Below are 72089 nucleotides of genomic sequence, written 5' to 3'. Positions count from 1 at the left end.
ATGAAAAGTCACACTTATTCACCACCATATGTTGTGAAATGAATAGAAAATAGAGTCAAGACATTGACAAGGTTAGAAATAATGATTTGTATCTGAAATAAGATTTTTTTTACATCAAACTTTGCTTTCGTCAAAGAATCCTCCATTTGCAGCAATTACAGCATTGCAGACCTTTGGCATTCTAGCTGTTAATTTGTTGAGGTAATCTGGAGAAATTGCACCCCACGCTTCCAGAAGCAGCTCCCACAAGTTGGATTGGTTGGATGGGCACTTCTTGCGTACCATACGGTCAAGCTGCTCCCACAACAGCTCAATGGGGTTCAGATCTGGTGACTGCGCTGGCCACTCCATTACCGATAGAATACCAGCTGCCTGCTTCTGCTCTAAATAGTTCTTGCACAATTTGGAGGTGTGTTTAGGGTCATTGTCCTGTTGTAGGATGAAATTGGCTCCAATCAAGCGCTGTCCACTGGGTATGGCATGGCGTTGCAAAATGGAGTGATAGCCTTCCTTATTCAGAATCCCTTTTACCCTGTACAAATCTCCCACCTTACCAGCACCAAAGCAACCCCAGACCATCACATTACCACCACCATGCTTAACAGATGGCGTCAGGCATTCTTCCAGCATCTTTTCATTTGTTCTGCGTCTCACAAACGTTCTTCTTTGTGATCCAAACACCTCAAACTTGGATTCATCCGTCCACAACACTTTTTTCCAGTCTTCCTCTGTCCAATGTCTGTGTTCTTTTGCCCATCTTAATCTTTTTCTTTTATTGGTCAGTCTCAGATATGGCTTTTTCTTTGCCACTCTGCCCTGAAGCCCAGAATCCCGCAGCCGCCTCTTCACTGTAGATGTTGACACTGGTGTTTTGCGGGTACTATTTAATGAAGATGCCAGTTGGGGACCTGTGAGGCGTCTGTTTCTCAAACTAGAGACTCTAATGTACTTATCTTCTTGCTCAGTTGTGCAACGCGGCCTCCCACTTCTTTTTCTACTCTGGTTAGAGCCTGTTTGTGCTGTCCTCTGAAGGGAGTAGTACACACCGGTGTAGGAAATCTTCAATTTCTTAGCAATTTCTCGCATGGAATAGCCTTCATTTCTAAGAACAAGAATAGACTGTCGAGTTTCAGATGAAAGTTCTCTTTTTCTGGCCATTTTGAGCGTTTAATTGACCCCACAAGTGTGATGCTCCAGAAACTCAATCTGCTCAAAGGAAGGTCAGTTTTGTAGCTTCTGTAACGAGCTAAACTGTTTTCAGATGTGTGAACATGATTGCACAAGGGTTTTCTAATCATCAATTAGCCTTCTGAGCCAATGAGCAAACACATTGTACCATTAGAACACTGGAGTGATAGTTGCTTGAAATGGGCCTCTATACACCTATGTAGATATTGCACCAAAAACCAGACATTTGCAGCTAGAATAGTCATTTACCACATTAGCAATGTATAGAGTGTATTTCTTTAAAGTTAAGACTAGTTTAAAGTTATCTTCATTGAACAGTACAGTGCTTTTCCTTCAAAAATATGGACATTTCAATGTGATCCCAAACTTTTGAACGGTAGTGTATATGTACAGTAACATCATCCAAGTGTGTAGTGGGTACGATAGTGGTCTTTACATTTTATCAGCACTTACACTGGGTGTGGCACAGTTATTAGATGTCCTATCAAGTATCTGATTTTTTTTTAATTTCCAAATTGACATGGTTCGGAATTGATTTCCTGTCTGAACGAGTGTTTATGGGGGAGAGCTGCCTGCAGAAATCAGCATTCATGCAAACCTGACAGCTCAAGATTTAAGATTCGGTTTTTTGTCATTTCATTATGCACCTGCGTACATAAAAAAAAATAAAAAAAAAAAAAAAACTAAACGCCATGTCTCCCAGCCCACAGTAGTGCAACAGAAAAGATAAATATATCTAATGTTTCCCTAAAAATGATACCACTAAAAACCAGTGACGTGCAGTGAGGTCAGAGGCTGGGTAGGCAGTGGGCATTCACAAATCCAAATTACATCCTCTTGTGCTCTCTAATGTTTTAAAACAATCTGTTCCTTCTTCATTCTTCCAACCGCCACAGAATTCTAGAATATTGTGCCCCCTGGCTGAACTATATTCCAAATGAAAAGCGAAACAAAAATATTGTCAAAGTATATATGAAGTACCTTTTTCTTGTTTTATATGGTTTCTGATAGCTGTGAAACGACTAAGTAACAGTAAGCCGAGTTTGTTTCACCGACTTGCTAAAAAAGGATGCCAGTCCCTCAACTGTTTTAAAAAAATACCCTGCAGTCCATTATTTATTTCGCTGATTGTGAGAGCACAAGATTTAATTTGTGTGCATATCAGCAGATGAACAGTGCCTCTGGGACTTTTTCTCTAATTTTCACCTTAACGCCATTCAGCACTGATGCCATCACTGCGGCCCAATCATACGCCTCTGCAGCTAGCTTTTCCTTGCATGGGAAATGCCCAAGACATGCTCTGCCACTGCAGCAGCTCTCCAGTCCTTGCTGACATCACTAAATCAAAAACAAAAAAACAACAACAACAACAACAAGCCTCTTTAACTCAATTTTGGCAGACATACTGCAACACAACAGATAGCTGCGCTTTGTTGGTTGTGTCAGTGGTCTCATTTACTTGTACGGACACGAAAGGGGCTGCATTTATCTCATCTTGAATGTTCTGTCGAAGAGTGTCACTTACTGCCAAGATAAGGTTGTTTTGAATACGGTTCAATGTTCTGGAAAACACTGAGGAAACGTCAAGATGCGTCGCCAACCGCTGGTCTTTCTCCACAATGAGGTTTAAGAGCTCCACATAGTTTCCCCGGTTTGATGAGCCTGTGCTTTCCTTGCTTCCCCTGAAGGCTAATTCCTGTTTCCCTAAGTAGCACTTATTATCAAGTCCTACAGAATCTCACAATTTTCCCTCACCTTTGCATTGTGCGTGGAGACTTGCTGCTTGTTAGCCTCATTTAAAGCTAGGTAGATCGGAGTGCAGTTTCCAAAGGTTTTCAATGCTATCTGATGTTGACTGTGTGAACTGGACCACTTGTGGTTGACTAGTGCTGCAGGCAGGTTGTTCAGGTCACAGTAGTTGGCACCTACCCATACACTGTCCCGCTCTCTGGAAAACAGCAAACATGGGAAGCAGTACAGGCTGTTGGTGGTAGCATCAAAGCCGCAGCCACATAGCCACTCTTTCCTTATGTACCACACCGGCTGGAATGATCGGATGATTTTCTGCCCTTTACACTTGTGGAGGCCAGGGAGAGCTGGTGTAGGCCTGCCTTGCTTGATGACAAGTAATTTTTGCTGGTAATCCAGTTTATTAAAACTCTGGAGACGTACAATGGTCGATATTACTGATTTTGCTCTGAAGTGTAGCTAAGCTGCTCAAATTCAAATGAGCTAGCTTGCTTTATTGATAGCACAGATATCTGTGACATTGTAGCATTTAACACCTTGATGGCTCTGATTGGCTCGCACTCCTGCCATAAGCAGTGCCTTTCCTCGCATACATTATAACACAGCATACTTGTAACTAGAATGAAATTTTGATATGTTGTTATGAATTTGTTGTATGGTAATTTTGATTAAAGTATCATAGGCAGTGCCAACCCTGAACGCATGTCACTGCTAAAAACATAAAAATACAGAGGAATAAAAAGCACAGCGTTAACAACACAGTCCATTAAAGTGCAATTTCAGTCCAATGTTGACAGCTGGTGTCTGACAATTAGTGACCAGCACTGATGGGGGGGGGTGTTAGTGGGTGGGTGGGACGTTACCATGGGGGGGGCACAGTTTGTTAATGATCCTGACTGCTTGTGGATAGAAGCTATTTAGCATTTATTTATTTTTGCACTTTCTGCCTTTATTAGATAGTGATAGTCAAGAGAGACAGGAGAGACTGTTGTGTGGAGTTCAGGGAGGAGTTAAGACAGGCACTGGGTGGTACTGAAGAGTTGCCTGGTGGTTGGGCAAGCACTGCAGAAATAGTGAGGGAGGCGGTCAGGAAGGTACTTGGTGTGTCATCAGGACAGAGGAAGGAAGACAAGGAGACTTGGTGGTGGGATGATGAAGTACAGCAAAGTATACAGAGGAAGAGGTTGGCAAAGAAGAAGTGGGATAGAGAGATGAAGAAAGTAGACAGGAGTACAAGGAAATGCAGCGTAAAGTGAAGAGAGAGGTGGCAATGGCAAAGGAAAAGGCGTATGGTGAGTGGTATGAGCGGTTAGACACTTAGGAAGGAGAAAAAGACTTGTACCATTTGGCTAGACAGAGGGACTGAGCTGGGAAGGATGTGCAGCAGGTTAGGGTGATCAAGGATAGAGATGGAAATGTGCTGACAAGTGAGGCGAGTGTGCTGAGAAGGTGGATGGAGTACTTTGAGGGGCTGATGAATGAAGAAAATGAGAAAGAGAGAAGGTTGGATGATGTGGGGATAGTGAATCAGGAAGTGCAGTGCATTAGCAAAGAGGAACTGAGGGCAGCTATGAAGAGGATGAAGAGTGGAAAGTCAGTTGGTCCTGATGACATACCTGTGGAGGCATGGAGATGTTTAGGAGAGATGGCAGTGGAGTTTTTACCTAAATTGTTTTACACAATCTTGGAAAGTGAGAGGATGCCTGAGGAGTGGAGAAGAAGCACACCGGTACCGATTTTCAAGAACAAGGGCGATGTGCAGAACTGTACCAACTACAGAGGTATAAAGTTGATCAGCCACAGCATGAAGATATGGGAAAGATTAATAGAAGCTAGGTTAAGAGGAGAGGTGACGATTAGCGAGCAGCAGTATGGTTTCATGCCATGAAAGAGCACCACAGATGCGATGTCTGCTTTGAGAATGTTGATCAAGAAGTATAGAGAAGACCAGGAGTTACATTGTGTCTTTGTGGATTTAGAGAAAGCATACGACAGGGTGCCGAGAGAGGAGGTGTGGTATTGTATGAGGAAGTTGGGAGTTGCAGAGACGTAGAGTGGTGCAGGATATGTATGAAGGAAGTGTGACAATGGTGAGGTGTGCAGTTGGAATGATAGATGGGTTCAAGGTGGAGGTGGGATGACATCAAGGATCGGCTCTGCGCCCTTTCTTGTTTGCAATGGTGATGGACAGGTTGACGGAGAAGTTTAGGCAGGAGTCTCCATGGATGATGATGTTTGCGGATGACATTGTGATCTCTAGCGAGAATATGGTGCAGGTTGAAGAGAGCCTGGAGAGGTGGAGGTATGCACTGGAGAGAAGAGGAATGAAAGTCAGTCGGAGCAAGATGGAATACATATGCATGAATGAGAGGGAGGACAGTGGAATGGTCAAGATGCAAGGAGTGGAGGTGACGAAGGCATATGAGTTTAAATGCTTGTAGTCAACTGTCCAAAGTAAAAGGGAGTGCAGGAGAGAGGTGAAGAAGAGAGTGCAGGCAGGGTGGAGTGGGTGGAGAAGAGTGTCAGGAGTGATTTGCGACAGAAGGGTGCCAGCAAGAGTTAAAGGGAAGGTTTACAAGATGGTTGTGAGACCAGCTATGTTGTATGGTTTGGAGACTGGCACTGACGAAAAGACAGGAGGCGGAGCTGGAGGTGGCAGAGTTGAAGATGCTAAGATTTTCACTGGGAGTGACGAAGAAGGACAGGATTCGGAATGATTATATTAGAGGGACTGCTCAAGTTGGACAGTCTGGAGACAAAACAAGAGAGGCAAAATTGAGATGGTTTGGACATGTGTGGAGGAGAGGTGCTGGGTATATTGGGAGAAGGATGCTGAATATGGAGCTGCCAAGGAAGAGGAAAAGAGGAAGGCCAAAGAGGAGGTTTATGGATGTGGTATGGGAAGACATGCAGGTGGCTGGTGTGACAAAGGAAGTTGTTGCCTTGTCACAGCCCGTCTCGTAGGCTGCAACAAAGATGGGAGACCAGACGAGTTTGCAATTTTGCCCAAGCACATTTATTTACAAAAAACGATAAAGAACAACTAAATAAATTTGGTAATCAGTAATCAGTGGTGTGAGCATGTATGGATGTGTGTGTCTGCAAAAAACAATACAAAACAGCTGCCGCCGTGATGGAAGAAGGAGAGAACGAGATCATGCTCCGTAGACAAGCCTTGCTTTATAGCAAACCACACAGGGCCCAGGTGTGGCTCATGAACAAAATGACCAGCCTCCACCCCTGACCAAGATCCTGCAAGACAAAGAAGAACACAAAACCACAGGTGCGCCTAGTGGAACAGAGGGGTCGTCACAGCCTCAAGTGAAGACATTCAAGTATCTCGGGGTCTTGCTCACGAGTGAGGGTAGGAGGGAGCGGGAGATTGACAGGCGGATTGGTGCAGCATCCGCAGTAATGCGGATGTTGCACTGGACCGTTGTGGTGAAGAAGGAGCTGAGCCGGAAGGCAAAGCTCTCAAGACAGAGGTGACTGCTCAACTTTAGTTGACACGGTTGATCACAACATCCTCCTACATCGCTTAGAGACTTGGGCTGGCATCAAGGGCTCGGCTCTTAACTTACACTTTTACCTCACCAAGGTAACTCTACCTCCTCAGTGGCTCAGTTGAGTTGTGGTGTCACTCAAGGCTCAGTTCTTGGCCCCCTTCTCTTCTCTATATACATGCTGCCCCTTGGCCAGGTCATTCAAAATCACGATGTGCTCTACCGTATTTATGCTGACGTCACCCAGTTATACATGCCACTAAATCCCACTGATCCTAGCGCCCTATTAAATCTCACAGCTTGCCTCACCGACATTAAATCCTGGATGTCCAAAAATTTTCTTAAATTTAATTACATCTGAGGTTATTCTGACTGGTCCCGAAAATTCCATCAGTCCGTTTGCTACTAATCTTGGTGGTCTGTCAGGTAGTCATAAACAGGCTGCTAGGGATCTTGGGGTAATATTTGATGCTAACCTCAGTTTTGACAATCAAATTAAACATGTTGTTCAGTCATGCTTTTTCCAACTCAAGCTAATCTCCAAAATTAGGTCATTTTTATCAATTGCAGATTTGCAAAAAGTTGTACACACGTTTATCTTTTCTCGACTCGACTACTGTAATGCACTTTATTCTGGTATCAGCAACGGCTCACTCCACCGTCTGCAGTTGGTACAAAATGCTGCTGCTCAGCTCATTACAAGGACAAGGAGGCATGACCATATCACTCCTGTGCTTGCCTCCCTACACTGGCTCTTTGTTATATTTCGAATTGATTTTAAAATTTTACTGCTCACATTTAAGGCTTTACATGGTATTGTTCCTTTATACAGTTATGATTTATTGACTTGGTATGTCCCCCCTCGACCATTAAGGTCTGCAGATGGAGCCCTGGTCCACGGTCTCAGTTGGTTACAAAGGGTGATTGGGCTTTTGCGGTTAGAGCCCCCACACTATGGAACTCTTTTCCTGCTAAGCTAAGACGAACTAAGTCTTCATTGTATTTGAAATCTCGTCATAAAACTTTTCGTTTTATGAAAGCTTTTACAAATGTTTGATATTTGTTTTTATTTTGACTGTTTTTATTTTGACTCTTATTTGATCTTACTCTTATTCCTGTCTTGTCTGGTTTTATGTTTGTTTGTTTTGTTTTTTTGTGAAGCACTTTGTAACATTGTTTTAGAAAGGTGCTGTATGAATAAAATTCAGAATCAGAATCGGAATACTTTATTTATCCCCTAGGAGAAATTGAGTTCTATTACAGACACTCACTCTAAAAACTAAAAACTAACAAGATACAAGATAAGAAAATAGAAACAGAAACAAACAGAAATAAAAGATAAATAAGAAATAGAAATAAGAACAAAATATATCAACAAGCATGGTGCACATAACAACCTATCTATACTGCACTACCGCAGCACACAACAAGCAGCACAAACAAAACTCAACAGGGCCAATCCAATGACCATTAACTCAGTGTCTAACAGTCTGAGTCTGATGGAGGAGTTGTAAAGTTTGATGGCCACAAGCAGGAATGACCTGTGGTGCTCTGTGGTGCTTTTCGGCAGAATGAGTCTATTACTAAAAGTACTCCTGTGCCCAACCAGCATGTCATGGAGTGGGTGCGAGACATTGTCCATGATGGCACGTAATTTCAACAGCATCCTCCTCTCAGAAACCGCCGCCAGATAATCCAGTTCCACCCCCACAACGTCACCGGCCTTGCAGATCAGTTTATTGAGCCTATTTGCATCCGCTACCTTCAACCTGTTGCCCCAACACACAACAGCAAACAGGAGAGCACTGGCCGCCAGACTCATACCACATCCTGAGCATTGTCTGGGAGATGTTGAAGGACCTCAGCCTCCTCAAAAAGTAGAGATAGCTCTGTCCCTTCTTGTCGAGGGCATTAGTGTTCTTAGCAAGTCCAGTTTATTGTCTATATACACCCCCAGGTACTTATAGTATTCCACAGTGTCCACACTGACCCTCTGGATGGAGACAGGGGTCACTGGTGTCATGGCCCTCCTCAAGTCAACAACCAGCTCCTTTGTCTTAGTCACGTTGAGCTGCAGATTGTTCTGCTCAACACCACGTGACAAAGTTTCCCACCACAGCCCTGTACTCAGCCTCCTCGCCATTACTGATGCATCCGACTATAGCAGAGTCATCAGAAAACTTCTGAAGATGGCAGGACTCTGTGTGGTAGTTGAAGTCCGTGGTGTAGAGTGTGAAAAGGAAGGGAGACAGGACTGTCCCCTGCGGAGCCCCAGTGTTGCTGACCACTCTGTCTGACACACGGTGTTGTAAGCGCACATACTGTGGTCTACCAGTAAGGTAGTCAACAATTCAGGACACAAGGGGGGCATCTACCTGCATGGTGTTGAAGGCACTGGAAAAGTCAAAGCACATGACTCTCACAGAGCTTGCTGGCTTATCCAGGTGGACATAGGCACGGTTAAGCAGGAAAATGATGGCATCCTCAACTCCCAGTAGGGGTTGGTAGGCGAGCTGGAGGGGGTTTAAGTGTGGCCTGACTGTGGGCCGAAGCTGCTCCAGGATGAGTCTTTCCAGAGTCTTCATGATGTGTGAAGTCAATGCTACCGGTCTGTAGTCTTTGGAGTCCATGGGATGCGATGTTTTAGGCACAGGAACGAAGCAGGATGTTTTCCACAGCACGGGAACCCTATGAAGTCTAAGGCCCATGTTGAAGACATGGTGAAGCACGCCACATAACTGAGGGGCACAGACTTTGAGCACCCTGGGGCTAACACATTCCGGGCCTGTCGCCTTGCTTGCGTGAAGTCTCAACAACTGTCTTCTGACATGGTCAACCGTGAAGCACACTGTAGGTGTTACAGGTAGGGGGGGGGGGGGTTGTCAGGATGGAGAGGGCCATTAGTCCAGGAATCCAGGAAGGGGGGGTAGGGCCCCCACTGGAGGCTGGGGGATGTAAGGAGGAGGAGGAGGGGGAGGGAGGGGCAGTGAAGTTGACGGTTGGTGAGGGCAGGCAACAGATAAGACTGGGGGGGGGACGGGGAGGGGTCATTGTGTCAAAATTATTAAAAAAACACATTAAGTTCATTGGCCCTGTCCAAGCTGCCCTCCACTGCTCTGCTGCCAGTCGGCCTGAAACCAGTGATGGTCTTCATACGACTCCAGACCTCTCTCATGTTGTTCTGTTGGAGTTTTTGCTCCAACTTCCTCCTATAGTTATCTTTAGCCTCCCTGATTCTCACTTTAAGGTCCCGTTGTATTTTTCTCAATTCCTCCTTATTGCCAGCTCTAACAGCCCTCTTCTTTTCGTTCAGGATGGCTTTGATGTCCTTCGTTACCCATGGCTTATTATTTGAATAACAACGGACAGTCTTTTCAGGGACAATGCATTTCACACAGAAGTTTAGTCTGTGACACACCCTGTGACCCCATCCAGGTCATCCCTGTGTGACTGGTAAATTAATAATACCAGTCAATCTTCGTTCCAACCCTCACCTATGGTCATGAGCTTTGGGTAGTGACCGAAAGGGTGAGATTGTGAATACAAGCGGCTGATATGAGTTTCCTCCGTTGGGTGTCTGGGCTCAGCCTTAGAGATAGGGTGAGGAGCTTGGACATCCGGAGGGAGCTCGGAGCAGAGCCGCTGCTCCTTCGCGTCGAAAGGAACCAGTTGAGATGGTTCGGGCATCTGATTAGGATGCCCCCTGGGAACCTTCCTTTGGAGGTTTACCGGCCATGGTCAACTGGGAGGAGACCCCGAGGTAGACCCAGAACTCGCTGGAGGGACTACATCTGGCCTGGGAACACCTTCGGATCCCCCAGGAGGAGCTGGAGGGCGTTGCTGGGGAGAGGGACGTCTGGAGTGCCCTACTTAGCTTGCTGCCACCGCAACCCGACCCTGGAGAAGTGGCTGATGATGAATGAATGAATGAACAACTTGCATACAGTGTGGCTTTTGTCCAGGTCCCTTTTCCCTCAACTTCACATGGAAGCCAAAATGCTCCATACGCTGGCTTTTAAGCCAGAGGGTGCCGGTCGGATTGTATCCAACTTTGGTTGCTTGCGCTCAGCCATCCTCACCAAAACTGAAGAAGTAGCCTAGCTTAGAACGTAAACACGATGCACATGTTTTACATCCATTACGTTTCACCATCCAGTTGGTTCAACCGTAAGGAGCATACAGCCCAGTCAAGAATTGAGCTTTAAATTTCCGATTCTTGAGTTTTCTGCATCGAGACAATCTTTTATGAGAGAATCTCAATGCATCTAAGAATTGATTTTTCCCCCACTCCTACATTTGACCATGAAATATTACTTAATAAAATGATGTGGTATGGTATCAGAGGGGTGGGTCTAAATTCAGGGGTGTTTCCAGGATTTGAGGACATTCGGGGCCTGGCCCTAACTGCTGTAGGGGGAGGAATTAGTTGTTATCAAACACAGGACGCGTGCGCAGCTTGGCTGCAGGAAGAACATTACCCGACCGTTGATTACCGTCTCAGTTTCGTATTGTAGCGAATTCGGGGGGCAGTCCGGGAACCGCCACAGCCGGGACGCAAACTCGTGGCTCCCACACCGCAAGCGCCAACGTTAACCAGTCGACTAAAGGGTCCGACCCGTTAGTCAAGGTCCAACGTGTCTACTTATCCATGCACGTTACACTATGAAGACGGCTAGCGAACTTCCGATACGTTACAATGGTTTTAGTTTTAAAATGTTTTCCGCCCACAACAGCTTGTCACCCAGTGATAAGACCAGTTATGCTACGAAATTAACCTTGGTGAATGGGATACGTCTTGGAGACCCATATGCTTTAGGCGCAGGTCAGTGGATTAATGACGAGACCAAATTGCCCAGTCTTAAGTGGCCAAATATTCACGAATACCTGATCGACACACCAAGTCTTTATTCCCGGGAGAACTTGAAAGCGTACACATCTCTGGATGCATACAACTGTTACTAGCAGTCATGTCCAGGGACATACTATTTCATGCAGAGTTGAGAACGTTTTAGCTCTGATTTAATGCAGTAATAAATTGGCATTGCCTGTAGTTGTATCTTACATTAAAACAATTTAATGTTGAATTAATTTCAATATTAAATTTTTTTTACAATACGTTTGCATTTTGTAAAAAAAAAAAAATATTACCTCATGTCACTGCTGCTGTACCTGCACATAAACATATGACTAATAAAAACCTTGAACCTTGAAATTTATCTTTGACTCTACATACTGGAGAATGTAGATTATAATTTCATGGATCCTTTATCAAAACCTTGACAAGTAATGCTGCACACACAATCACCATGTCATCTAAGAGGTCTACCTGTGTGAGTGGACTAACAGTTGTCAGAATTTTGAAATTCTTCCATCTACCTATTACTCTTTCAATGTGTATTCTGACGTTAGACAAACGCCTTGATGTTTCCACTTCGAGCAGAGAGCTGTTTTTTACCTTTGGTAAAGTGAGGGATTCTAAGGGTGGCACTGCGTATGGCAAGCTCGTCTCTGATGGTAAAACCACGATCTGCTAGTATCTCACCATTTACTTCTAGAAGGTCATAAAATCCAGACTCAGCTGTAAGTTGTTTATCAGAAACACGCCCACCCCAACCTGTGGACAGAAAAGTAATGGCTCCTGCAGGTGACATGCCAACCAAATACTTAACTGTGTTGTGGCTCTTATAATTCGAATATGTTTGGGCTCTGGAGGTTAGATTCATGGGTCTGTTAATAAAAATTTCAGTGCAGTCAATAATGCATCTGCAATGCATGTACACTGCTCAAAAAAATAAAGGGAACACATAAGCAATGCAATGTAGCTCCAAGTCAATCACACTTTTGAGATATCAACCTGTCCAGTTAGGAAGCAACACTGATTTGTGAATCAATTTCACCTGTTGGTAAATTGTCTAATTTCCACCAGGTGGAAATTAGACAATTTGCAAGACAACCCCTATAACAGGAATGGATTTGCAGGTGGTGGCCACAGACCATTTGCCTGTCCTCATCTTTTCTGGCCGATCTTTGGTTAGTTTTTCATTTTGCTAGTGCCCTCACCACTAGAGGTGGCATGAGGCGGTATCTGCAACCTACAGAAGTTGCTCAGGTAGTGCAGCTCATCCAGGATGGCACATCAATGCGTGCTGTGGCAAGAAGATTTGATGTGTCTCCCAGCAGTGTCCAGAGCATGGAGGAGGTACCAGGAGACAGGCCCGTACACCAGGAGACGTGGAGGGGGCCGCAGGAGGACAACAACCCCGCAGCAGGACCGCTATCTGGTCCTTTGTGCAAGGAGGAACAGGAGGAGCACTGCCGGAGCCCTACAAAACGACCTTCAACAGGCCACTAATGTGCAGGTTTCTGCTCAAACAGTGAGAAACAGAATGCATGAAGATGGTATGAGGGCCCGACGTCCACAATTGGGGCCTGTGCTCACAGCCCAACACCGTGCAGCCCGATTGACCTTTGCCAGAGAACATCTTGGTTGGCAGATTCGCCATTGGCGCCCTGTGCTCTTCACAGATGAGAGCAGGTTCACACTGAACACATGTGACAGACGTGAGAGAGTCTGGAGACGCTGTGGAGAATGTTCTGCTGCCTGCAACATCCTCCAGCATGACCGGTTTGGCGGTGGGTCAGTGATGGTCTGGGGAGGCATATCCTTGGAGGGCCGCACAGACCTCTACGTGCTAGCCAGAGGTACCATGACTGCCATTAGGTACCGGGATGAGATCCTCAGACCCATTGTCAGACCATATGCTGGTGCAGTGGGCCCTGGGTTCCTGCCCATGCATGACAATGCTCGTCCTCATGTGGCCAGAGTGTGTCAGCAGTTCCTGTATGTCGAGGGCATTGATGCTATGGACTGGCCTGCACGTTCCCCAGACCTGAATCCAATCGAGCACCTCTGGGACATCATGTCTCGTACCATCCGCCAACGCGATGTCGCACCACAGACTGTCCAGGAGTTGACCGATGCCCTGATCCAGGTCTGGGAGGAGATCCCTCAGGAGACCATCCGTCGTCTCATCAGGAGCATGCCCAGACGTTGTAGGGAGTGCATACAGGCACGTGGAGGCCACACACACTACTGAGCCTCATTTTGAATCGTCTTGAAGAATTTCCACAGAAGTTGGATCAGTCTATGTTCTCATTTTCCACTTTGATTTTGAGTATGATTCTGAATCCAGACCTTAATGGGTTAATGATTTTGATTTCCATTGATCATTCTTAGGTTATTTTGCTCTAAACACATTCCTCTGTCTAATAAATAAAGATTTTCAGCTGAAATATTTCATTCATCGAGGTCTATATTGTGTTTTTAGGTGTTCCTTTTATTTTTTTGAGCAGTATATTTAGCTTTAAAACATTTTGGCATATTCCTTAATATTGCATGCTTGCTTGGCCACTTGATGAGAGGTTTCAAAGCCTGAGCCATAACAGGGAGCAAACTTCTCATAATTTTAGAGATGTCACATTCGGTAACATTAAATCTGCATGCAATATCCTTGTTGCTGAGCCCTAATCGGAGTTTCATCAGGATAGCCAATAGATGGTCCTCCAGGGTCACAGAGCCACGCAGCAGCAACCACTCAAAAATGACACTGGTCAGACCTGTGAAAAACAGATCGTGCGCTGCTTTGCATTTGATAGAGCTAAAGGAAAACTGTGTGTTCCTGAGTGTTGCTTTTAGTCGTTCATTCTCAGCTTTGAGTTTGTTGATGTCCACACGCAGGTTGTCAGATTTGGTAGAAAGTTGGCTGTACTTCTGTTTTAGGTCATCACGGAGAACCTTCGGGACCGTGGCTTCTGAAACAGAGATTAGATATAAAGATAAATAGAAATTTCACAGTTCTATTTTTCATATCTGGGGAATGGCTACACTTTGGGTGATCATTCAGACCGTTCCAAACAAAATCATGGCCAAATACTTTTTCACAACAAATATATAAACAGGACAACCTGATTAATCCTGGTAGTGATTGTCCTACTGTACAATAGTTAAGAAGTTAGAAGTTCTTACCACTGCAAGGACCAGCACCAGGCTCCATTCCGCAATCATTTGGGGAGAGGGAAGTGCGTGTGGATTCCGATGCAGCCTTATCAACAACTTCTGTGGACTGATGTCCATTGTCTGGCCGTCTGTGGGGGGTTTCATCCCTTCTTCTTTTTCTCTCATATCTAATACACACAGAAGACAGCAAGCAGTTAGTACAAAAAAAGTTAATCTACCCAGTTGACCACAGGTTTATCGCATCCTCAATTCAAGTCAGTGGAAATCACATAGCACGCCTCAAAGGGCTTCATGAGATAATGTAGACATAACAGAAACCATCTGGCCTAACAGATCATCCTGACAAAAATATAGCTACATTAAATTACTCATCATTTCTTCTCTGCACTTCGAGTCATGCTATGTCGAGTCATGCTGAGCGAGCACAGTGAACAACAAATCACAAGGAAGTGACCATATTTACCGCTCATGTTTTGCATTGCCTTTGCTGGACTGGGTTGAGTAGGAAAAGACAGACGGGACAAAGTCAGGACTGTCGAAGTCCTCAGATGCCTCTCCTGTACAAATAAAGTGTATTCCAGGGACTTACAGTAACCTTAACACACCAAAACAGGTCATTGGCCTACCATTACTACGTTAACAGTTACTAGCAACACAACTTTAGCAAAATTGAACCAAGGTACGTTAGCTTCTAAGCTAGTTCACCTCAAACTTGAACATAATCACTCTGTTGCTTGCAAACATTGTTAGTTATATATGCACAGGACTCAGTAATTATGTTATGTAACGTTTGTTGTTCTAAGTTAAAACGAGTGATGTAACGTTATGGCTGATTAGCCTGTTAGCTGAGGCCTAACGTTAACTTACCTGTTATGACGTGATCACTGCAAATGCGGGCATTTTTAATTAGCTCCTCGCTCCAATCGCTTCTCCTGATTGCTTGGAACCAAAGACGTCTCCGGTTAGCCTTAAAAGGGGTGCGAGTTGACGGAATTCGGTAAAACATGAGCGTTTTGTTTGTCAAAACGATTCTGGCAACCGACTGCACAACACGACGATGCCGGCCGCTTCCCTGCTGCAGCCGACATGCGCAGTAGAACCTGCGTGACGTTAGAGTGACGTCGACTGATAATTCCCCTATAAACACGCTCTATTTTTATGCTTTTTTAAACGCACTCTGGCACCTTATTTACATTCAAAATGCATGTCTTAATCATTGAAACATTGAAATGTGTACCTCAAAAACTGTTGTTTACTCCTACTCTGGTAGGAATTTTCGTGTACCTTGTGATACACATTACAATGAAGTCACCATAAAAGAGTTACATCTATATATTTTTCAGGAAGTCAAAATAATGTGAGGGCAGCACGGTCGCCTCACAGCAAGAAGGTTCTGGGTTTGAGCCCTGGGGTAGTCCTACCTTGGGGGTCGTCCCGGGTCGTCCTCTGTGTGGAGTTTGCATGTTCTCCCCGTGTCTGCGTGGGTTTCCTCCGGGTGCTCCGGTTTCCTCCCACAGTCCAAAGACATGTAGGTCAGGTGGATCGGCCATACTGAATTGTCCCTAGGTATGAATGTGTGTGTGTGTGTATAAATAAATAAAAGTATGCCGTGGGATCAGACGAGTATGGCCCGCTAGCTAAACGGCACCTACAACCATGACGAAGAGAATTTCTCTTCATCGTGATCGTAGGTACCGAATCCAATTCCTATCATAAATCAACAGGCAAGTTCAACGTAGGCTAAATTCTCATCCTTCCTTCTCCTTTGGAAAAATCCAAAAAAGGTCGTTTGTTTCTGCACGCTCTGCCATTTCTCCTGTGCCGGTCTCTTCCCGCTTTAACTTGTGTGACGTCACTCAGCGCTGACCACCAGATTTTTCAACCGCTCTGCTACCCACGCATGCGCAGCGCGCACACACAGACTTGCATTTATTTTGACCGGCCAAAAAATTAAGTAAAAGAAAATTTTTGACTGGCAGTTATGTTAAGAAGACTATCTGACATTCACACGCGTTACGTTTTTTGTCGGGCTTCACGTAGACTTACAGTTAAAATACACGCTGTTTTGTCGGTATAATTCGGTAGCGAATTCGGGGGGGGGGCAGCCCGGGAACCGTCGCCACAGCCGGGACGCGAACCCGTGTTTCTCACTCCGCAAGCGACAACGTTAACCAGCCGACTAAAGGGTCCGACCCACTACCCAAGGACCAACGTGTCTACTTATCCATGCACCCCCCCCCCCCAAAATCCTTCGGGACGCGCTTCAGCATATCAGCTCTCTCTCGCCTCTGGGCGCACGCGCTTCCAATGACCTCACGGTCTCACGATCCCACTTCTGACACCAACGTAGCGAATTCGGGGGGGGGGGGCAGCCCGGCAACCGCCACAGCCGGGACGCGAACCTGTATCTCTTGCACCCCAAGCGACAACCTTTCGACAAGAGCCCGACCCCTTAGTCGACTGGTTACCGTTGTCGCTTGCGGAGTGGGAGACACGGGTTAGCGTCCCGGCTGTGGCGACGGTCTCCCAGATTGCCCCCCCGAATTCGCTACACTATTTCTGTGATCTCCCATCATATTTTGTGTCTACTAGCACATTTCCCACAAAGCAAGCTGTTTTGGTCAGTCCAAGCATACCGTGGCATGCAAATGTCTTTTTAGGCATGCTTAGTCAGGTTAGGTTAGAGGTGGGCAGCATGGTCCGGGGAGGGCCAGTGTGGGTGCAGGTCTTGGTTCCAACCGGGCAGTTACACACCACACACCTGATTCTATTGGTCAAACAATAGTCCTGTTCCAACAAAGCCGTTACACAACTGATTAGTCAACCAATAGTCTTTGTTGAGGACTTTGATTTATAGACTTGGGCGTGTGGCAGCTTGGTTGGAGCGAAGACCCGCACCCACACACTGACCCTTTCTGGATCACGTTGCACATCCCTGGAAGCTAAAAAAAAAAGCTGCTCACATTTACAGATGCTGTTTGGACGCATGTTGACGCACGTGTGAAGAAGTTAACCGGAGTAAATCACATTTCGGTGGCCTTACGCGTAAGAAATGGGTAGCGATTGTGCAGAAAACGGCTTGCGTTCCGTTATAACAGGAGCCTGAAACTGAGATTTGGCCAGAAATGATGCTGATGCAGCTAGAGAAGCGCTGTATAAAATGCAACTTGATTGATTGATATTCGGGGCTACACTCAAAACCAAAATGACCTGAAGACACTGATGGCTGAATTCGCCGAAAATCATACGCGGTTTTGGGGCGGGGCCAACAGGGGCACTGCCCCTGTAGCGCTGTGCTTGGGCCACGCCCACCCCCTCCCCAACGAAGAGCCTTGTAATGAAAGTATCGATATCTTGCGACGATGTGGCGCTGGCGCAAAAGGCGGAACAAATGTGGCTCAACATTCCAGTCGGATCCGAGCGGTACACAGCCACTGGACCGTCACCTTTGCGATGGCGAAACAAATATTTGCCCGCTTGTAAAGCAGTGCAACTACAGTTCGTATGGTGTGTCCATGTAGGAGTGTTTAGTCTCATGGTGTTGGTCCTGGATTCGAGCCCCGGGGTAGTCCGACCTTGGTGGGTCATCCGCTCTGTGGAGTTTGCATGTTCTCATCGTGACTGGGTTTCCTCCGGGGGCTCCGGTTTCCTCCAACGGTCCAAAGACATACGAACTGGCCGTACTAAATTGTCCCTAGGTTGTGTGTGTCCTGTGATGGTCTGGCGGCCTGTCCAGGGTGTCTCCCCGCGACCCTGAGAGCAGGACAAGCGGTTCCGATAACGGATGGCTGCTATGGTGCGTGTACACACACACGATATACATTAACGTACACCAATAAATAGACACGTGAGCGGACCCTTTAGTCGACTCGTTAACGTTGTCGCCCGCGGTGCAGGAGATATGGGTTCGCGTCCCGGCTTTGGTGGCGGTTCCAGGGCTGCCCCCCCCCCCAATTCGCTGCAATGCATAGTCTCAATATTCCGCTCCTCATTTGCTGAGCACTTTTATCAACACCATTGGTTTCCGGGGGGGGGGGACGCTATATGTGTTTGTCCTTCTCCACAGATATCAGCAAATGTAAATAAGATCCACTGATGCAGCTGAACTTGAAATAGTTTCCAAGGACCTTGAAGGGGGACAGGAGGAGCTTCTTCCAGGCGGCCTGGTACAACATTCACCCCTGGCTTGAGTATTCTAAACTACTGGACTCTGCGTGTTGTTACGCCTGCAGACGTTTCAGCCCTCATAATAGCACAGACCATAATAGCACAGACACAGTATTTGACACACCACCCGGATTCAAAAACTGGGAGAAAGCAACCTACAGACGGGGGTCTTGCAAGCCATGCCAAGTCTGAGCGGCACAAACAAGCAATGGTTGCATGGAGGGACGATCAGAGCTGTAACAAGTAATGCAACACTGGCCAATGTCCTAAACAAGGAACATAACGCACAGGTTAGAGACAACCGGGAATATATGAAGACAATAGGGTCAGCGCTACTACTCACTGCCACACAAAACACTGCTCAAAGAGGACACAATGAGTCTGCAGTCTAAGATAATGAAGGGAACTTCATGGCAATTCAAGAGACAATTGCTAACCAGTTAAAAAAGGTTGACTTCCATCCATAATGCAAAGAACACAAGCCAAACCATTCAGAATGAGTTTCTGGTTGTTTGGCAGACATGGTTTTAACCAAAATTACCAAAGTAGTGAAAAACATAGGAGTCTTTAGCATCATGGCAGATGAAACAACAGATGTGTGTGTGTGTGGGGGGGGGGGCGGCGGACAGATTTCTCAAGTACTCGAGTACTATTTCAGTGCAGCTATCCAGGAGAGTTCTCTCCAATTTGAATCTGCTGAGGCTAGATGCAGCAGGGCTTACCGAAAAAAATGATCCACATATTGGAAAGTCGTGGTCTGGAATACAAAAACAATCTTGTGGGCCAAGCACATGACGGTGCTGCCGTGGTGAGGGGGCAGCATTCTGGGGTCCGGGCTGGAAAAGAGCAAGCGAAACATGCCTTTTACATCCACTGCAATGCCCACTGTCTAGTTTGTTTTAGTAGATGCAGTCAACGCTGCCCCAGAGGCAGAGGAGTTCTCCTTACTGGGAACACTACGCGTTCACATCAGTCACATGTCCATCCTAAATGGCAAACATATTATACAAAGAGACAAACGAAGGTGCAACAAGAGAAGTGTATTGAGAATTCTTCCGGGTTTTTTTTTTTTAATGCTTGGTCATGTTCAAAATAAAGACATTTGATCTGATAATAAAGTGAACAAAAACAACTGCAGGAGAAATAAGACATCTGGCATCCATCTAAACATTTTTTTAATTAAAAGTTTTTCTTGCTGCTAAATTATTCAGTTCTCGAAACACAACTTGAACTGTAAAGGTATTTGTTGAGGGGCGATAACAATCCAACCACACATTCTTTTTTCACATGCTGAAGTGCTCATCGACCAGAGGCTTGGTCACCCAGGATCCATAGCCTTGTTGCAGCAGGTGATCCTTCACCATGTTCTTGGCCTCCTGGTAGGACTTCGCCATCATCTGCAGCCAGAAAAGCATCAGAAAACATTCACGTAGAATTTTTTAAAAAGTAAAGTTGCTGAGCGTCTCACCGTCAGAAAAGTAAAAGTACTTCTTCAGCATGGATAACTGAAAGGGACCACCGAAGATAAAAATCCTGGGTGGAGGTTGGCAAGCGCTAACCACATTTTAAAAACTGCACAAGGATCAGACCCCTCACTTCCGCCAAAAAGCCTTGTGAATGTGCAAACTGACAAGTGCGGACCAATGGAGACCCCAGCTTGCAAAGAACTCCTGACTGACTGATAAGGAGCGGGTACTGGGAAAATGTCCCGTCTGTTTACAGCGTCTAGGGCACCCACATATTGCCCCCCCCCCCGTGCATCCACTTACTTGATAGCTGTTGGAATGTATAAAGAGTTTGACCAAATATTATGAAAAGTGTTCTAAATTGAAATTGCTGACAGACACTTTAAATCTTAATGTTCCACAGGTGAGTGTTAATGAGGAGAGTTGATGAGCTTACCTTGGCCTCTTTGTAAGAGGTGAAAGCCAGCAGATCCGGTCGCTGGGCCTCTTTAGCCACCAGCCCGAAGCGGCTTAACATGGCCGCTTTACACAGACGGCTAGCCAGCTCAGAGCCACTCTTAAAGGGAGACCTACGACGAAAGACTCGGGGTGAGACGTGCTGCCGGAAAAATATGCGAAGATAAATCAAACATTACCTAGATGAGGACTTTTCCCCAGCCTAATACCTGCTGCAACAGGCTGACTGACTAGTTACCTGTCAAAGCGGGTGGTAACTAACTTTTCAGACAACTTCAGCATTCGACAACCGGTTAATTCTCCTCCATACTAACAACTCTCTCTAATGAAGTACATGGTAAGGTATATGGCAGACGGTGTGGTAGAACATGCACAGTATTCTGTATTTCAAACACTATGGTACACAGTAGACAGGTAGTATAGTTCATGATATATTTACACCTGGCATAAATCGGTGTCTGATATCTGGATGTCCACGTTTTAGCTGGATGTTTATACTCGACACAAACATGGTCACCTAGATTTCTCGCTGTTTTGTAGAAAAAGATTGTTCTACACATAACTGCCTCGCACCACTATCACCATGGAGACCGGACAGGAGGACAGACTACACATGCACACAGCGGAGACTCGCATCACACCATTCACATACACAGAACAAAAAAAAAACAAAAAAAAAAAACAAGTCACATCTGAGTGACAGAACGTTAATTGATATGAAGATGGCTTCAGTCATCTTCATATCAATTAACATTCCCCATGAATGGATTGTCAGGCTCGTTACCCATCCATGAACGTACCGACTGTCCACTTTTGACAAATTTGTCAGGTGTGCAGCAAAAAGAAGAACTTTTCTACTTCTCTTTAAAATGTTCCTTTGAGTGAATTGAGGAGTGCCTTTACACATCTCATAAAATAAAATAATGACAATAATAACACGTATTTTATAGAGCGCTTTTCGGGGTACTCAAAGACACTATACATGAGTTACAATAATCATAAAAAGCCACGCACCGAAAACGTTAATCATCGATACAGTGTGAAGGCATTTACAACTTGACTGAACAGTTTACCGTCACTCCACAGCCACACCTCACCAGTTGTCAAGCCCCGCCCTCCCGTGCGCGCCTTGGTTATTAACTAAGACAAACAAGTAAATTTTATTTGTACAGCCCATTATCACAGCAACACAACATCCTGTGCTTAGACCCTCTCATCGGATAAGGAACAACTCCCTAAAAAAAACTTTAACAAGGAGAAAAACTAGGAAGAAACCTCAGGGAGCACAACAGAGGAGGATCTCTCTCCCAAGACGGACAACGTGCAATGGATGTTGTGTTTACACAATACAACATTGAAAGAGGATAAACAGAATTATAATGAAACTACAAGATATATGAAGAATATGATTAATGTATATTGTAAATTAATTTATTAATGTCTGTGATGGACTGGTGACCTGTCCAGGGTGTCCCCCCGCCTGCCACCCAATGACTGCTGGGACAGGCTCCAGCATCCCCACGACCCTGACAGCAGGATAAGAGGTTTGGATAATGGATGGATGGACAGACTTAAGTATGTTAGCAACAGCTGCTCTGCACACAAGCCATCTGGATGGTGGATTAGCGGACCAATCAAATGTCCAGCAATGGGTCAATTGCTCCACCCAGGACACCTTGGGCCTAATCTATCAGTCGTTACTATGGGCAAATTTGTTCTTACACACCCATGGAATTTTTTTAGTCCTCAACATTGTCTAACAGTCAGTAGCAAAGCATGATGGTTATTTGTAATTCCTTCCTCCTAACATCTATCTCTTGCAATGAGCCATCACCCAGGTCTGCAAAGACATCAGTGTTAGCAAATCGGTGTCTAAATTCAGGGGTTGCCCAGGTTCTGCGATGGTCTCTGAGACAAACTTTGGGACTAAAAAATCCCACGGGTGTGTACAAACAAATTTGCCCACAGTAACAACTGATACATGAGGCCCCTGGTGATGCCAGGTGTTAAGAGGAATGGTTAATCTGAGTACATCTCATTCTTACTCTTTCACAGTCCTGCCTTTCAGACTGTCCACCACCTCCACGGTACCGTCTCCTTTGACCCAGTTAACACTTAGACTCTGCTGTGCATCGGCGCCGTCATTCACTGTCAGCCCACCGACCAGGCTGATGCGGGGCTGCAGCATGCAGTAGTGCATGGGCAGGTGCAGGGTGAGCCCGTTCAAGCGTTGGGTCGTGACCATCTCCATCATCCGCACATTGCTGCAGTGGGAGTCACCTGTAGGTTTGGTTGGAAAGCTGGACTTTTAATGTAAGGTACAAAAAATCCTGTGCCTATTTTGCTTACTTAAACCTTTTTTTTTTGACCAAACTATAAAAACTCCACTGCTACTTATGGGTGTATGTGTCTGGCTTCTCTAATAATGCTGGTTTAATTGAGGTGGGTGAGATGGGGTGGGGGATGAACTGAATTTAGTGATGCAATTGTGTTTATTTATGTACGTATGCATGCATGTAAAGGATGTGTATACATGGATGTTTTTAATGTGGACCCCAGGAAGAGTAGCTGTTGCCTTGGGTAACAGCTAATGGGGATCTAAATAAACATAAAACGTTAACTTTCTTGGCCAAAATTCATCAGCTGAAGTTTTAATGCTACCCCCCCCCCCCCCCCGATAATATAGTTTATGTAAAGCTGATTTCTTTGTGGCTTGCTATCAACTATCATTTGCATCTTCAGTAAACAGTTCAAGCGGGTTTTCCGTTTTAGGATGCACTAAATTGTTTCCATTTTTAATGAAGGCCTTGGAGAGAAGTCACAGTCGCATTACTCTGTAGCTTGTCATCACATCGTGTGCTTTTAAACTTTCATATGCATGGCTGTTGCAGCTAGAAAAGTGCTATAGAAAATGCAACTTGATTGACTGATTGATTGAAATACAGTAATTATGTTTTCGAATAAAACCACTTACCTATCAGCCAATTTCCCCTATTCATCCATTTATCATTCAATTATTTAATCAGCCCATATTTCATATGGGACCGTATCCAAACTACCGCGTCCAGCACCGATAAACTGATGGGTAATCGCATGTGTTTTTTGTTCTTTTTATACTTTCCTAAAAAGATGCTCAGCACGTATATGGGTTCCAAGAAGTGGCTGAGCAGGGCACCCTGGTAACCGAGCACCTGCCACTGGGTGAATTTGTCAGAGGCTGACATGCTGACCATCTTCTTGAAGGTCCAGTTCTCAGCGCAGGAGAAAACGGGGACGACCTTTGAGAGAGAAAAGATCTGACTGTAGTCACCGGGCAGACAACTCAGTGCGGCATATAGAATCAGGCAATCTAGGACTGCGTCAGTACATCCGTTTTCACTGCTGGTAGCGACTCTCACTTCATATGGACTGCAGTATCGGTCTCACCAGTTTCTTTCACCAGTGTAGACTTGGGCACGCCCACACTACTCTCGTATGTAGCACACACATTGCGCTCACATAATGTTTGACGGCCCCATAAAGACAGTGAAATGTGTGGTGATCTGTTTACATAGTAAATTAGACCGCTGCCAAGGTATGAAACCAAAAAAAATTCCCCAGCCTCAAACATTCCTCCTGTGCTCATTTCCCACCAGGAAACTTGGAATATTCAAATATTTGATTTTAAATGTGCAAGTTATTGTTACAAAGCTCACAGCATGTTGCCAACGGTGAATGCGAGTACTCGAACAACATATGAAGAAATATGCATGAGCTGTAAAGACATTTGCTGAATGTTCTGTCTCAGTGATATTTGAGGATCTCTAAAGGTAAAATGATAAAACAGCTTGAACACCTTGCCTCCCACTGTCAGGTGTAGGCTGATCTGGTTGTTCATCTCCCGCGAAGACACTGAGCCAGGAGTCATGTTCCTGAGTAGGGGGGAAAATGGTTAAAACGACATTAATGTAGTGTAGTATCTATCATTCATTCATCATCAGCCGACTTCTCTGGAGTCGGGTCGGAGCGGCAGCAAGCTAAGTAAGGCACTCCAGATGTCCCTCTCTGCAGCAACACCCTCCAGCTCCTCCTGGGGGATCCCAAAGCGTTCCCAGGCCAGACTGGACATGTAGTCCCTCCAGCGAGCTTTGGGTCTACCCCGGGGTCTCCTCCCAGTTGGCCGTGCCTGGTAAACCTCCAAAGGAAGGCGCCCAGGAGGCATCCTGATCAGATGCCTGAACCACATCAACTGGCTCCTTTCGACGCGAAGGAACAGTGGCTCTACTCCAAGGTCCCGCTGGATGTCCGAGCTCCTCGCAGTATATCTAAGGCTGAGCCCAGACACCCTACGGAGGCCTAGCGTAGTATAATAGTATTAAAAAATAGCACCAACAATACCACCTCTTGTGATGAATCACATAGCGTTTCTTATTAACTAGTCCTATTATATTATTCTAAGAATTAATAACCCATCAGTTTACTGTACAGAACTCTGCATTTTCTCTTTAATAATTTTTGTATATAACTGGAAAGTGATGACAAAAGCACTAGTGACTCTGCTTTATTTTGGATGAATCTTAAATAACACACCTTACCAGCATCAACATAAGAGTCAGGTCAACAATAACAGCAATCTTCAGGATTTGAGTTTTAATCACATTACCACATTTTCTGATCAATTCTCCACACTTCCATTCACTTTACCATTACCTGCTCCTTTTTTTTTTGTGGCTACTTTATTAATCCCCATGGGGAAATTCTCTGCATTTAACCCATCCTAGCTGGGTACCTAGGAGCAGTGGGCAGCCACCGTGCAGCACCCGCGGACCAACTCCAGTTCGTCTCGTCATGCCTTGCTCAGGGGCACAGACAGGAGGATTAACCCTAACATGCATGTCTTTTTCTTTGATGGTGGGGGAAACCGGGGCACCCGGAAAAAACCCACCACAGACACGGGAAGAACATTCAAACTCCACAAAGAGGATGACCTGGGATGGACCTCCTAAGGTTGGACAACGAAGGAGTTCGAACCCAGGACTTCTTGCTGTGAGGCGACAGCGCTAACCACTGGGCCACCATACCGCCCTTGTTTAACTCTCACCCAAGAATTACAGTGTAAAAGGTATGAACAGCTTTGTCTATGATCAAACCTCTGGTTCTCCTATTGAAGTACTATGTCACCAACCACTGGGTTGCCACAGATCACAACAGAAAACCCACAACAAACTAGGGCTGCTCAATTAATCGTGTACATAACTGCAATTTCAATAAGGCGACAGGCATGGGTGTGAGTCCATGAATACTGGGATGGCATCCAGCACTTTACCTATGCCCCCGTCCATAGCGTTAGTGGTTGTATCAGGAAGGGCATCCCACGTAACATTCTGCCAAACCATTATGCGGCTTGACAAGACCGGGAATGACACACCGGCTCGGTCGAGGCCCGAGTTAACAACGACTGCCATTAGTGCTGTTTGGAATGAGAAATGCAGGTGGGGCGTCAACATCCAGTGTGGGAAGATGGCGGTGCAAACTCACGTTTGCAGCTGCCTCATCCAGTACCAAATATGCAGTGTCTTTGTCCACATCTACGTCTAAGTTTGTGTCATTGAGTGAAATTTTTTACTTTGATCGTCGATTTTTTTTCGTTTAATGGCTGGGAGAGCTGGCATTTGATTGGCTGAGAGCTTGGTCTGCTGCATCCCGTGGGACCAAGGACCTGCCGGGAGCTGCGCCCGAGAGGAAACACCAAGGTGGTCTGGCGGTGACCACACCTAGTGTCGACTGTGCAGTGTTTTTGTCTGCGTCCGTGTTTGTGTCGTCGTGTAGAGTGCGGGGAGGTGTGTCGAAGGTGTCTGGCTGGGAGAGCTGGCGTTGGACCGGCTGAGGAAGCCTGGTCTGCCGCGTCCGGTGGGCTCAAGGACTACGGCCCTGACCGGAGCTGTACCCAAAGAGGAAACACCGAGGGCGGTCTGACAGGACGCAGAAGTGGGGCAGGCTAAGCTAACTGCTAGCCCACGCAGACCAGGAGTTCCGACAGTCATCCTGGCTGGCGTTCGTTCTCTGGACAGTGGCATTTCAGAATCAGAATACTTTATTCATCCCTGAGGGGAAACTGGGCCCTATTACAGACACTCACGCTCTAGTAAAGAAAAACTAACAAGATACAGGATAAAAAGAAAATAGAAATAAATAGAAACAAGAAAATAGAAATAGAAGAAATAAATAGAAATAGAAGATAAAATAAGAACAAAATATGTAAAGTATGTGCACCATGCTGCAGCATATAACACCCTATCTATACTGAATTACTGCAGCATGGAACAAACAGCACAAACAAACACCCGACAGGGAAAAATAAGTGGAAGGGCCAGTCTAATGACTACTGACTCAAGAGTGTCTGACACTCTGATGGAGGAGTCGTAAAGTTTGATGGCCACATACAGGAATGACCTTCTGTGGCGTTCTGTAGTGTAGTGTTTTTTTTGGGACTGTGTTGTTAGCTGTTTTTTTGCTTTGTTCCCTCTGTTTTTTGGTGGTGTCATTTTTTGGAAATTTTGGATGTGTGTTTTTGTCTTCTGTTGCACTGCTGTGGGTTGGGAGAAACAAAATGTTGTTTCTTTTGTGTACGCAAGTAAATGAAAAAAAGGACAATACATTTCTCCTGATTCCTAATAGTTGATTTTGCTACGAGGAATTATATGGCTACAATTAATACGTATTTCAAAAAGAGGTAAAATCAGACAGTAACCTACAAGAGTGAAGGCAGAACGACACAGATAAGACTACAGTTTATGCAGAAAGCAGCACTTGAGGGAAGCTGTAAATTGCAATGTATTACCAAGCGAGTGTGTAACAAAACAACACAGACCACTGATGTGCCAAGTAAAGACAAGAAGCAAACTCAGAAAATGCAAAGACCAGCAGCATGGAAGATTAAATGGTGGAAGCTGAAAAAGGAACCTTGTAGAGAAACTTTTAGGATGAAGGTAAGAGAGCTGTTGGGAGATGGATTGTCACTAGATTGGGAAAGAAGCAGGCAGGCGAGTACTCGGAGAATCTCACGGGGGAGTAAAAAGAAGGGACAGGAAAGCTGGTCATGGGAGGAAGTAGTGCAGCGCTGCATAAAGAAGAAAAAGTTGGCCAAAATGAAGCTGGACAAAAACAAGAATGAGCGAAACATGAATGAATACAAGAAAGCTAAGAAAGAAACCAAGAGAGCAGTAGTGATAGCAATGGCACGAGCATATGAGGACCTGTACAAAAGACTAGACACAAAGGAAGGAGAGAAGGATAAATATATAGCGTTTTTTCCCTCCGAAACTGTCAATGGTACTGATAGAAGTGCTCAACTAATGAGGGGCAGAATATTAATAGATGCAGGAAAAATAGTTTTAATACATAGCAGTACAGGCCTGTTTCGTGCATCGCGCACTCAGCAGCTGCTAATGATGAGTGCGCAGCTGATTTAGCAGCTGATGAGTGTGCGACGCACGAAACAGGCCTGTACTGCTGTGCATTAAAACTTTTTTTCCTGCATCTATATATATATATATATACACTACCGTTCAAAAGTTTGGGATCACATTGAAATGTCCATATTTTTGAAGGAAAAGCACTGTACTTTTCAATGAAGATAACTTTAAACTAGTCTTAACTTTAAAGAAATACACTCTATACATTGCTAATGTGGTAAATGACTATTCTAGCTGCAAATGTCTGGTTTTTGGTGCAATATCTACATAGGTGTATAGAGGCCCATTTCAAGCAACTATCACTCCAGTGTTCTAATGGTACAATGTGTTTGCTCATTGGCTCAGAAGGCTAATTGATGATTAGAAAACCCTTGTGCAATCATGTTCACACATCTGAAAACAGTTTAGCTCGTTACAGAAGCTACAAAACTGACCTTCCTTTGAGCAGATTGAGTTTCTGGAGCATCACATTTGTGGGGTCAATTAAACGCTCAAAATGGCCAGAAAAAGAGAACTTTCATCTGAAACTCGACAGTGTATGCTTGTTCTTAGAAATGAAGGCTATTCCATGCGAGAAATTGCTAAGAAATTGAAGATTTCCTACACCGGTGTGTACTACTCCCTTCAGATGACAGCACAAACGGGCTCTAACCAGAGTAGAAAAAGAAGTGGGAGGCCGCGTTGCACAACTGAGCAAGAAGATAAGTACATTAGAGTCTCTAGTTTGAGAAACAGACGCCTCACAGGTCCCCAACTGGCATCTTCATTAAATAGTACCCGCAAAACACCAGTGTCAACATCTACAGTGAAGAGGCGGCTGCGGGATTCTGGGCTTCAGGGCAGAGTGGCAAAGAAAAAGCCATATCTGAGACTGACCAATAAAAGAAAAAGATTAAGATGGGCAAAAGAACACAGACATTGGACAGAGGAAGACTGGAAAAAAGTGTTGTGGACGGATGAATCCAAGTTTGAGGTGTTTGGATCACAAAGAAGAACGTTTGTGAGACGCAGAACAAATGAAAAGATGCTGGAAGAATGCCTGACGCCATCTGTTAAGCATGGTGGAGGTAATGTGATGGTCTGGGGTTGCTTTGGTGCTGGTAAGGTGGGAGATTTGTACAGGGTAAAAGGGATTCTGAATAAGGAAGGCTATCACTCCATTTTGCAACGCCATGCCATACCCAGTGGACAGCGCTTGATTGGAGCCAATTTCATCCTACAACAGGACAATGACCCTAAACACACCTCCAAATTGTGCAAGAACTATTTAGAGCAGAAGCAGGCAGCTGGTATTCTATCGGTAATGGAGTGGCCAGCGCAGTCACCAGATCTGAACCCCATTGAGCTGTTGTGGGAGCAGCTTGACCGTATGGTACGCAAGAAGTGCCCATCCAACCAATCCAACTTGTGGGAGCTGCTTCTGGAAGCGTGGGGTGCAATTTCTCCAGATTACCTCAACAAATTAACAGCTAGAATGCCAAAGGTCTGCAATGCTGTAATTGCTGCAAATGGAGGATTCTTTGACGAAAGCAAAGTTTGATGTAAAAAAAATCTTATTTCAAATACACATCATTATTTCTAACCTTGTCAATGCCTTGACTCTATTTTCTATTCATTTCACAACATATGGTGGTGAATAAGTGTGACTTTTCATGGAAAACACAAAATTGTTTGGGTGATCCCAAACTTTTGAACGGTAGTGTATATATATATATATATATATATATATATATATATATACAAAGTGCATCCGGAAAGTATTCACACCCCTTCACTTTCCCCACATTTTGTTATGTTACAGCTTTATTCCAAAATGGATTAAATTCTTTTTTTCCCCTCATCAATCTGCACAAAATACCCCATAATGACAAAGTGAAAAAGGTTTTGTAGAAATGTTTGCAAATTTATTAAAAATAAAAAACTGAAATATTGCATGTACACAAGTATTCACACCCTTTGCTATGGCACTCAAAATTGAGCCCAGGTTCATCCTGTTTCCACTGATCATCCTTGAGATGTTTCTACATCTTGATTGGAGTCTACCTCTAGTAAATTCAATGGATTGGACATGATTTGGAAAGGCACACACCTGTCTATATAAGGTCCCACTGTTGACAGTGCATGTCAGAGCAGAAACCGAGCCATGAAGTCAAAGGAATTGTCTGTGGACCTCCGAGACAGGATTGTATCGAGGCACAGATCTGGGGAAGAGTACAAAAAAAATTTCTACAGCTTTGAAGGTCCCGAAGAGCACAGTGGTCTCCATCATTTGTAAATGGAATAAGTTTAGATCCACCAGGACTCTTCCTAGAGCTGGCCGCCCAGCCAAACTGAGCAATTGGGGGAGAATGGCCTTGGTCAGGGAGGTGACCAAGAACCCAATGGTCACTCTGACAGAACTCCAGCGTTCCTCTGTGGAGATGGGAGAAACTTCCAGAAGGACAACCATCTCTGCAGCACTCCACCATCAGGTCTTTATGGTTGAGTGGCCAGACGGAAGCCTCTGCTCAGTAAAAGGCACATGACAGCCCGCTTGGAGTTTGCCAGAAAGCACCTAAAGGACTCTCAGACCATGAGAAACAAGATTCTCTGGTCTGATGAAATCAAGATTGAACTCTTTGGCCTGAATGCCAAACGTCATGTCTGGAGGAAACCAGGCACCTCTCATCACCTTGCTAATACCATCCCTACAAGTGAAGCATGGTGGTGGCAGCATCATGCTGTGGGGATGTTTTTCAGCGGCAGGAACTGGGAGACTAGTCAGGATCGAGGGAAAGATGAATGGAGCAAAGTACAGAGAGATCTCCTTGATGAAAACCCTGCTCCAGAGCCCTCAGGACCTCAGACTGGGGCGAAGGTTTACCTTTCAACACGACAACAACCCTAAGCACACAGCCAAGACAACGAAGGAGTGGCTTCGGGACAAGTCTGTGAATGTCCTTGAGTGGCAGAGCCCAGACTTGAACCACATTGAACATCTCTGGAAAGACCTGAAAATAGCTGTGCAGCGATGCTCCCCATCTAACCTTACAGAGCTCGAGAGGATCTGCAGAGAAGAATGGGAGAAATACCCCAAATATAGATAGGTGTGCAAAGCTTGTAGCTTCATACCAAAGAAGACTTGAGGCTGTAATCGCTGCCACGGGTGCCTCAACCAAGTACTGAGTAAAGGGTGTGAATACTTATGTACATGCAATATTTCAGTTTTTTATTTTTAATAAATTTGCAAAAATTTCTACAAAACCTTTTTCACTTTGTCATTATGGGGTATTGTGTGTAGATTGATGAGAGAGAAAAAAGGAATTTAATCCATTTTGGAATAAGGCTGTAACATAACAAAATGTGGGGAAAGTGAAGGGGTGTGAATACTTTCCGGATGCACTGCACTGTATATCATGAAAAAAACAAAACAGACTATTAATCATAAAAAAATATTGGTTTCCACAACCTGGCCTGGGGATATTATTCACGCTGCGTTTAGCTTGCTCTGGTGTGAAGAAACTACTATTTTGACTTGAATATTAGTACATTTGAAAGTATTTACAGGTTTATAATGTACACTATGAATATCAAGGCAGTTTTCTGTTGATCTAAAATGCTCAGTAAAACAATTCTGTTCCCCAAAATGGATTAATAATAATGAAAAATGATTACAATTGTAATATTAAGCCAAATAATTGTGATCCATCGTTTTAACAATAATCGTGCAGCCCTACAACAAACCGTCCAGATTTTGAAGTAGGGACACTCACAGGTAAGAGGCTATCTTAGCTGTGCCCTTGGGCAGCTGGTTCATGTAGAGGTGGAGTGTCACGCCACTTTTCAGGGACAGAAGGTTGCTGGTGCTGCTCTGCTGGAAGATGGACCTCTCTTTCAGGATTGTATTCTTATTGTAGAACAGCAGCAGGTGGTGGTACAGGTACCTGATGACATCGTATGACAGATTAGATATGGTTAGATAGCACATTTATGCCAACATTAAATTTAATAAACCTTAATAATGCAGTCAAGTCTGATTCATTGTTTAGCGCTATGCAATAACAGGAAAAGAAAAAAACCTAGAAATGAGGGTTAAATGAGCACATTTTCCCCTCACATTCTCTAGCACATACAAAATCTGATAATCAAGACTTGAAACGGGAAATTCAAAGTAGGAATATAAATCTTATTTCCTAAACTTATTCCTGAAAAAAAATTGTTACCAAAGAGCACTGCGTCAGCGAGCTTACCGCTAACATTGCAGCATGCAAAAAAAAAAACCCAAGACTGAAAAATATACAAGTTGCCTAGTTTGGTATATTGACAACCGCTGGAGCTTTATTCACCCGAAAACAAAGTCAGTTATAAATTCTACTTAACTATCAAATAGGCTGACAATATCTGATCTGCATGAACAAGTGTGAAACTAACCGCATCAATGATCTCCTTGTGGTCACTAGAGCATGTGAATCATGAAGCAACCGTCCTTTTGGAGTGGCAATCTCGTTAGTGTTGAAGTTCCCAGTTCCTATGGCAACCACCTCACATCTGGTGTCTGGATGGTCAAACAAGAGGTTAATGATTACCACACTCAACACTACTATCAGCTGAAGGTGGCAAAAAAAAAAAAAAAAAGTGGTAACTGAAATATTTAACAGAACTCAGAAGTGATGTTTAAATATGGGTTTCCAGGTCCACCTGCATTTCAACTCAATGGGGGGGGGGCATAGGGGTGTAATAGGATTGCTTCCACTATGTCTTATAGTAATATTTAGTTAACTGCTCTCTTATGAATTAACCATGCATTTATTTCTCTGTAGAGATGGATTCGGAACACTACTTGATGTCACACATTCACGGCATGGGTGCCCCTCCAACTTTTTGCTGAAGTCAGAATCAGTGAGAGGCAAGGAAAATTGTTAAGCATATTTCGGCAACAAGGCAATTCAAAGTGCTTTACCTAAAACATAAAAGGCATTAAGACAAAATGTAAAAGCAGCGTAAGGCAATAAAATAAGCTAAGACAGATAAAACAGGGGTGTAAAAGTTCCAGTGAACTGTAAGATGATTATCACGAAGCTTCAAAATTGATTTAATAAAAGGCAGTGGCAAAAAGGAAAGTCTTCAGACTTGATTTAAAAGAACAGAGTTGCAGCAGACCTCCGGTTTTCTGGGAGTTCGTTCCACATATGTGGTGGATAAAAACTGAAAGCTGCCTCTCCATGTTTAGTTTTGACTTTGGGGACAGAAAGCAGACCTGTCCCAGACGATCTGAGATCTTGATGGTTCACAACTTAAGATCAGAAATGCACTTTGGCCATAAACCATTCAGTTCTTTATAAATCTAGAGGAGTATTTTAAAATCAATTCTTTGACGGACAGGAAGCCAGTGTAAAGACCTCAGAACTGGTGTGATGTGATCCACTTATTTGGTTTTAATAAGGACTCGAACAGTGGCGTTCTGAATCAGCTACAGCTGTTTAATCGATTTTTAGAGATCTGTAAAGATGCCAGGTCAAGTCAAATCAATTTTATTTGTATAGCTCAATACCACAAATTACAAATTTGCCTCAGTGGGCTGAAGTCGACTGAAGATAAATGTATGGACAAGTTTTTCTAAATCTTGCTGAGACATAAATCCTTTAATTCTTGATATATTCATCCGGTAACAGTAGGTTAAATCTGTTATTATGTTAATGTGGCTATTGAAATCCAGGTCTGATGCGGTGAAGTTTGTCTCTGTTTGCTGGCATGGGGAGGCTCGCAAGAGCAAGCCACCGCCCACCGGTCGTGTGACCTGAGCTGCAGTCACCTCTCCCGACTGCAAACTGATTTTTGCCCCTCACTAGCCTTGTTGGTAGTCCTGCCGGCCAGTGGGCCTCTCCCGCTTCCGTCGACAGAATTAAGCAACGCACGCTAGTGATAGGAGATTCCATTACCCACAATATCAGATTAACTTCACCAGCCTTGGTTCACTGCTTACCTGGGGCCAGACTCACTGACATAGAGGATAATCTTAGGGTGCTGCCATCACAAAGGGAGAATCAGGGAACCCAGGCACACAGCACCACTACTTCCAGCAACACTTTTATTAATGTTGGCACCAATAATGCTAGGATAAAGCAATCGGAGATCCCAAAAGCCAGCCTAGTCATGACACTTGAGTTGGCCAGAAAGCTGTGTCAACATCAATTAATTGTCTTTGGTCCCTTACCTGTGAGGGGTAATGATGAGATGTACAGTAGGCTCACCTCAATGAAACACTGGCTGGCTTGTTACTGTAATGAGCAGGGATTTGGTTTTGTTGATAACTGACCTTCTTTCTGGGGCCACCCTTACCTGCTGAAAGCAGACTGTAGTCAACCCACTGGGGGCCGCGCTGCTCTTTTGTCTAGCAATATAAATAGCTGTCTATGTTTAGTTTGACACTAGGGACGTATTATTCAGCAGGTTACAGGTGATTAGAGACCATGCTAGATTTAAACCTAGTGTGGATGAAGTGACAACTAGTTTAGTTAATACGTTTAGTCAAAGAATTTCTCATACAATAGATTGACAGATTGGTCTAAAATATTGAGACCGTCTGCCTTTCCTGCTGTATTGTTCCATAGCTCTCCTCTCATAAATGTGTGAATCACAACAATCTAATAATCATTCCTACCACTGGTGGTGATTAAATGTGCAGAACGCAGGCCCACGAGTTTCAAAACTTTTTCTGCAATGATGAGATCATAAAAAATTTGTTCTTCCAACTCCAGCTACTCCTGCAGATCCTTTCTTACCAATATGTCTTATCTATACAGTCAAGTCAATTTTATTTGTACAGCCCAATATCACAAATCTGCCTCAAGGGGCTTTACAGCAACACAACATCCCGTCCTTAGACCCTTGCATCGGATAAGGAACTCCCTCTCTCTCTCCGAAACAAAAACAAAAACCTTTATGTGCCTATAAGGGCTGATGATTGACTAATTTAGAGGCCTGCTTGGCTGCTATGAAACAGTGGATGTCACTAAATTTCCTGCTTTTAAATTTGGCTAAAACGGAGATGCTGGTCATTGGCCCTGCAGGACACACACCAATTTGATCAGGTAACAATAACAATTGACAACTCTGTGATTTCACAAAGTGTGGCTGCCAGAAATCTTGGAGTTACATTCCCCATGGTGACGATGATCGCCACCTCGACACTGCTTGGCATCTTCATCACATTTTTTTATACATCTTATAAATCCATATACCTCTTTCAATGTTATATCCTTTTCTCACTTCGATGTCTGACAAATGTTTTCTCCTGCCTCTTCTCCCATGTATGTGAATGGTGGGATGTGATTCTCCACTGTGTATATGTGTAGTCTGTCCTCCTGTCAGGTCTACATGGTGATCACATGTGGCTCAGGTCCAAGGCTGTTCCGGTGGCACCTGGACACTGCTTGGCATCGTCCTCATCATATTCTTCATAGATCTTATAATTCCATATATGTTTGATGTTTAGCTTCCACTTGAAGTCTTGAGTGATGGTGGTGCCCAGGAAAGGCAACGACTCCACAATGGTAACTGGCAAATCATACAGGGTGAGAGAGAGAGTGTGTGTGTGTGTGTGGGGGGGGGGCTGGGTTTCCCCTGAGGTCAACCACCATCTCCACTGTCTTCAGGGGATTTAGATCCATGCTGTTCTGGCTTCACCAGCAAACCAGGTGGTCCCGTGCTTACAACATACAGTGGCGCTGGAAAATTTGTGAACCCTTCAGAATTGTAAGTATTTCTGCATGAATTCTAAATGTGATCAGATCTTCATCCAAGTCCTAAAACTAGATAAAGAGAACCTAATTAAACAAAACACCAAAAAAAAAGAAAAGTACTTTTTCATTAGAACATTTGCTGGATAAAGACAATCCCAAAGGGTTTACAAACTTTCAAGTGCCACTGTAACTATCTGGTTTGTGCTTCAAACAACTTGCATGCGTCGTTCTACATGAGTTTTGTCACTGATGTGGAAGTTAAATACAAATGAAAACCTTGCCATTCAAAATGCAACAAGAGTGTGAGTGTGTCTCATTTTGAAAGATGTGTGATTCACAATGACCTGAAAATCCAATCTATTTGGTTACATGAGTCATATTGGCGAATATCAGATTCCTATCCTATCAGTTATTTCCAGATATGTGATCAAAACCAAATCAGAAAATATTGGATTCCACTTGTTTTTTCCCCCCGGTTACTAAGCCACGATACGCATCTAATCTGAGCCACATTTGAGCAATAAATCTAAACTGGGTCACTTGTACAAGGCTGTCTAAACATGGACTATGTGTCTGAGATTTGACTACGCTCTGTCCCTGGGAGCAGACCTGAACAGAACCAACACCATCTTCCTTTTACTGCTGCTGGCTGTTATGGATCATTTGGTTTCTTAAATGCAGAGCCTTTTATCACGCCATACATCAAGTACTGTTATCTCAGAAAAACTGCACCTTTGTAACTCAATCATTGGCCAATTTACAACTGCTGAGGGATGTTTGTCCACGCATGCACATATTTTGCAAGCCACTGTCAAATGAACGTCTCACAAAGCACGTACTACAGTTCTGCTGACAAGGACAATTAAAATACAGCCGGCTGCAAGTAATTAAAAAACGGCACCGGTGGCTGTGCAGACTCCTGCAGTTAACAGTCAGCAGGTGGCTGAGCGGGACTTGAGCGTTGGTTGGAAGACAGAGTGAAAATAAAAGCATGTCAAGTAGACTGACATCACGTTTTCAGAAGAACCCCTTTCATAACTTGACATGGTCATTTTTCCCCACACAAAGTTTCACTCACACACACAAAGCTTATGAACGCAGACGAAGCCACGCATATGTGCCCCGAACAGAGGCCAGGCCGAAGGGTCCTCTGCAGGGTAGCACCCCTGCAGCAGTTTTGGAGTCTAGAATACTGCGTAACACTACAACGACCGGGATTTCACTCCTACCTAAAACGACCATGGGCTGTCAAAATGGCGGCCATTTGTAAACTCCATATTCTGTCAAGATAAATACCCAATTGAGATATTAACACATTACATATGCTAGTATGTCTGTTATGAAACTAAGTGACACCAAAATTAACCTTTTCACAACTTTTAATACTATTTTTGAAACAATTTAAAATGACCGCTGTCCCAACGCCTGTAAATACTGCAACGCCTCAGTGGTAGTCATTGCGTGTCTGTAACGGCATCTGTAATCAGACATGTTGGCAACAGTCAAAAATCAAGTTTAAATCAAAAATCCAGTTTTTCTCTGCACTGGAGAATGCTGGTGGGTTTCTAGGACAGAGCAATGAACTTCACGAAGGAAATGATGCGACCAAAACATGTCATAAATACTGACATGATGCGCAAATTACGAGCGGTCATGGTGACCGCTCATGGTCGTTTTAGGTAGATCTTACAACTTTTTTTGTGTGCAATTGATCTAAAATTCATTTTAATGAAAATATATGCAGGTTTGGGAGAATTCACGGAGCGGCAGGTTTACCTCTCCCCCCCACCCACCCACTAAGTTATTAAACACTGAAAATCCAGAACAGTGAAAATGACGGCCTTGGTCGTTCTAGTGTTAAGGGTAATGGACAGCACTTACACGTCTCAACGATGATTGCCGCCACAGTGCCCTGGCAGGAGGGAAGTTCCGGGTGACTCTTCAACAGCTTGCCCAGTTGCTCTCTCACGGCGTGAAGGATCTTGTCCCCGAGGGGATTCTTGCATTCTGGTTCGGTGGCAGGGAAAATAAGCACATTTCATTTGATTAGAGGACGTTTCGATTTGAACAGCGGGAGCAGGCCAGCCGTTCACATTTACTGTATTGTTTAGACAAAACGGGAGGGTTAACGAAGGAATGTCAGAGCATGAACGAGACTTGAGAGATTGTGAGAATTTTTCTCATTTCTGGGTCGGTTGAGAAGTTGTGGCCCTCTTGGCTTAACGGGTGGGGGACTTAACTGCTCGCACAGCTCTTTGAAACAGTCGGAAAAATAAATAACTGCAGCGCAGAGAGAGAGAGAGAGAGAGAGAGAGAGAGAGAGAGAGAGAGAGAGAGAGAGAGAGAGAGCCCTACTTCAGAAGCTACCTTTCACGGCATTTCAATAAAGACACTGAGTTGAGTTACTTTGCCATCAGTCCATTTTGTAAAACAAATGTCCTTGTACTTTCTCATTCAGATTACTGGTCCTTTCATTTCAGTTCTTCTTATCCTTGGGTAAATCTCAGTTGTGCGTCTAAACAGACTACAGTTTAAAAAGAACACCACAGTATTGCCATAGTCAGCAAAAAAAAAAAAAAAGGCAAACGTAGTGTGAGGAAAGGATGTGTGATGTGAAACACGCATTCGAAACACCATGTGAACTTCTCACCTGGTGCCTCTGGAAGGGTGGGTTCCTTTTCCATTGCGAGTGTCAGGTCTTTCAGAGCTATTTCTGCCGCACGGCACTTGGCCTGCTTCTTGCTAGTTCCAATCCCAGTCTCATAAATCTTACCGTCAATCACAGCACAAAAGGCAAAGTAAACGCCTGCCGTGTTTGCTGAACAGTGGGAGAAGGGCAACAAATTAACCTCAGGGTAGAAAAAGCTCGTTTGTTAAATTGACAAGAAACAATGACCAATTCGTGCACGGGTAGAGAGATAAGCAGTGTGGACCAGGCCTTAAAAGGTCTTTACCTGGGGTCACGGTCTCTTTCAGCTCCAGCTGAACCTGTAATGCCCTGCAGAGTTGATGGAGCATGCACACAGGATTGACGTCACTTTGATTGTACTTTTCTATCAGCTCCTTGGGTGTCAGTGTTGGCTGGGCATCTGGAGCATAGTTGGTAAAATGACAAAGAATGATGTGTTTACAACAAGACACTGATATTTTCCCCTATCTGTGAAGAACAGCAATCTAACATTATCGAAGTTATGCAGACTGTCCTTAAACAAAAACATGGACCTCACATGGAAGATTTGTACAGGGTAGAAATGACTGAGAAATTACTGAACATTCCATTCCCCAAACCGCTTATCCTGCTCTCAGGGTCGCTGGAGCCTATCCCAGCAGTCATTGGGCTGGGGAGACACCTTGGACATGCTACCAGTCCATCTCAGGGCTGAGACACCCCCCCCCACACACACCCCCGCGGACAATTTAGTATGGCCAATTCACCTGACCTACATGTCTTTGGACTGTGGGAGGAAACCCATGCTGACACAGGGAGAACCTGCCAACTCCACACAGAGGGCGACCAGGGACGACCCCCAACGTTGGACAACCCAGGGGCTCGAACCCAGGACCTTCTTGCTGTGAGGTGACTGTGCTAACCACTTCGCCATCGTGCTGCCATGATGATAACAGTGATAACAAATGACTTCCAATAGTAAATCTTGAACTTAAAGTATAACATGCTTACCCATTAACATTATGATATGCAATTTTGGGATACCTGAACTCCGTTTGTGCATTTGACTTCTGCAAAACAAATGCTCCTCACCATTTCTGTAGCTTCTGCGTGCTGTTGTGTTCGAGGTGTTGCCATGTCCTCTTAAGATGTGTGAGAGACCATACGCGGTCAGTTGTGGGGGGCTGCTTGTAAGCCTGTTGTGGATTTTAGCAGAACTGCCCTGCCTCGAACCCCTGTGTGGCCCACCCTTTGAAAACATTTTGGCGAGTCCAGATTTCTGTAAAAAAGATAAGAACATACATTATTTTACTCACAGTTCATAGGTCAGCCAGTTAACGATGTATGATAATTAGCTGAATCTAAACACACCCAATATGACAGGCTCCGTTATCAGGGAGATAACTGCCCTGTACGCATAAATTAATCAATAAAAATACCATTATATGGTACATATTGTATATAACTTAATGTGAAGCCCTTTGCATTGCATTGTAAAGTTTATCTACCAAGGGAATTCCCCTCTGTTCTGTTAACTTACTTACATTCAACCCCAAGACAACACTACAGTAGATCTGGCAGAGCTCTATGGGGGCAATCAGTGGCGATGAGAATCAGCATCCACAGGCTATTTCCTTTGTGGCAGGGGACTTTCATCACTGCAGCCTCAAATTGGTGCTACCTAAATACCTCCAGCATGTCGGCGGTCCAACCAGGGGCAACTAGATCTTGGATCACTGCTACTCCACTATCAAGGTAGCATACAGGTCTATTCTACGGCCTCATTTTGGGAACTCAGACCATTCATAGGGCTACTAGGGCTGTGTATTGGCGAGAATCTGGCAATACGATACGCATCATGATACAGGGGTTACGATTCGATATATCGTCATATATTGCGATACTGTAAGAAAGACGATATATTGTGATTTCATAGGCCTGTGTTCTTTGTGCTTATGCTATTTCCTGTCTCACTTTACATTGTTGGGTTGGAGTGGAAGAGTCAAATGGCTGAAGATAGATAACACTTATCTAGCGGTCGTGGGGTTACACACAATACAATGTTTGTCACGAACCTTTACATGTAAAAATTAAAAGTCGATATAGTGGTTTTGAGAATCGATACAGTATCACAAAAGCTAACATCATGATACTCGAGTGTATCAATATTTTCTTAGACCCTAAGAGCTACCATGGCCACATGTACTACGGCTGTCAAAATTGGCCAAAAATGACATTTGATTATCCCTTCTTAAAAAAAAAAAAAAAAAAAAAACACATAGGTTCGAACCCATTCGAATATATTGTAGCGGCCAGGGCAGGTGGTCGCTCTGACCATCCGCGGACCTGCACAGGGGGAGCACAGGGACCCCTGGGAGTGCTAATATTTGGGTCAATTGTGTTATATTTTTGCATGTTTGGGTGCTGTGTTCATGTTGGGATGTGTTGTTTGGGGGTGTAGCCTGGCCTAGGCCTAGATATTTAGTCTACTTCTTTCTGGCACTACTTCTGCTGACAGGTGAGGCACATTTGCTTTCAGGGACTGGGCAATGGACACCCTGGAGATGTTCATTGGTCAGTCTGGCTTTGATTTATTAAAGGTCATAGTTGAGAACGGTTTCTCATACAGATAAGTGTTGCTGTAAAGACACATGACCTGCCTGAACAGTTTGGACAACTGTGGGAATGTTTTGGGAAGTTCTCTGAGAAACTGCCCAAGCATCTTCAGCTTTCCTTGTGTCTCTGAACTTTGCCTTGAGCTCAGTGTTGCACTGCAAGTCTGTGAGCTCCATTTGAAATGTGCTTGAAGCACTGCCCACATCAGAGGAGAAGGGGTCTGCAGATAACTGGAAAGTGGTGTTGTGAGTCTTAAAATCAGAAAAGCAATGCTCAAACTCCTGCTGCAGATTGTCAATGGCAGTCACACACTCATCAGCATTGACCCTGGCACCATCATCAATAATTGACTCGCATGCTGGAAAGTGGACAAATCTTTTCTCTGAGCTGTCGAATTTTACAGAGAGGGCTTTCACACTATCAAATGCTGATTGCCTTCCTCAATTCAAAACACCTTTTCAGGACACTGCCCCGGCTCAACCAGCGCACTTCTGAGAAGTACAACACATCTCTATACGTTGCATCTATTTCCTCCAGAAACAGAACTGATGGTGTTGTAAACCTCTTGATCTGACGCAATTAATGCACTTCACCATATCGGTTAGGGAGGCAGGACTTTTATAAGTATTTACAGTTCCGTGATTACTTTTCTAAAAAGATAAAAGGTTCTAAAAGAGAGATTCCAGCTGTTATTGATGCATCTAACTCAGAAAGCAACAAACATCTTATAAGTTATACTATGGCATCACATCACTGAATAAAGACTCCACAGACTATGTGAAACAACAACGGGAAAAAGAGCTGGGCACTGAAATAATTGAGGACATGTGGTTGGATGCCTGGAAAACGCAATCGTCCTCCACCAACTCCCGGACCTGGAGCGACTTCTACTAGAAAAACCTGATTCGCTTTTTTTATCACCCCTAAACAGAAGTCCAAACAAACCGGCACTCAGCTGAGCTGTTGGAGGGAATGTGGAGAAATCCTGGTTGATCATGCTCATTTTTTTTGGTTGTGTCCCTCCGTTCAGACTTTTTGGAAGGAAGTATCAGTTATCATCTCAAAAACCCTGGGTTTTAGTATTAGTTCTATATTCTCATCTGTGTATCTTGGACATACCCCTGATGGACTAAATAAAACTGATGTCTATCTTTTGAAGATCTTGCTGGCGGGAAGTAAAAAAAAAAAAGGCCATTACAAAACACTGGCTTCAGAAAAATACCCCTACTATTAGACTCTTCATCAATATTGTCAAAGAATTACGTCTTTCAGAACAGATGACTTACTCTATTCAGCTCCAAAAAGAACTGGGAGGAAAACGGTGGGGAGAATTGTGTATTTATTTGGCCAATGAGAAGATTAGCTCATAGTTATTGTAAGTATACTGTATATGAGACATTCTACTTTAGTGGTTTCTTGATCGTCCCATGACCTCCCTTTTTTTTTTTTTGGTCCTGTAATGAAGAAAATACCCAGAAATAAAACGTTTAAAAAAGATCTATATAGCTCAAGAAAAATAAATCTACATTAACCATTGGACATCTATCACAAAAACTCAAAGCAAACTTCACTGCTTATTGGCTGTAAACAGACAGTACACGATGGCAGACTATCCGACCGGCGTGACCAGAGACTGAGAAAGACATGAACTGTGTACAGACTCAGTGATCGCAGCTTGGCCATAGAGACTGGCTGACATGGGCAGACCTGCTGCCTAGAGAAGACAGGCTGTGTCAGCTCTGTCCACAGAGACAGGTGGAGACACAGCAACACTTCCTGCTACAATGTAGCACATATGAAGTTATTAAATGCAAATTCCAAGATTTTGATACATTCTCTGACCAGACTAAAATCAAGCATCTACTTGGGGGAAAATAGTGTCAGCACTGTGGATGCAGCAAGACATGTCAGTGCATGCCCCAGCCTGAGACAACCAGCACAACACATGACAGCGGTACTTGTCTCCTCACAACTCATGCTCTACCTTTTGAGCTACTTCTCTTTCTTTACTGATTGGTATAATATTGTGTTAATGTTCATTACTAGTGTTATTGTGTACTGTCCAAATTGGACATGAATTGAGAGATATGCAAAACTGACATTAGGCTATGTCATCTGCAACCGGCCTCGCAACTAATCTTTTAAGTACTTAGAACTAGAAACACACACACACACACACACAAAAGTAGTATGTAAAATGGATACATGGTCCAGATCCTAATAAAACTAAAACATAGCGCGGGCCATACAAAACTGCCTCTCAAACTGTCAACCCATTGGGCGGTAGTTTGAGACCCCTGCTCTACAGTCTGTTCACACATGACGGTGTCACCAAATATAACAGCGTAGTGATAGTCGCAGATGACACCACAGTAATTGGACTGATAAATGACAACAATGAAGATGCCTATAGGAAGGAGGTGAGGGACCTAACCGTATGGTGTCAAGACAACAACCTCTCCCTACATGTTGAGGAAACAAAGGAGATAACTGTTGAATTTAAGAAGTCCAAAATGGTTCTGACACCAGTTTACATCAATGGTGTCCCTGTTGAAGTTGTGAAGGACTTTGAGATGCTTTGAAAAACTCAGAATATCCACAAAAACCCTTGTCAATTTCTATCTACCCCAGAGGGCATCCTTACTAGAAGCATACTGGTGTGGTTTGGTAACCTGACTGAACAGTACCACAGACAACTGAGGAGGACAGTAAAAACCACTTCAAAAATCATAGGAACAGTACTGCCACAGCTTCAGGACATTTACACCACCTGTTGCAGAAGGGAGGCTCTAAGTATGATGGAGGACATCAGCCACCCAGCACATGGTCTGTTCTCCTCCTTACCTCAGGACAATGCTTACAGAGCATCAGCACTCCGACCAGCCCCCTCAAGAGTTTGTACCCCCAGGCAGTCAGAATAATGAACAGTACACCCCTTACATAACTTTGGTGATTTATTATTTTATGGGATTTCTATAGCTTATTTATTGTGTTTGTTATTATTTCCTTAGTTTGTAAGGGCTGAGAGAGCCAGGGCAAATGCATTTCATTGCATTTGAAGGTGCGTGGTACTTTTTATTATGTTAAATAAAGTATACAGATAAAAATATGGTAACGATAAAAGAACATGTGACAGGCTCAGTTATCACGTGACTGTTGTCCTGTATGCGTGCAGGGTAAATGCAACTAGCCAACAAAATGCCAGCTGCTATCTAAATTCTTTTTTTTTTAATACCTTTAATATACAAACAAAATCTGGCTATAATAATAATAATAATAAATTAGCAAATAGTACAACTCAGACTGTGCAATTACAATGTTTTTTAGAATTTCACAAAACAATAAAAATAATAAAATGAAAAAACAGAGATCCACTTAGAATATATGTATGTTTTTGTAAATATCCAAAGCTTGTTTGGTTTTTATACATTTCAGTGCTTTCTTGAAATGTATTAACTCATTCATGATGATTAAGAATAGTGGTCTGGCATTAATAAATCTAGATCTATGGATAAATTTTTTTAGCCATAATAATCAGGCTATTGTAAAACATTTCCATTATAATTCCAACTTTAATATCCAGACAATCTAAATTGGGCAAACGAAAGTCCTTTTTAGATATCCAATTCTGAAATAATTCCCAAAAGGCTCTCGTATTATTACAGGTAAAAAACAAAATTTTCGATAACAGAATCACAAAACCTACAATTGTTTTTAATCAATGTTAAATCTTTGTCTCAGAAACTCGTTACAAGAATAAATATCATTTATCATTTTAACATGAATTTCTTTCATTTTGGTGAAATAGGGAGAGTGAGGTATCTGGTTCCAATTCTGACTATAATCTCTAGGATAATCTTTTAATTGATTTTTTTTCCTTTTTAATGGTAGAGGAAAGAGTATGGAGGTAAGGGCACTCCTTACAATTTTATTTGTGCAAATTTTCTCCTTAAAATCGAGACTGTCTATATAAAGTGAAGGCAACCGTGGTACTAATACATCATATGGCAACATTCCTTTTATCATATTCATCATTACTTGTGGGTCTGCCTTGATAACCGCTGAGTATTGGGCTTTTTTGTACACGTCACATTGAATTTATCAATGAATTCATTGAAGATTTCCTCTTGAATCCATCAAATGTAAAATAGACCAAACACATCTCTCCACCCAATCATAATAACAAAGATTTTATTTTAAACCAGATATATCTGTTATTCCGCATGATCGGCTATGCCAGACACTGAGAGCAGCCTGTGTGGAGTGAAATTGTGCTTATAAACCAGTTTCCAATATAAGAGAGCCTGCTGATGAAATTTGGACAGCTTAATGGGTAGTTTAGCAATTTAGAACTCACATCTTAACAGAAAATCTATCCCACCGCATTTATTAGATATTTTAGAAGGAATATTAAACCAGAATCCATTTTTATTGTGTATGAATTGTTGCAACTATTTTAGTTTTATCATGCCATTCATTGCCTCATAATCGATCACATTTAATAGGACGACCGAGACGGTCATTATGACCATTTTGGATTTTCAAAGTGTAATAACTTTGTGGAGAAAAAAAACAAGTTGTAGTCTAAACTTGATTTCTGATTATTGCCAACATGTCTGGTTAGACGCCATTACAGATGCATCATGACTACCATTTATATATATCTGGCCTTCCTCTTTTCCTCTTACCTGGCAGCTCCATATTCAGCATCCTTCTCCCAATATACCCAGCATCTCTCCTCCACACATGTCCGAACCATCTCAATCTTGCCTCTCTTGCTTTGTCTCCAAACCGTCCAACCTGAGCTGTCCCTCTAATATACTCGTTCCTAATCCTGTCCTTCTTCGTCACTCCCAGTGAAAATCTTAGCATCTTCAACTCTGCCACCTCCAGCTCCACCTCCTGTCTTTTCTTCAGTACCACTGTCTCCAAACCATACAACATAGCTGGTCTCACAACCATCTTGTAAACCTTCCCTTTAACTCTTGCTGGTACCCTTCTGTCGCAAATCACTCCTGACACTCTTCTCCACCCACTCCACCCTGCCTGCACTCTCTTCTTCACCTCTCTTCTGCACTCCCCGTTACTTTGGACAGTTGACCCCAAGTATTTAAACTCACCGGCCCTCGTCACCTCCACTCCTTGCATCCTCACCATTCCACTGTCCTCCCTCTCATTCACGCATCGGTATTCCGTCTTGCTCCTGACTTTCATTCCTCTTCTCTCCAGTGCATACCTCCACCTCTCCAGGCTCTCCTCCACCTGTACCCTACTCTCGCTACAGCTCACAATGCCATCCGCGAACATCATCGTCCACGGAGACTCCCGCCTGATCTTGTCCGTCAACCTGTCCATCACCATTGCAAAGAAGAAAGGGCTCGAAATGGGCATTTCTCTGTATAATGTCTTGAAATGTGTTTAAAAAAAACACAAAAAAAGACCGGTCATGGTCGTGTTACGTAGATCTTATAACTTTTCTTCTGCTGTGCAATTGATCTAAAACTCATTTTGGGGCGAATAAAATCCAAAACGGTAATATGACCGTCTCTGGTCTTAATGGCGAACGTTCTAGCTCGTCGACACTTCGCTCATCGGGCCCGACGCCATCATGGCGTCGAAAGGCGTGCGGTACATCGTCCTTGTCGCTAGCGTTGATGTTCGTCGTCATATCTTTATCTTTACTTCATTTTCGTTGTTTGGCCATTTTTAAACTCGTAATCCAAAAACTTATTTTAGGGTAAACGGTCATTATTTAACACTACCGAGGAACTTCAGCATACGCAAGATGGCGGACCGAGTAGGCGCAAAGGACACCAGCTCGTGTCGCTCCGCCATTTTGCCAGCCCCCCGCCATCTTAACGGTTTCACCGCTCAACCGCGTTAGCGGTAATATTGTTCAAAATTGAAAGCAGCACTACGTAGTTTTAGGATTTGGGTCAACGTCCGCAGAGAAAACCGCTGTGGGTTTTTTGTTATTATTATTATATTGTAACCGGTTATTTTGTTGCCCGGTGCGGGAATCGATACGGGGTGTACTGCGCCACAAGGCGACGTCACTAACCGCCCGGCTCAAGGGTCAGACCCGTTAGCTAGGGGCTAACGTGTTTTATGAGTAGTTTACATTATTATTATTTCTTCATCGCGCAGCAACATTTATGCATTGATTTAAAAGCTGTAATCCAAAAGGCTTACCGGTTGTAAATAGACTTCCATAAACGTCTAGCAAAATGCAGTCCCACGCTTCAGTACGACAGTGTAACCTACCAGGGTAATCGGACCCGTTAGCTAGCCCTTGGCTAACGTTGTCGCCCGCGGTGTAGCCACGTATGTAGCCATGATCGGGGTTAAGTAACTAATTTAAGCCGTCTACCTACTTTGAGTCAAGCCGTCGTAGCTGCGTCTCGTCAATGGAGGTAAACTGCGTCTTCGACAGCACGCTGACGCCACGCGGGTCCCACCGGGCAAATAGACCTGAACCGGAACTTGGTCGGCTATTTTAAAGCGTTTGCGTTTCTTACCCCGGAAGCAGTCATTTTTTCGTAAACTGACCTCCGATCAACGCGTGTCCCGATTGGCCGAAGCGAAGTCTGCGTTCGGAGCTGTCGTTACTGTGTGCCTCACAGACCAGCGGAATTTTCTGGAGGTCGCAGTGGGGAAATGATTTGTGGTTGTCCCATGGTACAGAGCGTTACGCTGGTGTTTGTATACTGAAAAACAGATTTAATGGAAAAATCTTAATCTCTGACTGTGATAAAGACGGTCATTATATTATTCTGATGCTTGAGGTTGCACACTCTATCTATATTTTAGTCAATGTGTATGGATTTAACAGTCAAACAGAGAATAATCTTTATTTTGACAGGTTGGAAGAGCGTTTACTGCACTGGCTGTCCAAATATCCAGGTTCTTTTATAATCTTTGGTGGAGACTTTAATGTTGTATTTGATAATTGCATGGATAGGTGGCCCTCTAGGGGTTTAGACTTCTCTAACTCACATGTAAAGTTGTTTGCACAAAGATTTGATTTATTAGATTCATGGAGGGATTCTCATCCAGCTCAAAGAGGATGCACATGGTGCAATAAGACACAAACCAGTCACTCACGGATTGATTATTGGCTTATTTCAAAAGACTTGAAAGAAGTTAAAACTGACATTTTTCCTACGCCGCTTTCAGATCACAAAACAATTCACTTAAATATCTCTTTGTCATCGTCTTCTGATGCTAAAGCGTCATATTGGAAGCTTAACAATACTATCCTTGAGCATAAGGAAGTAGTTACTGAAGTTCATAGTTTAATAAGGCTTCACTGGAGCAAAGCTCGGGCTGAAAATATGTTTTGTAACAACTGGGAGCGTTTGAAATATGAACTTGGCAAATTTTTTCGTAAATATAGCATTTGTTTGGCAAAGAAAAGAAGGGCTGACGAGAATGAAACAATACATAAGATTACATCTTTAACATCCAAACCAAAAGAGGCTCTCAACGACTATGATAAGGCAGAACTAATTGACTTGCAGCATAGGTTGGATGAGATTTATAAGCGCAAAGCTGAAGGAGCATTTGTTAGGTCTCGCAAAAAGTGGCTTGAAGAAGGAGAGCAAAACTCTGCATATTTTTTCAGACTTGAGAAACACCAATCCAGCATTAACTCTATTCTACAACTAAATATTAATGGGATAATTTCTAACGATAAGAATACCATAGCAAAGTATTGTGCTGATTTTTATAGTAAACTATACTCTTCCAGTTATTGCCCTCAAGCTGCTTCTGATTTTTTTAACTCCATAGATAATATTACTCAGCTGAGTGAGGCTGACAGTGAACTCTGTGATAGGTCAATTTCTCTGAATGAGGTCGCAGATGCTATAAAGTGTCTAAAAGTTAATAAGTCTCCTGGTACAGATGGCCTTACTGCCGAACTTTATAAGCAGTTCTCTGACAGCTTAGCCCCATTTCTTGTGGAAGTCTTTAAGGAAAGTATTGATAGGGGTGCGCTCCCTCCCACTTTATCTCAAGGCCTAATCACCCTGATTCCCAAACCTAGAAAGGACCCCTTATTCTTAGATAATTGGCGACCAATTTCCTTATTGAACAACGATTACAAGATACTAGCGCTGATTCTTGCAAATAGAGTAAAACCTGTTTTAGATACTGTTATTGATGAGTGTCAGTTCGGGTTTATGCAGAATCGTCATATTTCAAATAACACAAGACTAATCTTAGATATAATAGACTACCCAGAATTTGTGCAGGATGAGAGTTTTATTCTTCTTTTGGATTTTTATAAGGCCTTTGACTCCTTAGAACATGATTTTATTATTACTGCTTTGAAGAAATTTGGTTTTGGTCAATCCTTTTGCAATGCAGTTCATACTTTATATTTCAATAGTAATAGTTCCATAAAACTTGTTAGTGGTACTTCCCCAAGATTTTCTTTGAAACGTGGAGTGAGGCAGGGGTGCCCCCTTTCAGTGTATCTGTTTCTTCTTTCTGTACAACTCCTTAATTTACATATTAAACTCAGTTCATTAAAGGGTATGGTCGTAGCTGACAGAGAAATATTTATAAGTCAGCTGGCAGATGACACGGCTCTCTTTCTCAGAGATGCCTCGCAAGTTTCTGTCGCTATCAACAGTGTCCAGTCCTTCTCCTTAATCCTTTTCCTTAATCTTAATAAATGTGAACTTTTGCCTGTTAAAGACTGTTTGGCGACCTCAATTCATGGGATTCCTGTGAAAGACTCTGTAACATACCGCGGTATTCAAATCACTAAAGATAGGCAATCCAGAAGCTCTGTAAACTTCAGCCCTATTATAGAAAAGTCCCAAAAAATCTTTAATCACTGGCTGCAGAGAGACGTGTCTCTAAGGGGTAGAGTTCTGCTTTTGAAGGCAGAAGGAATCTCTCGTCTAACCTATGCTGCTCAGTCCTTACATGTCGATAACACAATCTGCAAATCAATTGATAAAATGTTAAACAGTTTTTTATGGAAAAACAAAACCCACTATTTACGAAAATCTGTTACTTTAAGCGCATATGACAAAGGTGGTTGGAATTTTATTGATTTTGGTGCACTCAACAATACCTTCAAGATAAACTGGATAAAAAAATATTTGAAAAATCCCACATCTATCTGGAATTTCATTTCACATCATGTGTTCTCAAACTTAGGCGGCCTTAATTTCCTGCTGCTATGTAATTATAGCATTCCAAAAATACCCCTGAAACTTTCTCACTTCCATCAACAGGTCCTTTTAGCGTGGGCATTGATATACAAACACAATTTCTCTCCACAGAATTGTTTCATCTGGAACAACTGTAATATTGTTTATAAGAACAAAACATTGTTTTTGGACAGATGGTTTAACAATGGTCTTGTTTTAGTTGGTCAATTGTTCAAAAAAGATGGGCTGCTATATAATTACTCTGAATTTCTAATGAGATATAATGTACCAGTAACGCCTAGAGAATTTTCGGTGGTATTTGATGCTATCCCTTCTGGTTTGTGCATGTTATTCAGGTCCTCTGGCAGCTCTCCTCTCATATCATTCAACCCTCCTGATGTGTCACAGTCTCCTCTTGGTACTGTCTGCTCCTCATCATGTAAACTTCTGAACTCCAGAATAAGAGCCATGTTTCAGGATAGCCTAGTTTCCGTCCCACCAGCAACATTTTTTTGGAACAACTTTGTGAATGATGTTGAATGGAAGAAAGTTTGGTCGTTACCACAAAGATTTTTTTTAACAAACAAAGTCAAAGAGATTTCATTTAAATTGCTACACAAATTCTACCCTGCAAAACAATATTTATCAAAGTTTAAAAATGATATAGATGTTGAATGTTCTTTTTGCCAAATGCATCCTGAAACACGTGTCCACTTATTCTGGTCATGTCAGTTCACTTATAAATTCTGGAGAGACTTCCACAAGTTTATCGCTGATTTTGTCTTTTCTGATTTTCACCTTTACTATAAGAATGTTATTTTTGGTTTTCATAATTTTAATCACAAAGATGGTGATGCATTCTTTTTTATAAATATGCTTTTATTTTTAGCCAAGTTTCATATACATAAATGTAAATTCTCCAACAGAAAGCCTCAACTCTTTGCACTTAAAAGAGAAGTTGAACAATATATAAGGACAATCTCTACTTCAAAAAACACAAAGGCTTTAAAAACGATCAACATTTGCAAATCTCTGAATCTGTTTACATAAAATATGATCTCACCTTTATTTACTGATTTTTTTCAGTTATTTATTTTTTATAATTTACTTTCTCTTTTGTGTCTTTATTGTTTTTTTTATCTTCTATCTATTGTTTTTGTGGTGTCTCGTGTGTCTATTTTGCTCTGTTTGAATGTATTTGAAGTATCAATAAAGTAAGAAAAAAAAATCATAGACCACCGGAACACTTCCGGGTACCTTGACAACAGGCCGCCAGGAGAGGGGGATAGAAACCCCAAGCCGCCAAGCCGCACTGTATGAGATACGCAGCCTAGCCGTAGCTACCATGCCCAAAAGTTGCTGTGTGGTGGACTGTACTGTTAACAAGAAAAACAACCCAAATATTGTTGTTTTTTTGTATTGCCTAAAAGGCAGAAGGAGGGAGAAAAACCCTTGAAATGGCTCCAGGCGATCAGAAGGAAAGACAAGGATGGACAACTTTGGGATTCTGACCAGTTTGGTCTGGCGCAGGTTGAGCCGGTGGCTGTATGGAATTCCACAGTGAGCTAAACCTGTCTGAATGGGATCACATTCTTCAAACCCACATGTATTTTTATCCATTAAAAATAATAAAATGGCCCCTCCCCCCTGAATATTTGGTCACGTGCTCAATTTTGTTTATCTTTCCTAGAAACAAGGGGTAACTACCCCGGTCTCCCTTACCCAGTTAAAATGCAAGTGTAACCGGTTATTTTCTTGCCCGGTGCGGGATTCGATACGGGGTGTACTGCACCACAAGGCGACGTCACTAACCGCTCGGCTAAAGGGTCAGACCCGTTAGCTAGGGACTAACGTGTATTATTAGTAGTTTACAGTCGTCACCCTCTCCCGGAAGCGCGCCCTTGCGCTTTGTTATTCCCGCGCTCCGAAGAGACTTCTGAGGATCTGCACACTTCCGGATCCCACCACTGCCACCGGTTATTTTCTTGCCCGGTGCGGGATTCGATACGAGAGGGACTGCACCACAAGGCGACATCACTAACCGCTCGGCTAAAGGGTCAGACCCGTTAGCTAGGGGCTAACGTGTCTTATTAGTAGTTTACACAAGCATTGTTATCACATTATTATTGTCATCCTTAATTTAGTAGTATATCATGCATCATTGTATGCAGTCGTGTGTAATCCAGTAAAAAGCAATAATTGAATAAAATGCAAACATTTGTTGAAAATGTAGCCTAGTTCCTATGTAATTGTAGATGTCGCCATAAGACACATCTGGCCATTGAGTGGGGTTATTAACCCATTCCCCTGTTCGACTGAAAGGACACTGGCCACCGATACTGCGAATTTTTCGCAAATGTCGGTTCTTGTCCGCAGCAGCCAACGTAGCGACATAGTCAGTCATTTAAACCGTGTTCAAACTTGCCGGCTTCTATCCCCCTCTAGCGCCCCCCCCCGCTCTAACGTTCGAACGCGGAAGTGCAGCGGTCTATTGTAAAACGAGCAAACAACGCCAACCTCACTTTGGTTGTCATGGTTTCCCCTAGTGACATAGCTAAGGAAGACGTGAGTTCAAGCAATTGGTCGAGATGAAGGTCTGGACTCTACAATACTCTGAGGGGGAACATTTGTTTGTGGCCGGTACTTCAGACTGCACTCCAGCTGCCGGTCGCAGAGGGCTGAAAATCGGGACACTCCCGTTTTCAGTGGAATAATACACTCCTGATCTTATGAAGGCACCCTGAGCCCTTTCAAGATAAAGGTCATCTAACTTGACTTGCAGCTCCATTAATCTATTTTTTCTTTGACTGTTTACTTCAGATGTACTACAGCACTGACTTATTTCCCGGCGCAAATTACTGTCGTATTCTCTTTTTTCCCTGTTTAATTCTTTGCAGAAATGTACAGTATATCCCCTCATTTTAAATTTAGCAAATTCCCATTTGCCAATATTACCGTCTATTGATTCATTATCTTCCATGTCCTTTATTACTACTACTACTATTACTACTACTTTCGGCTGCTCCCGTTAGGGGGCGCCACAGCGAATCATCATTTCTTCCTATCTTGTGCATCTTCCTCTTCCTCTCACACCAGCCACCTGCATGTCCTCCCTCACCACATCCATAAACCTCCTCTTCGGCCTTCCTCTTCTCCTCTTCCCTGGCAGCTCCATATTCAGCATCCTTCTCCCAATATACCCAGCATCTCTCCTCCACACGTGTCCAAACCATCTCAGTCTTGCCTCTCTTGCTTTGTCTCCAACCCGTCCAACCTGAGCTGTCCCTCTAATATAATCGTTCCTAATCCTGTCCTTCTTCATCACTCCCATTGAAAATCTTGGCATCTTCAACTCTGCCACCTCCAGCTCCACCTCATGTCTTTTCATCAGTGCCACTGTCTCCAAACCATATAACATAGCTGGTCTCACTACCATCTTGTAAACCTTCCCTTTAACTCTTGCTGGTACCCTTCTGTCGCAAATCACTTCTGACACTTTTCTCCACCCACTCCACCCTGCCTGCACCCTCCTCTTCTTCACCTCTCTTCTGCACTCCCTGTTACTTTGGACAGTCAACCCCAAGTATTTAAATTCATACGCCTTCATCACCACTACTGCAGATCACAATGTCATCCGCAAACATCTTCGTCCACGGAGACTCCTGCCTGATCTCGTCTGTTCACCTGTCCATCGCCATTGCAAACAAGAAAGGGCTCAGAGCTGATCCTTGATGTAATCCCACCTCCACCTTGAACCCATCTGTCATTCCAAACCCCACAACTCACCACTGTCACACTGCCCTCATACATATCCTGCACCACTCCTACATACTTCTCAACCTGACTTCCTCATACAATACCACACCTCCTCTCTCGGCACCCTGTCATATGCTTTCTCTAAATCCACAAAGACACAATATAACTCCTTCTGGCCTTCTCTATACTTCTCCATCAACATTCTCAAAGCAAACATCACATCTGTGGTGCTCTTTCCTGGCATGAAACCATACTGCTGCTCGCTGATCATCACCTCTCCTCCTCTTAACCTAGCTTCTATTACTCTTTCCCATATCTTCATGCTGTGGCTGATCAACTTTATACCTCTGTAGTTGCTACAGCTCTGCACATCGCCCTTGTTCTTGAAAATCGGTACCAGTATGCTTCTTCTCCACTCCTCAGGCATCCTCTCACTTTCCAAGCTTGTGTTACACAATCTAGTTAAAAACCCCACTGCCATCTCTCCTCCACAGGTATGTCATCAGGACCAACTGCCTTTCCACTCTTCATCCTCATCATCCTTGACTATGACAGTCACTGATGACGAAAAATAAGTAAAGTATTGTCTCAAATATGCTTTCTCTTTTCCAGTGCAGTATTTGGTAGCTGTGGTTTTCTGTACCATGGCAGTTTTAAATACTGAAAGGTGTGGTTTCAATTGCACTCATAACTATAGCAAAATTACTTTCAAATACTTGATGCAAATGCTATTGCAATGAAAAGCGCTTTGAGTGGTTGGTAGACTAGAAAAGCTCTATATAAATGCAATCCATTTATTTATTTACCTATATTGTATTTTTCTCCTTTCTTAAAGCCTACAATCCTGAAGATCTTCAATATTGTTTTTCTAACAAACCCCTGTGGAGATTCTGGCTATTGCATTGGCATGTGACTCCAAATTTCAGAGATCCGTTGTTTGCGATATGGATATTCGAGGATCAGCTACTGTCTTGAATAGAAGGTTTCAAAAGGTCGTTTGAATGTAAATCTTCAGGGTTGCAGCTTGAAGGCCAGACCACAGTATCAAGGCTGTGTCTCATGTCATCTACATAAGCAGGGTTTATTTCAAGTTATTTTTGAGCTCTTACAGCTCATAGGATATCTGAGCCAAACCACAAAATGTATCATCACCATCGGTAAATACCCCTGACGGTGTTTTCGTCCCCCCCCCCCTTTCATCTTTTCAATCACGGGATTTTACATTGTTGAGGCATTGCGGATCAGGAGGCGAAACAGGACTCATCTTTGCCTAAGGGACAGAAGAGAAGCTCATCCTGTGCAAATGTGACTATCCACATGCACATGAAAAGTGAGTTGTATTCGACTAGTGAAAATCCTCAATCTCAGCTCAGACCGTCACAATGAAAAGCCCGAGGCTCAGTTTGCACAAAGAGGGATGATTTACGTTTGTGATCACACTGTACATTTCCCATGCTGTTTGCAGTTTTCACGAGCAACCTGGCAGTCCTATCCAGAAGGTAGTAGATGTGTGGTGGGTGAGTGGTTTGGTCAATAAGAGTCACACAGCGTAGTTTACCGATACCAACAAAACTGCCAAGAATAGATGGAATGAACTTCAAACAAATGGCACAGACTCGTAATCCGATTACCCGTTCAACCATGCATCCCGGTGGAGGAAAACGATTAGCAATAATGAGAGTGCAAAAGTGAAATGGAACAAGCAACCCACAACCCAGCGAGCAGCGAAGGTCACCGCAAGAACCCGGTTCACACCCCCGCGCTTCGACAGTTGCACACTCCATCCAGATGGGGCTTTTGGGTGGGCGTATGTGGGCCTTTAACCACAAGATTCATCTCACATCCAGGGAGGTGGTGGAGATGTGGCTAAATATGTTCAACCTTCTCCCCATTGATATTTATTAGTCAAAAAGGAGTAGGTTCTTTGTGATATCTCATATTGCGCTTTTAATTCTTTTTAGGTAATATTCTGAGAACTTTGTGGGCAGCTGTGAAATTGTGTGTGACTGCAAGAACGGAAAAAAGTAGAGTTTCCTGGAATGCAAACTTGACTTACGAATATTAAAGTGTGACAGGGTCAGCGTACCTGTAGCTCTTCAGCACAGCCAGTATCCCTGTTTCCCCAACACCAGCATCCAAGATACAGAAACCTAGGAGGAAAGGTTGAAACATATGGCAGTGATCACGACTACATGCCTCTTGTTAAACCCTATCAATCTGTAACGACCATGAATGAGTAGACCCGCTCCGTGGTGCGGGCGACCCGGGTTCGTGTCCCGGCTGCGGTGATTCCCAGCTGCCCCTGAATTCGCTACACTGGTGTCAGAAGTGGGACGGTCAGAGGTGGAAAAACCCGGTCCAGAAAGTCAAAACCCTAACCGTGTCTTTACTACATCCGTGTATTAAACCAGCTGATTTGGGAAACTAGTCAGTGCAATCTGATGGTTTGGTACATGGGTGGAGTAAAGACACGGTTAGGGTTTTTACTTCCTGGACCGGGTTTTTCCATCTCTGGGGATGGTGAGACCTTGAGGCCATCGGAAGCGCTTGTGCCCAGAGGCGTGAGGGAGCTGGTATGCTGAAGCGCGGTGATGCAGTTCCCGAAGGAGTGGGGGTAGTGTAACGACCACGAATGTGTAGACTCGCTAGCTGGTTGGCTAACGGGTTGAACCCTTCAGTCGACTGGTTAGCGCAGTCCGACCCGGGTTCGCATCCCGGCTGCAGCAGTTCCCGGCTGCCCCTCGAATTTGATACGTGGCTAGATGGGATACAGCCTCGAACGGAAGTGATGCAAAAATCACACCGGGCGTATTTCGTTGCTGTGACGATAACTAGCCTAGCTAACCTCCTGAGCTACCGCGAGTTTGGACTTTGGTTTTTAAAGCCAGATTGAATGATGAGTCGGATGAATTAGTCTGTAAGAGTGAGTTAACTAGAGTAAATCAGTGGCCTACTGTTGTCATTACATTAGCTAGCTAACGTTAGCTAATATTACATAACTTACCATCATCCCTATTTTCTTCAACATGCATGGCCAGTCTGTATAATTAGCATTAACAGTTATCTATATAGGTTCAAATAGCTAGCTAGCTAGCTATGTAGCGCACCTTAGTGAAATGAAATTAAAGCATGAACTGTGTGATGTAGCTACCTAGCTAGCTAACGTACATCTTAAAAATCCACTTAGCTAACGTAGCCAACGTTAGCTAACGTAACGTCACATTTGTAACGTTAGCTAAGCTATCGGTAGCTATGCTAACTAGCAAGATCATTTTTTTTACTAGCTAGATGATTAACGTTAGCTAGCTATGAAAACTCCCTCCTGACCAAAAGCCTTGTCTTTTGTTGAAAAAATGAATTTGGTCAGTGTGTCCTCCTCATATATATTTTTTAAATCCCCTCAAAAGATCTATGCGAAGGGAAACTGTGAAAATAGCCTTCGTGGGCTTCTTCTGAATTTGCCGCCATGTCTCTCAGGAGGTTAGCTAGGCTAGCTAGAGCCATAGCAACGAAATACCCCCAGTGAGATTTTTCATCACTTTCGTCCGCGGCTGTGCCCCATCTAGCCACAACCATCTACGGCACAACCAGGGGCGATTCTAGGATCAGAGCTTTAGGGGTGCTGAGCACGCAGAGTGCTAGCCCGCCAGGCAAGATAAATGTGGGGGGGGCGGGTGGATCAAACCATTTTCGAAGCATGGGGGGTGCTGTATTTTTGTTGTTAAAAAATTACGTTTAAACCACATACTGGATATGGTTTTGACGTTTCTTCAGCTTATTAAACATGGACATACAGTAAAAAATAAAAAATCTCTTCAATTTTAGGGGTGCTGGGGTTCAATTTAGGGGTGCTGCAGCATCCCCAAAAATGGGATAGAAACGCCTATGGGCACAACACAGGAGAGCTAACACATAAAGCCAAGACTCCGCATTCTACACCATCTACAGACCAGTGGCCACTCTTTCAAGGGTGAGGATGTGCACATCCTTGATAGGGAGGAACGCTGGTTTGAACGGGGAGTCAAAGAGGCCACCTATGTGACGAGGGAACGACCATCCCTGAACTGAGGGGGGGGGGGTTAAGAGTACATCTGTCACCATCTTACAATGCTGTGATTGCAACCATTCCCCAGTCCTCTGTGAACAGTACACGTGGCCATTGAAACTAAAGGTAATAGTCACAGCAATGTACATTTGAAACCAATGGTTTCGGCTGTTATGCCATTGTATTGTATTGTTTAGGAGGGTGGGACACCTGCAGTCAGTTGAGACTGAAGAGGTCACTTCGATGAGTGATGGAACATTTCTCTCAATAAACGCTGTGTCCAGATGAACTGATTCAACTTTCTTGGACCTATCTATCTGTCTATCTATCTATCTATCTATCTATCTATCTATCTATCTATCTATCTATCTATCTATCTATCTATCTATCTATCTCTCTTATATCTATCGGTCGGTCGGTCAGTCAGTCGGTGTATCTGTGTCTGTCTGTCTGTCTGCCTGTCGATCTATCTATTGATCTGTCTGTCTATCTAGTTATATTTTCCCCTGTCATGTGTGGTCTCAGGGTGGTTTTGCTCTGGCTCTTGGTTCGGCACGGAAAAGTCACTGAGGCCTCAGCAGGAAGTGAAACCCCGTCGACTGTGGAAAGGTTTACTAAGAAATTAGAATTTTACTGTGCATTCATGTTATCTCCCCCTACAAAACCAGGCCAAATCCAAAAAGAGAATTTCAAATCGTTGGGTAGGGAAGGTGTGGGGGTTTCCCCCACCGGATGGGATTTTCAGAACAAAACCATTCAGTCCCTCACTGACGCTACACTGCAGGGCCAGCAATCCCACATACATAGCTGCAGTTTTTTTTAATTTTTATTTTTAGATTTCTCTGTGAAGATGTGTGTTGATAGTTGTGTATCATCGGTTGTCATGAAGTTGTGGCATTGTGTTGCATGTACCGGTCCTTTTAAAACTAGCCTTTAAGATAACGCGAGTATCCGTCTGTAAGATAACGAGTATCCATGTTTTAAAAAATGGCATACACTCACACACACACACACACACACACACACAAACTTGCATGCATCCAAACATGCAATCAACACATACGCATTTTAAATCAACTGTCCAATGCGCAGTAGGTTAATTTCTGTATTGTTACATCAATTCACCACCTTTTATTTATTTTAAATGCAAAGAATTGCAGTTTCTTCATGAATATATCTGCCTACTTTGTCTTCTTGGATTCGTCCAGCCTCAAACAGCTCACCGAGGATCACTTCTTAACAATGTGATGGGCGGATGATTGTTGAGGCAATTGATCTGGTTGCCCTCTTCCTTTAACAGGCCTAAGCGCAGACACGTAGTTTGCAGTTTCTGTCAGAAGGGGGCAGTGTAACAATTGAAATAAAACAGCAGGCACGTCAAGTTGTTTGCCTGATGGGTCATAAACGGGGTCATACAGGTGCTGTTGTGCAGAAAAACAAAGGAGCGTTCAGTGAAAAGCATACAGAAGTGTGACCGGGACATAAGGAGGAGATGAGTTTCAAGATAGTGAGTCACTTTGAGTCACTTAGCTATGACAAAAACCTCAATAATCATCACCATGCCTCTTGATAAACCCTATCTATCTATCTATCTATCTATCTATCTATCTATCTATCTATCTATCTATCTATCTATCTATCTATCTATCTATCTATCTATCTATCTATCTATCTATGTTTTCCCTTCATCATTATAAGCATCATCATGATAATATATAATACATTATTGAGCTGCATCTGCCCTCCTTTCCCAAAGGCTTCAACTGAAAATTAACATCTCTGGATGTGGTTGGCATTCAAGAGTCCTGCTCATGGACACTTGGGCAGCTCAGATGCTCCACAGTGCCGCGTCTCATCATGAAGCGTAAGCTCAGTCAGTTGCTGTCTGACTAAATGTATAACTTCGTAAAACTACTATTATTAACTCTATTATTAAGTGTGGCCTTTTAATTTTAGAATTAATGGAGCACGTTATTGAAGGTCCTGGGTTAGAGACCCTGGGTAGTCCAAGCTTGGGGGTCGTCCCGGTTCGTTCTCTGTGTGGAGTTTGCATGTTCTCCCCGTGTCTGCGTGGGTTTCCTGCGGGGGCTTCGGTTTCCTCCCACAGTCCAAAGACATGTAGGTGAGGTGACTCGGCCGTACTAGATTGTCCCTAGGTGTGAATGTGTCGGCCCTGGGATGGACTGGCGGCCTGTCCTGGGTGTCTCCCCGCCTGCTGCCCAATGACTGTCGGAACTGCCGTTCTGCATGGGCTAGCAGTTAGCTTAGCCTGCCCCACTTCTGCCTCCTGTCAGACCGCCCTCGGTGTTTCCTCTTCGGGCGCAACTCCAGGCAGGGGCCGTGGTCCCTGGGCCTACCGGACGACGGTGGGAAGATGGTAGAGGAAACACTGGCATGTATAGGCAGCTGCTCCTTACTGTGACGAGCAATTCTATTCCGTTTAGTTTGTGGTTTCTACTCTCTAGTTGTAGTAATTTATGTGTTTTGATTGTATCCATCTACGTAAAACCCTCCGTTTTAATTTGGCTTTTCTTAACTTTGTGTTGTTTTTCATACACTTTTGCATTTGGTTAGTTTTTTGGGGGTTTTTTTTTGCACCTGTTGAAGAACTCCAGCACATTCAGATTTGCTTTTAATGAAATCTCTCATCATCAGCCGCTTCTCCGGGGTCGGGTCGCGGTGGCAGCAAGCTAAGTAGGGCACTCCAGACGTCCCTCTCCCCAGCAACGCCCTCCAGCTCCTCCTGGGGGATCCCAAGGCGTTCCCAGGCCAGAGTGGACATGTAGTCCCTCCAGCTTGTCTGGGTCTACCCCGGGGTCTCCTCCCTGTTGGACGTGTCCGGTAAAACATCCAAAGGAAGGCGCCCAGGAGGCATCCTGATCAGATGCTTGAACCACCTCAACTGGCTCCTTTCGACGTGAAGGAGCAGCGGCTCTACTCCGAGCTCCCTCCGGATGTCCGAGCTCCTCACCCTATCTCTAAGGCTGAGCCCAGACACCCTCCGGAGGAAACTCATTTCAGCCGCTTGTATCCGCGACCTCACCCTTTCGGTCACTACCCAAAGCTCATGACCACAGGTGAGGGCTGGAACGAAGATTGAATGAAATGTGTGTTAGAAATCATGTGTATAATAATAATAATAATAATTATTATTATTATTGCCACTGCTGTTTGTACATATGAGGCATGACTAAACCTTTGCTACATACTTTGCGTACTGTTGCAGAGGGTTTCCTCACATATGCACATCCTTGGCTCAACTACGTCCAGACTCAAACTTACAAATCAGCGTATCAGCATGCAACTCTTTGAATAACCTCATAAACAGAATTAAATTACTGCTCCGTGTTGTCGGTGCTCTCAGCCGTGGATGCTCTCTTCGATAAGGACCTGTTAGGAACTACACCACGTTCCTCGGTTCGGCTGCAGAGCAGCGTTGGCCACAGAGCGGACGGTAAAGAATCAGCGGCCATACTGGGCACAGCGCTCACAAACCGGAGGCTAGCGGTCCTTGGCTAGCTCGTGTTTAGCTTGACAGCACCCTGCCGTTGATAAATAGCAGCAGGTCTTTCTCAGCCCTATTGCAGCTCTCCAATGCATCTCCGCAGCTGAGATTGAATCTTCCCCATTCATTAGACTAAGTGGATGAGGCCCTCTAATAGGGGCTCCCTTCCCCTCAATAATTGCCGTTGATTGGCGTAAATTAGACTCTAGTTGCCAGACGAGTGATTCTCGACGACGATAATCCGATTCCCAACTCAAACTAATAGGATTTTAACTCTGGCTTCGGCCTAATGTCCGTCTGCAAACCCTGGCAATGGCCCTATGCCCCATCTCGTCCACGTCCTCTGGATCATATCTTGGCAGGGCCTCGGCCAGGGCTCGCAGCACTGTATGGATGAGAGGCAGAGGGGTTGGGGGGACATTGTCGTCCTTCACCCCGTGCCTCAGTGACTCATGGCCTGGAACACATTCAAGACGGACGCATCAATCGGTCATTCATGCGGTCACTTCCATCCTCGAGAGAACAGGCCTGTGGGTGAGGCGGGGCGAAGCGGAAAGCATGCGTTGTGTATTGTGTAGCCTCTCGTGGGAAACGCGTACAACTTCTACCTGAATCCGAATACGTACCCTGTGAATACGGAGCGGAGAGGCTTGATCCTCAGCGAGAAGTTCACTTTTGAAACGACCGGGGTTCACGAGTGACGCCGTGGATTTTCACCCAACTCTGCAGAAGAAGAAAAAAAAGGAGGGGGGGAGGAGGGGGTTGGCGTGATGGGTCATGAGCTTGACTACACACGTTTATCTGTGACTTTACATGCACCACATTCTGAATTACAGGAAACGTCGGCCAGCTGGTCGGTGTTCCTAAAACCTCTGATGAGGCAGTCAATACGTGAATATTACAAGCTAACGCGGACATTTCTATCAACCAGCGACGTGACCGGAACAAAAAGTGGCACCTAGATGCATTTTCTGCGGTTTGCTGCAGACTTTAAACCAGGAACCTGCTTTTGTTTGTCGTTTTTTTCACATGAAGGGGCAGCAATTAAAGTTTTTACCAACTTGTCATTGAGCTAAAGCTGCTTTTGGCACTTGTTTTCTTCTGATGAGCTGCAGGATGTGCTTTGTTCTTCGAACACGGCTGTTTCGTTGAAACAACGCTTCAAAATGGGCGTAGTGACAGCAAATCGGACGCACAGCACCGTCACGCCTGAACCTGGGACGAGTCGCCTTTGTGCGTATTGTGATGGCCCGCTTTGCGTTGTGTGACTGCACATCGCATCAGAGGACTGTTCAGCAGGTGACGTTTTGCAATAAGAAACAAGCAAGTTTTACGTCGACAGAAATAAAGGACTTTTCTATTTGTTGTGGAAATAGTAGATATGGTCAGTAGAATTGTATTTGAATAAAAAGTCCGGGCTCATATTGGATCATATCTGTTTATTTTTTTACCCCTTTTCTCCCCAGTTGTACTTGGCCAACTACCCCACTCTTCTGAGCCGTCCCGGTCGCTGCTCCGCCCCCTCGGGGAGGCCTGCAGACTACCACATGCCTCCTCCCATACATGTGGAGTCACCAGCCGCTTCTTTTCACCTGACAGTGAGGAGTTTCACCAGGGGGGGCGTAGCAGGATCACGCTATTCCCCCCCCCCCGGAACAGGCACCCCGACCGACCAGAGGAGGCGCTAATGCAGCGACCAGGACACATACCCACATCCGGCCTCCCACCCGCATGCCAATTCTGTCTATAAAGACGCCTGAGCAAGCCGGAGGTAACACGGGGATTCGAACCGGCGATCCCCGGGTTGGTAGGCAACGGAATAGACCGCCACGCCACCCGGACGCCCCTATAATGGAAGGATAAAACAATCAGAAGGGAGCCAAAGGCACCGATGGTGTTTTCCTTTTCCTTCCATGCGGCGTGTGAGGCAGGACATGACGTCATCCTGCCTGTCAGCAGCAACAATGAAACCGATCAGAAACGGTGCGTAGCGGCTTTATAGACGAAGTGTAGCTCCAAGTGTTCTACATTAGAAAGAAGCGGACAGAGTACAACAAGCAGAGAAAGCTGTAAAACCTCGGTGTGAAGGTGCTCCACAAGCAACAACAGAACGAAAATGAAAAAAAAAACAACTTACGAGCATACAGTATAACAAAATGAAATGTTATGACAAAAAGATGAATGTGAAAAATGATAACGTGAATAAAGCGGTGATCAAGTTAAAGTAACGCAAGAGAGAGGAATAAGAGGTGGTTTTAATGAAAAGCTATGCTAGTTAGCTAAAATAAGCCTTCAGTTGAAGGTGTCCACTGAATAATAATAATAATAATAATATTAATACAATATGTCCAGATGTTTAGGTGAGGGACAATCTAAGCAGTTTGGCATTTACCTGAGGGGATGAACCTTCTCAACATCAAAAATAAGCTTGGTGTTCAGGCCAGGACAGCAGTGTTTCCAGGGACCTGCGTCATAACCTACTCTTAAAACGACGAATCCCCCCCTTAACTCTACAGGGCCCCCGGTCGTTGCGGCGTTTGGTTCGAGCGATCCGATTCTTCGCCTCCCGAGCACATCCGCCTCAGCATCCAGCGCCGGTTGTCGAGGATGCTGACCCGCTGCATACGCCCTCCGTGACAACAGCCAGTTCATAAGAGGAGGACGCCCCAATGTTTTGTCACCGAGACGATAAGGGAACGGTGCTATACTACTATAAGGCCCGAGGACTAATGAATCTCCACTCCATTACCCCTGAATCGGACAGATTGCTCTCCCGGAGAAATGAATTGAGTTTTTTGTATTTGTGAGATCATTCTCCCTCCATTAACTGCTCTTTATCCCATCTCTTCATCACAGGCAAATCAGGTTAGGCAGCCATGATTAGCTGGGGTGGCCTCCCTTTTTAAAAGGTAATTGGGTTTGGCGGCTCAGCTGATAGTGCCATTAGGACCAATAAAGGCAGGGCTTGGCTCATCGAGTGAAACAGATTCTTCAGGAGCAGATGGTCGACGGAGGGAGAGGCCTCTGATGCACTGACGCCGAAAACAAAGTTTGTGTAACCAAAGTAGTCCGGTGGTGGTGGTGGTGGTGGTGGTGGCGGCGGGCGGGGGGTGGGGGGCATCCAGTCAGCATGAACCTTCTCCCCCCTCCCTCTCCAGATATTCCCATCTTTCGTTGTCTTGATCGTGGATACGGTGACTGACAAAAAGGTCACGTCATAATCGCTCTTGCGTAAAGAGACCGGGATTTCACTCCTGCCTACAACGACCACGAGCGGTCAAAACGACCGCCGGTTTTTAAACTCTACATTCTGCCAAGATGCATACCCAACCGAGATATCAATGCGCTGCACATGTCGGCAGGTCTGTTATGAAACTGACACCAAAATTAACCATTTTAACAACTACAATACTATTTCTAAGTTGCTCGAACGCCGGCGAAGGCGTTGGAATTTTACAAGCTACCTGCTAGCGTGTTTTCACGCGGTCACCCTTGCGACCGTTGATGGACGTTGAAGGAAGGCCTCCCCCCCCCACACACACACACAATAATCGATGCCCCCCCCTCCCCCCGGTATCGCCCACTGTCATCTGGACCAGAGGAAAGGTGAACTCGCCGGTTTCCGAGAAACCCAGCGGAGCCCCCCAGATAAGCTTACCGTGTCTCGGGCTTCGTTCTATGGGAAAAAGGTGCATTAGTGGTGACAGGAGGGCCGGCGGGGACCCGAGCTGATGGGAGATTTAGACGGCTGGAGGTGGGCTTGTGTATTATGTGGCGCGCTTTTGCTGTGACCGTCTCCCTCTTATCTCTTCCACCACGGGAGTCCGATGCCGCCCCCCCACCCCCACGTGCTCCTCTTATCTGCCGGCCGGACTTGGTTTTTCCCCTCCGTTCTGGCCTTCCCGGAACCGTCCCAGCTAGCGGACAGCAGGGCTGGAAACGTGAAAGGTGACTCTGTGGGGTTTACCCCCTCGAGCCAACCGACGGCGAAGGAGGGTGCGCTGTAAAGAGAGGTCGTCTTCTTTCTCTTCGGTATCATCTTTTAATCATCGGCGGGATTTGATTTCAAGTCAGGGCCACATTTATAATGCGATTGACCAGGCTCTGTTGACCTTATCGGCCCCGGAGAGGGCTGTGCTTTGCTGCAAAACCCAACAAGCTCTTTCAATGAAAGGCTATTTCTTCCCCCCCCCCCTCCTCCTCCGTGTTTGCCATTGGCGTAAAGACCTGAGCGTTTTCCAGGATTATCGGCAACGAAGGACGGATGCTTTTTTTTATCGAGGGCCGGGATAAAAGAAGAAGAAGCACCTTCACGAGAGGGAAAGGAGAGGGACGATGAAAAGCTCGGCGGCTCTGTTTTGATGCTGCGCTCGTTGCACGGGGGAGGGGGGGGGCGGGGAGGGTGGGGAGGGATCACAGGAGGCCACGGCGCGTTTTCACCTGAGAGCTGCAGATTTTCAGCCTCCCTAAATAAAACATTGTGTCACCAGGCGCCAGTAAGTGTCCCTCTAAGAGCAGGGGTGGGTGGGGGGGGCACGGAGATGGTTGGTGGTGGTGGATGGGGGGGAGAGGGGGGGAGAGAGGGGGCGTCCAGGTTAAGTTGTTTGAAAGGCCCCGGGTATTAAGAGGCATTTTACACTTAAGAAGTTGGTTTCGCTGGGTTTTCTGTTTCCCCTCTTATTGATTGATGCTCAACTATCAATGCATAATAGAAAAGCACTCAGAGCAAATGCAGGGTTATGGCCTTGGGAGGGAGCCGGCAGACGAGACTGTGGAGCCCCCCCCCCTCCCCTCCAACCACCCACACACACACACACAACCCCAACCCCATCCAATGCCATTATTGGCCCATAAAGGATCCCTCGGGAAGGCCATGGTGTTCAGATCAGCACACACCAAATACCCAATTAAAAAAGGCTTTAAATTCCCTCCTCTTTCCTGGGCAGAAATCAATCTGAATTCAATCTATTCGGCTAGGATTCCGACAGAGCAGGTAATTGCCCATAATCGGTCAGCTAGGTGACAACAGCTTACAGGGGAGACACTAACACAATCAGGTATCTGCTTTCAGCGGGCGTCCGAGGCGTGTGGGCCGCGTGGGCCGGGGCGTGGGCCGGGGCGCGTGGGCCGGGCCTGGCGGGGGGGGGGGGGGAACAGGCAAGAGTGCAGTTTATGGAGCCAATGAGACAAAGATGTGTATAAAGTTACACCAAGTCCTCCATGGCGGGAGGCTCGCGTTCAGATAAAGAGGGGATGATACTTCCCAAAACGTCCCGCCGCGAGGCGGCGATTAACGCCGCGTGCTGGAACGAGCTAGAGAGGAGGCCGTCCCACTCTGCCGCGTGTCAAAACACATTATTAGCTCGATTGTACAAGATCACCTCTGGATCGTCCCACTGAAACGCGAGCCCGCCGTTACAGGCGTGGCGGCCTTTTTCCTCTCTCTTCGAGACTTTATCGATAACGTTCAGACAAACGGCGAGTTTCAAGAACCAAAAGAAATAAAGAGAGGCGGCGATTCTTATGCTGGCATGGCAGGACTTAGCACACGTAGCAGCAGGATGTGACTGGAGCTGGTTTCCCTCTTTACGGGCTGGTCTCCTGAGGATGACGTAATGATGACGCGCACGGGTCAGTGCGTTTGTTGTGACACTCGAGCCATTAATACGTGATTACATAAAATGGACTGGATATCACGTGCATGTCGGCCCAAATAATCTCTTATTCACTCTTTTTGATAAAAATGTACTTTTTTTTTAGATACCTGCTTTCTATCCAGTAGCGGTGATGCGTTGCTGATGAGAAATTGTCACGTGGAAACCTCGTGACTCCGAATGATGTTTACATTACATTACGTGACACCACGTTACATTACGTTACAGTACGTGACGTTACATTACGTTACATTACGTTACATTACATTACATTACGTTACATTACAGTACATTACATTATGTTGCAATACATTACATTACCGTACATTACGTCACATCACGTTACATCACGTTACATCACGTTACATTACATTACGTTACATTACGTTACATCACGTTACATTACGTTACATTACAGTCATTTAGCCGACGCTTTTATCCAAAGCGACTTACAGTAAGTGCATCATTTCACGTCGGAAACCAGGAGAACTACTAGTCATCAGAGGTCATAAGTGCATCTAAACAAGCGTCTAAGAGCAAAACCAGTGCTGAAGTAAAAGTGCAAGAAAGAGATTTTCTTTTTTTTTAAATGAGTGAATACGGTAAGTGCTTAGAGGAAGTATTACTATAATTATAGATTCACGTCATCCTTTGAGTGATTTTTTTACATAAATCAACAAGAAATTAAACCATTAAAAATCCATTATACAGTTTCTGAAAAATGCAAATAATGTCTCAAATATTTTTTTTTCTGCACACATGAAATTAAATCTAGTAAATTCTTTGCATTTTCTCCCAGTGCATGTATATATATATATATAGAGCTATATTATGTAAGGTGTATATATGTATGTATGTATGTATGTATATATATATATATGTGTGTGTATGTATATATATATATATAACTTTGTTTAAATAAACACTTAACGGTAGGGAAAGTGCTCCACAAATATATATATATATATATACACATATAAAGCTATATTATGTAAGGCGTATATATGTATTTATGTATGTATATGTGTGTGTGTGTGTGTGTGTGTGGGTATATTTTCTATAACTTCGTTTAAATAAACACTCAATGGTAGGGAAAGTGCTCAACAAATATATATATATATATAATATAAATATAAATATATATATATATAAATATACATATAAAGCTATATTATGTAAGGCGTATATATGTATATATGTATGTATATATGTGTGTGTGTGTGTGTGTGTGTGTGGGTATATAAACACTCAACGGTAGGGAAAGTGCTCAACAATATATAATATAAATATAAATAAATATATGTATATATAAAAATATATATTTATAGTAGAGTCTGTTGCTCACCAGGCAGTGCTGTAACGCTGGTTGGCTCTGGCTAGTAACTTGATGTCCAGGGGTCAGCCAAGGTCAGCGGAGGTCAGGGGTCAGCGGCAGAAGGCTACAATTAATGCGTCTCTCAATAAAAATGGGAGCTAATATTACCAACGCTCTCTCCCTCTCCCTCTCCCTCTCCCTCTCCCTCTCTCCCTCTCCCTGCGCTTCGGCTTTGCCGGAGTGCAGAGGGAATTCCTCATAGCGGACAGCGCGGGGCCGACAGCTTGGCTCTGGAAATTGCTTTTTGTAATGGGGCCAGGCTGCAAAAGTGGCTGCAGACTTTTAATTGACCAATCAAAAGGAAAAAAAAGAAAAAAAGTGGGGGGGGGGTCCATTCTTCAGACAGGAAGACATGAGTCAATCCAATCTGTTTCATTTCCTGCTGGGTCCACGGCTCTTAAAGAACACAGCACATCAGCACAATCGCTAATGATTATATCGAATAGCCCGTCGCATCGAAAGAGCTCCTGACTCGGTTATGATGCACGCAAGCATACGCGCGGCGAAAATTACTTCATTATCTTCTTTGGTGTGTTATTTTATCTCTTTGCTGAAGGATGAAAAAAAAACAAAAAACCAAAGGATCGCATTAGGAAGGCCTGATTAAATCACAAGGATGTGAGCCGTCCGGAGGCCTTGAGACGTAGGAAGGCTCGGTTGAGGGTGCTGGGAACACATTCCTCCATGCTCCCCTGCCAGGTCTCCATCAGAGGGAGGACGGGTTGGAGACCGGGAGGAGGCATCCCAGCCTTACAAGTGCGTGGGGATTTTGAAAATACAAGCAATGTTGTGTGTTTAACGGGCCTTTATAAGCGACCGGGCTTCTCAGGAAACACCGTTTCCTTCGAGAGGAGGAAACCCCGGTATCCGTCAGTCTGCAGTCCTGTGTGGCTGCTCTCAGCGACAGAGTTGAAATGTGCTCACCGTCATTTGTCCATAGGGGGGCGTACAGCGCTCTCCGTTTACCTACTGCCCACCAAGGCACACTCATCCCCTGGTTTCCTTGACAGGGATCTCGTTTCAGATGACGCTAAACATTACCACTGGCACACTTGACATTATAACGGCCCGTACCTCGCAGCACATTATGGGAAATATAAGCGATATATCCTCGGCACGCGAGGATCCGCTGGAGGACGAGGCCCCGACTCCGCACAGCGCCGCACCACGACTCAATGCCGTCGTTTATCATCTTTTAAACGGCATCGTATGGCGAGGAACTAATGTCATCTTGACGGTGATTCACAAAGAGTGACGGCGACGAACTGTTGGCTAAAACTCCTCAATAAGGAGGTGTGGAAATTTTTTTTTTTTTTTTTTGTGGTTGCTTTTTCTCCTGTTTTTCTCCCCAATCGTACTCGGCCAATTGCTCTATTTTCCACACCGTCCTGGTCGCCACTCCCATACGCGTGGAGTCGCCAGCCGCTTCTTTTCACCCGACGGCGAGGGAGTTCCACCGGGCCCAGATAGCAAAACTGCTGCGGCCCGGACCCGTCCCGCACCCGGCACGTCGTCCGGCCCACATACCGCGTGGAACGACGGCACTTGGGGCGGTCCGCTCCTGTTTGCCAGAGCTGGGCCAGAACCGAGCCATAGCAATGCCGCATGTGCCACATATTTGCCAAAGGTGGCCCATATTTGTTTTGTGATATTTGGGCCATATTCATCATTCACCACACGGGCCACTTCAGGGCCACATCCAGATCACATGTTGCCCAGAGCGCCGCATCTTTGCCAGAAAAGGCCCCACATGTGATTTGGCACATTTGGGCCATATTTGCTGTTATACATGTGGGCCACTTCAGGCTCACATCCGGTTTGTCAGGGCCAGAAGAAGGCCACCACTGCCGCATCACTGCATGAAGCGGCCCACATCCGGATGCTATCTGGGGAGGGCACGTGGCGGGTGGGAGGATCACGCTATTCCCCCAGTCTCCCCCCCCCCCCCCAACAGGCGCCCCGACCGACCAGAGGAGGCGCTAGTGCAGCGACCGGGACACCTACCCACATCCGGCTCCCCACCCGCAGACACGACCAGTTATGTGTGTAGGGCGACCGACCAAGCCGGAGGTAACACGGGGATTTGAACCACCGATCCCCATGTCGGTAGGCAACGGATTAGACCGCCGCGCCACCCGGACGCCATTAACCGTCTTTTAAATGCGTATGATGAAGAACTTTTGTCATATGGTGAGTCACAAAGCGACAAACTGTGAGCCAGCCTGTCTCACAAAAGGAGGTCTGGCGTGTCTAAAAGCAGACTCACCTGGAAACCGGTTCTGGTTCGGTCCTGTCGCACATGTGAGCAGGTGTGGAGTCGTCCACTTTTCCATATCGCCAAGCTGAGCAACACACGGCACCCCAGAAGCACCGCCGGATTATTTTGTGTGCAGCTGGAAAAAACCCCAAAAAAAAGGATCATGTGGGTCTAATGGCGTGCACACAACCGTGACGTAGGGCGGCCTCCATGTGCCGGTGCAACTCGGAGGCTTTGTTGACTCGCCGTGTTGCCTCCACGCCGCGGTGTGTGTTTGTGAGAGCAGCTTGTATTTGATTTCACAGGGGCGATAAACATGCCGGTCTTTTCCACATCGCTGTTGTCCCGACACGCTCAGCTGAGAGGGAGACGCTCTTAAGTGTCGGCCCGAGGATGGGGGCTCTGCAGGTCAGCTTTCACACGCGCACACCCCCACGCGCACACACACACAGACACACACAGACACACACACACACACACACACACACACAACACAACACCTATCACGTTTCAGCCCACAATATGGGTGGATGTTACTGTTAGTGTCCCTTTGCCCCCACCGGATTAAACAGCGATGTGCGGTGCAAAAATACAAACGCCTCACCCCCCCTCCAAAAAAAGGTGGTAGCTGCTTGGAAACAGTGACGGCCCACAAAACGACCTCTGACGCGGCGGAAATGTGGAACATCGTTTCCGTGATAGAAACGCTAGGATGTGACGTTTATCCCCGAGTCTTATTTCTTCCCCCCCCCTCCCTCTTCTCCCCAATTCTCCTCAATTGCATCCGGCCAACTGCTCCGCCCCCTCTGCCGGTCCGGGGAGGCCTGCAGACTACCACATGCCTCCTCCAATACATGTGGAGTCGTCAGCCGCTGCTTTTCACCTGACAGTGAGGAGTTTCACCAGGGGGACGTAGCGCGTGGGAGGATCATGCTATTCCCCCCCCCCACCCGAACAGGCGCCCTGACCGACCAGAGGAGGCGCTAGTGCAGCGATCAGGACACACGCCCACATCCGACTTCCCACCCGCAGACACGGCCAGTTGTGTCGGTAGGGACGCCCGACCAAGCCGGAGGTAACACGGGGATTCGAACCAGCGACGCCTGTTTTGGTATGGCAACGGAATAGACCGCTATGCTACCCGGACGCCCCTCCTGAGTGTTATTTCTGAGTGTTTCTTTCTCGGTTGCTTCTCAAAAAGAGTAAACAACATTCACCTCATGTGTTTTTTACGTGAAAAATACAGCGATGTGCAGGATAATGTGGGTTCGTGCAGGATAATGTAGGTTCGTTCAGGATAATGTGGGTTCGTGCAGGATAATGTA

At 44.7% G+C, this 72089-nt stretch overlaps 1 protein-coding gene across 1 annotated transcript; it reads right to left on the bottom strand.

Moving 5' to 3' along the window:
- Positions 1–19687: 19687 nt before the first annotated feature.
- On the bottom strand, positions 19688–69699 carry adad1 (adenosine deaminase domain containing 1 (testis-specific)). The gene is made up of 13 exons (XM_056281461.1): positions 69582–69699; positions 61784–61935; positions 47555–47642; positions 38676–38810; positions 38372–38539; positions 37603–37728; positions 32411–32534; positions 31753–31923; positions 24382–24457; positions 23664–23824; positions 22592–22810; positions 20527–20659; positions 19688–20021 (listed from the first exon to the last, which is right to left on the bottom strand). The coding sequence occupies exons 1-13, from the start codon at positions 69697–69699 to the stop codon at positions 19908–19910; spliced, it is 1785 nt and encodes a 594-aa protein (XP_056137436.1). The 3' UTR covers positions 19688–19907.
- Positions 69700–72089: the final 2390 nt, after the last annotated feature.

The sequence above is a fragment of the Lampris incognitus genome, chromosome 1 (genome assembly GCF_029633865.1).
Source record: "Lampris incognitus isolate fLamInc1 chromosome 1, fLamInc1.hap2, whole genome shotgun sequence".
NCBI lineage: Eukaryota > Metazoa > Chordata > Actinopteri > Lampriformes > Lampridae > Lampris > Lampris incognitus.
Note: the sequence above shows the minus strand (reverse complement) of the source record. Positions and strands in the feature narration are given on the sequence as shown.

Excerpts from the sequence above, each read along its gene's own strand:
- adad1 (XM_056281461.1), bottom strand. The coding sequence starts at position 69,699 with ATGATAAACGACGGCATTGAGTCGTGGTGCGGCGCTGTGCGGAGTCGG. Across the intron at positions 38,540-38,675 it reads GAAAGAGACCGTGACCCCAG|CAAACACGGCAGGCGTTTAC; the intron begins GTAAAGACCTTT and ends CCCACTGTTCAG. Across the intron at positions 20,660-22,591 it reads AAAGGCAGGACTGTGAAAGA|GTCTCCCTTTAAGAGTGGCT; the intron begins GTAAGAATGAGA and ends CTTTCGTCGTAG.